The 72,089-nt window shown below is 37.7% G+C and overlaps 1 protein-coding gene and 1 pseudogene across 7 annotated transcripts; both read right to left on the bottom strand.

Moving 5' to 3' along the window:
* Positions 1-15,869: 15,869 nt before the first annotated feature.
* On the bottom strand, positions 15,870-70,877 carry EMB2247 (protein EMBRYO DEFECTIVE 2247). Of its 6 annotated transcripts, none has more exons than XR_014327901.1 (29): positions 70,631-70,877; positions 70,159-70,243; positions 65,977-66,103; positions 55,754-55,837; positions 54,371-54,465; positions 53,401-53,484; positions 53,048-53,101; positions 48,263-48,315; positions 48,100-48,167; positions 46,809-46,884; positions 37,119-37,202; positions 36,314-36,462; positions 36,096-36,213; positions 35,805-35,921; positions 35,251-35,468; positions 34,142-34,231; positions 32,399-32,510; positions 31,085-31,195; positions 30,803-30,940; positions 29,988-30,038; positions 29,792-29,904; positions 29,247-29,394; positions 19,168-19,272; positions 18,948-19,049; positions 17,320-17,392; positions 16,993-17,159; positions 16,573-16,710; positions 16,394-16,485; positions 15,870-16,204 (listed from the first exon to the last, which is right to left on the bottom strand). XR_014327901.1 is itself a non-coding variant. In XM_028257276.2 (28 exons), exons 1-27 carry the CDS (start codon positions 70,770-70,772, stop codon positions 16,582-16,584), a joined length of 2,901 nt encoding a protein of 966 aa, XP_028113077.2. In that variant the 5' UTR covers positions 70,773-70,870; the 3' UTR covers positions 16,036-16,204; positions 16,573-16,581. The 6 variants fall into 6 exon arrangements, 2 of the variants coding, with proteins under 2 accessions (XP_028113077.2, XP_082723045.1); XR_003646400.2 differs by having other exon boundaries at positions 53,393-53,484; positions 70,631-70,870; XR_003646412.2 differs by lacking the exon at positions 65,977-66,103 and having other exon boundaries at positions 53,393-53,484; positions 70,631-70,869.
* Positions 43,659-44,928, bottom strand: LOC114311499 (polyol transporter 5 pseudogene; annotated as a pseudogene). Its single transcript, XR_014327902.1, has one exon. The product of XR_014327902.1 is annotated as a polyol transporter 5 pseudogene (transcript).
* Positions 70,878-72,089: the final 1,212 nt, after the last annotated feature.

The following is a 72,089-nucleotide window of genomic DNA, read 5'->3' as shown; positions in this document are numbered from 1 at the left end:
GGACCACCCTCCCCGTCTCCGATCCCCGATGGCCAAAACTTTCCCGTCCCCGGCCCCGATCCCCGATGGAAACCTGTCACAGTCCCCATCCCCATCCCCAACGAGGATCGGGTTTCCTCGACCCCGAAAAGTCCCCGATCCAACTCTGTTTCAACATTCAACACCATCAACAGATAAAAAAAAAAAAAAGAATAACAGATCATAAAAAAAAAAATAGATTTGTTTCAACATTCAACACCATCAACTTTGTTTCAACATTCAACATCATCAACATAGATCAACAAAAAAAACAACAAATCAAAAAAAAAAAAAATTTACAGATCATCAACAGATAAAAAAAAAATTACAGATCATCAGATCAAAAAATCAATAACAGATAAAAAAAGAATAACAGATCTTACAGATCTGAGCTGATGAGGGCGGCGGAGGAGGATATCGACGGAGGAGGGCGGCGGTGGAGATCGGCAAAGGAGATCGGCGGTGGAGATCGACGATGTGCGGCACTCCATCAGATATGCCGTGGCGAGAGAGAAGGAGGAGGCGGCAGTAGCTTGGAGGAGGAGGAGGAAGTAGTGGTGGCTTGGAGGAGGCTCCTGCGTCTATGTCTGTGTGAAGAGAAAAGAAGAGAGAGTGTGAGAGAAGAGAAGAGAGAGAGTGAGTGTAAGAGAGTGTGAGATAGAGCTGCTGTTGAGCTATTCAACAGGGGTTGAAATATATATAATATAATATATAAATATAATAGAGAGTGTGAGATGGAGCGTGTCAGAGAGTGTGACATATATATAATATATATATATATATAAATCGAGGGGCTGACCGGGGCCGGAGGCGGGGCCGGGGCCGGGGATGAAATATGTATCACCGTCCCCGGCCCGAATGTCACCGGGGATTTATTTTTGAATACCATCCCCGGCCCGTCGGGGGTATTTTTCGGGAAAAAACCACTCTTATCGAGGACGGGGGTCGGCTCCCCGTCGGGCCGGGTTCAAATTGCCATCCCTACGAGGTACCACGTGTCCTGGTCGTTGTGCCGAGGTAATCTCGGTTAGGCCGAGGTTTCCTCCGAAGATATCGGAATCCAAGATAAGCGGATAGGGGACAAGAGTCCAAGAATTAAGAGGAGACTTAGTCAAGAGGAGGATAAAACTCTTAGGGAGTTTATCTTTATCTCTTGAAGAGTCTAAGGTAAGTCCAGAATTGGAGTCCCTAGAAGTCAGGCTTCTAGTGGGACTAGGATTGAATTAACTATAAAAAGAGAGGCACCTCCGTGGGTCTAAGGTACGCAATTTATGCTTTGAGCAGTAAGTTTAGCACTTGATTATCTTTGAGAGATATACTGACTTGATCGTCGGAGTGCCCCCGGGTGGAAGAACCACCGCGGGAGTCTTCTCTTTCTGTTATAGGTTAGCTGAAGCCATCTATTCTGCCAGTGCTCTCTAGCTGATTACTAAACGGGCAATGTGATCAGAAAATCACTCACACAATTTGGCGCCGTCTGTGGGAAATTAGAAGAATAGATGGCCAGTAACGGACAAAAGGAAAAGATTGGGGACGACACTCCTGCTGGGAATGGCAGACCTATCGACCTTGATATCGAAGGAGACAACCACAATGCAGAAACTCGTGACCAGGGCCACGGAGAGAAAGACGTCGGCCAGGAGGGCGACACTTCGAAGAAGACAGACCAAAGCAAGTACTATAACGAAGATAACCTCCAGGTATGGAGGGATAGATGCCTGCAGAGGGATGAAGAAGTAAAAGAATTGGAAAACAAGTTGGCAGACCTGCAGTCGGTCGTCAACTTCATGATGCAAAACAATGTCATGCAGCCACCGTACCCGCTGCAGAATACGCCGATTCTAGCAACTAATACCTAGAAGGGAGGAAGAAAACAATCCCCGAAGCCCCTCAGGACACCAGGAGCGGAAGACACTCTCACCGACCTTCTAGGGAAGTCAGACGAGAGGAGCCGAGACGAGAGGAGTCCCGAAGGACGTATCACACGAAGGACCCATAGCCCAAAGAATATCGGCATGTTCAAGGGCAAGCACTCTGCTTTGACACAACCCATGGAGAAAGATCAAAACGGGCCCACCACGAGGTCGAAAGTAGTGTGCCGAAAAGATTGAAGTCCAAAGATAGCCGAGCTCTAAGGAGGAGTAAAGAAGACTTGAGAGATTACCTAAGAGGAAGCAACAGAATACTGAAGCCGAGGTAATTTCCCCAGTTAAGCCGAGGACACCATTCTCGGTGGAACTGGACAAATTTGAAGCACCAAAGAGATTCAGTATGCCGAGGTTCCAAATATATGATGGTAAGTCAGATCCTAATTTTCACGTTGGACTATACCTGAATTCAATGGCATTATATAGTGGGAACGAGCCATTGCTCTGCAAAGTATTCCCCTCATCCTTCGGGGAGATTGCATCAGATTAGTTCCATAAACTACCGAAGGGAAGCGTAAAGACTTGGGAAGGCCTGGTCGACATGTTTGTGGCCAGGTTTGTGACGAACAAACTACAGCCCTTGAGGGTCGACGCACTGATGGCTTTAAAAATCACCAAGGATGAAGGCCTTAGGGTCTACGCAAAAAGGTACTACGAGGTGTTCAATCGAATACCCGAATGCAACCAAGAGGTGGCGGTCGTGTCTTTCAAGAACGGCCTGAAAGGTGACTGCCCACTACGGAAGTCTTTGGCAAAGACATTGTCAAAAAGCATGGAAAAACTCATGGCGAGAATCAAGAAGTACGCCAGAGCCGAGGAGGATACGTCAGGAAACAAAGAGACAAAGCAGGAGAAAGGAAACAGCTCGCCGAAGCGAAGCCGAGATAACAATGGATCGATCAAACAAGAAACGAAATTGAGGGCTAAACAGGCAGTGACGACTGTGTTCCGAATCTCGGTCCACAAAGTCCTGGATCAAATACGAAACCAACCCTATTTCAGAGCACCGACAAGTGCACCAGGGGAATTTATGGGAAGAAACGTCGGTAGGTGTTGTACTTACCATAATGAAGAAGGGCACCCAACTCAGGGTTGTAGAGCCCTAAAAGCACACTTAGAAGACTTGGTGAGGCAAGGCCATCTGACCGACCTTGTCGATGAGGCCAGGACAAGGGAAGATCAGGCAAGATTGCCTCAAGCACCAGCAGCTCCGCCTCTCCCAGCACAGCAACCACAGGCAGGAGGACCACGGGTGGTTAATGTAATTCACTCAAAGGTGAATGAAAACGACATACGAGGGAAGACCCAGAAGGTAAAACACCTACAACACGTGAACCAGGTCGGACATAAAAGACCTCCTCCTGAAGAATGTCAGGGACCGACGATAGCCTTTACTGAAGCCGACCTAGAGACGGTCCAGCATCCACATAATGATGCCTTGGTAGTATCCCTCCAGGTTGGGGAGTGCCAAGTGAAACGCATCCTGATTGATCAAGGCAGCTCTTGCAACATCATGTATGTTAGATGTTACAAGGAGCTGGGCCTTCATCCTGATGACTTGGAGCAATCCAATGGCCCGATGGTCGGCTTCAATGGAACGCCTACGTGGCCACTGAGTGCAACAAGCTTGGAAGTACAAGCCAGCACTAAGAAGATCAAGACAGAATTCATGGTGATTGATACGCTCTTGCCATACAACATCATCTTGGGAAGGCCATGGTTGCATGCAGTGGGGGCAGTTCCCTCAACGTTGCATCAACTACTACGGTTCCCAACAGAGCATGGGATTAAAGAAGTCAGAGGAGACTAACTGCAGGCAAAGAATTGCTCCATGGCAGCAATGAAATCCATCTGCAACATTCGAGAACCGGAGAAGGCAGAGATTGAAGACGAGGACATGAAGGTCCTAGAGGATGTCAGCAAGGAGCCAGCCAAGAAGAGTGAAGAAGTACTGAAGAAAGTCCTCGTCTAGGAGGATGATAAAGAATGCTTCTTTCTTGTCGGCTCGGGCTTAGCCGAAGAAGAAGAAAGAGAACTGGAAACTTTTCTGAGAGCAAACATAGAGGTGTTCGCTTGGACGCCTTATGAAATGCCTGGCATTGACCCCAAGGTCACATGCCACAAATTGAACGTTGACAGGACAGCCAAACCCGTAATACAACGAGCCAGAAGACCGACGTTGATGCACGTCGAAGCAGTGGAGGAGGAAGTAGACAGACTTCTGGAGGCCAGGGCCATCAGAGAAGTCAATTATCCAACATGGCTATCAAACACTATGGTAGTAAAGAAAAAGAATGGTAAATTGAGGGTCTGCGTAGATTTTACAAGCCTGAACAAAACTTGTCCCAAAGATAACTTTTCTCTACCCAAGATTGACCAGTTAGTAGACGCCACATCTGGACATGGAAGGATGAGCTTCCTGGATGCTTACAGGGGATACCACCAGATAGCCATGTACCCCCCAGATGAGGAGAAGACAGCGTTTATCACCCCGAAAGGGCTGTACTGTTACAAGATAATGCCTTTTGGGTTGAAAAACGCAGGAGTAACTTACCAAAGGTTGGTAACCAAGATGTTCAAACACCTGATTGGCCAAATAATAGAGGTCTACATCGATGACATGGTCGTGAAGACCAAGGAACCTAAGGGTCATCTTACCGACCTAAAAGAGGTCTTTGATATACTCAAAACATACCGGCTCCGACTCAACGCATCGAAGTGCGCGTTTGGAGTTGGATCAGGTAAGTTTTTGGGGTACTTGGTAACAAGAAAGGGCATTAAGGCCAGCCCAAATCAAATCTAGGCCATCCTAGAGCTGAAAAGCCCAACGTCGGCAAAACAGGTTCAGATGCTTACTGGAAGGGCCGCGGCCCTAAACAGGTTCATAAGCCGAAGCTTAGACAAATGTAAATCTTTCTTTAACCTGGTGAAGAAGGCCACGGACTTCCTATGGACTGAGGAATGTGAGGCCGCTTTGGCCGACCTAAAGAAATATCTGACCACGGCTCCAGTCCTCTCAACACCTGAACCTGAGGAAAAACTGTTTTTGTATTTAGCAGTTTCAGAACATGCAGTAAGTGCGGTGCTAATCCGAGAGGAAAAAGGGGAGCAAAAGGCTGCTTATTATGTAAGCAAAACCTTGGCCGATGCAGAAACAAGGTACCTACCACTAGAGAAATTAATGCTGGCCTTAGTAATGGCTTCAAAGAAGCTGAACCATTACTTTCAAGCGCACAAGATTATAGTGCTAACAGAGCACCCATTGAAGTCCTTGTTATAACAAGGAGACTTAACTGGAAGAATAGCAAGATGGGCAGTGGCCTTGGGCCAGTACGACCTGGAGTTCAGGCCGAGAATAGCAATTAAGGGCCAAGTTTTGGCCGACTTCGTGGCCGAATTCACGCCAGAATCCATCGAACATCAGGCTCCATTGAGCCAAGATGAACGATGTCCAAACAAACAAGGAGAAGCCCAGCCAAAGGCAAAAGAACAAAGAAAGGAAAAACTCAGACCCTGTAGCATTTACATCGGCGACTCCTTTCGCCTGTTTGTCGATGGGAGCTCAAACCGGCAAGGAGCGGGGGCAGGAGTAGTGTTAATATCTCCTGATGGGGAGATATTGGAACAGTCCATTCGATTAGGGTTCAAGGCCTCGAACAATGAGGCAGAATACGAAGCATTGATTGCAGGACTAAAGCTGGCAGTGGCAGCAGAAACAAATGAGGTAATAATTTTTTGTGATTCACAACTTATAGTGGATGAGACAACAGGAGAGTTTGCAACCCGAGATGAGAGAATATCGGCATACGCAAAGGAAGTCATCAGGCTGACAGTCTTGTTTCGCAATTGTCGACTTCTTCAAGTTAGCCGAGATGATAACAGCTACGCCGACGCATTGGCCAACTTGGCAAGTTCAATACAAACTGGAAAAACAAGGACAATAATGATTGACTATTTGTCAGGCCTGAGCATATAACCACCGATCACAGAACAAGAAGTAATGTGTGTGGACTTGGGACCAAGCTGCCAGAAGACCATAAGGAAGCACACAAGGTCAGATTGAAGTTGGCAAGATTCAATCTGACAGCGGACGGACATCTCTACAGAAGGTCCTTCACTAGACCCCTTTTAAGGTGCGTACACCCTTTGCAGGTTGAAGATTTTCTATATGAAATTCATGAAGGGACTTGTGGAAGCCACGCTGGAGGTAGATCACTAACTCACAGGGCCATTACCTAGGGGTATTGGTGGCCCTACATGCAAAAAGATGCAGAAGCCTACGTGAAGAAGTGTGAACAATGCCAAAGGTTCACACCTTTGATACACCAACCAGCTGCTGATCTGAACCCTGTATCCAGTCCATAGCCATTTGCCCAATGAGGCATGGATCTCGTTAAGCAGTTGCCCCAAGCAACTGGGCAAAGGAAGTACTTGCTGGTAGCAACAGATTACTTCACAAAGTAGATAGAAGCAGAACCTCTTGCCAAAATCCGAGATGTGAACGTCAAGAACTTCATATGGAGAAACATCATCACCAGATTTGGCATTCCAAGAGCAATAGTTGCCGACAACGGAACGCAGTTTGACAGCAAACTCATTAAGAACTTCTGTGCGAAATTCAAGATAAAGAATTACTTTTCAACACCAAGTTTTTCCCAAAGCAATGAGCAAGCAGAAGCATCCAACAAAGTAATTTTGGATGGGATAAAGAAGAGGCTGTAGGCAGCAAAATGAAAGTGGGTAGACGAGTTGCCCAATGTACTCTGGGCATATCGGACTACGCCGAGAAGATCAACAGGGGAAACCCCTTTTGCCATGGCTTACGGCACAGAAGCAGTCATCCCACTGGAGATCGACATCCTAGGGATCAGAACCCAGGGAGTAGAGAATGGGACTAATGATATACTTCTAGCCCAAGATCTGGATCTTTTAGAAGAAAGAAGAGAGAAAGCTGCAATTCAGCTCGCAGCATACCATCAGCAGTTTGCTAGAGCTTTAAGAAGATTAATCCAAGGGATTTTCAAGTCGATGACCTAGTCCTAAGAAAAGTTGTTGGCAACAAGAAGGATCCCAGAGAGGGCAAGCTTGGCCCAAACTGGGAAGGACCCTACAGAATTACTTCGGTATTGGGCAATGGAGCATACCGGCTTGAAGATAATGAGGGCAAAGCATTGCCAAGACCCTGGAACACTTGTAATTGGAAATTTTTTTATCATTAGATGTTCCTTGTTATTTTTTGAGGACGTCATCAATAAAATCTTAGCAGAATTCTCTAAGACTTGTGAGTTGATAAAAGATGCATAATGTTGTTTCTGAATAATGAGAACCCAAGTAGAACTCAGGTTCACATTGGGGGCAGAGAGAAGACAAAATTGTTTATCTTCACTTGTTGAAATTTGTAGCAATTTACAAGTTGAAGTTAAGCCGAGATTATTGTTTATCTTCACTTGTTGAAATTTGTAGCAATTTACAAGTTGAAGTTAAACCGAAGTAATGCTTAACGCTTGTTGAAATTTGTAGCAATTTATAAGTTGAAGTTAAGCCGAAATTATTGTTTATCTTCACTTTTTGAAATTTGTAGCAATTTACAAGTTAAAGTTAAACCGATGTAATGCTTAACGCTTGTTGAAATTTGTAGCAATTTACAAGTTAAAGTTAAACCGAGATTATTGTTTATCTTCACTTGTTGAAATTTGTAGCAATTTACAAGTTGAAGTTAAACCGAAGTAATGCTTAACGCTTATTGAAATTTGTAGCAATTTACAAGTTGAAGTTAAACCGAAGTAATGCTTAACGCTTGTTGAAATTTATAGCAATTTACAAGTTGAAGTTAAGCTGAGATTATTGTTTATCTTCACTTGTTGAAATTTGTAGTAATTTACAAGTTGAAGTTAAACCGAGATTATTGTTTATCTTCACTTGTTGAAATTTGTAGCAATTTACAAATTAAAATTAAACCGAAGTATGCTTAACGCTTGTTGAAATTTGTAGCAATTTACAAGTTGAAGCTAAACCAAAATCATTGTTTGGCGCTTGTTATAACTTAAGAAAAGTTTACAAAATACAAATTAAAACAGAATATGTTAATCCTTATTGAAATTTGTTAGCAATTTACAGGACAAGTACTTGCCGAGGTAAATCGTCAGGTGGCATAACCGAAGTGTGTCACCCCGAGAAGATTACATAAAGAAGGAAGAGTACATAAGACATGCAAAATATTCTAAGTATAGAATCATGCAAGAGCAGTTAGAAGAAGACAAAGATACAAGCATTCAGAAAAAGAAAGTTGAGTTAGCATTCACAAAAAGGCACATCAGCCATATGCAAAACTTACATCGTCTAAAGAAACAAAGAAGTACAAGAGTACAAAAGACAAGAAAAGAAAAGACATGACATCAAAACTAAGATTCCCTAACATCGGCAGCAGGCTGGGTTTGGACGTCAGAGGACTGCTGAGAAGATACCTCGGCCACCTTCTCCGCCGCGATCTCGGCATCAATTTGGGCAAGGGTCTCATCAATACTCTTATCAGCAAGAAGTGAATCCGATGATACCTTTAGAGGAATCACATCCTTGGGAACCTCCTCAACCTCCTCGTCTTGAGTTCAGTCTAGGACTTGCTCATTTTGAAGAGGGGACTTGGACGCAGTAGCCTCCTTTGCTTTTCTCACCAAGGCATCATCCTCTTCCTCATCTTTAGATTCTGAATCTTCATCAGATTGAGCTGGTGGAGGAGGTGGAGGGAATGGAAGAGGAATATCATCGGCATTCCTCAGAGGCGAATCATCAGGAACATTGAGTTTTTTCAGAAGAGACATCCAACCAAGGGTGAAACCCTTGTTGCATGCCTGCTTCACTTGAAGTTCATAAGCCTCAGTAACGTCGGCCATGCCTTGAGTGTACGCCTTTTCATCAGCTTCTTTGATTTCGGCGTCTGTGGTGGCCAGGGCCTCCTGAAGCTCCTTTTCGGCCTGGGCCATTTTCTCCTCGGCCTCTTTTCTCTAGGACTCAGCAACCTTCCTTATGGCCTCGGCAGAATCGGCTTTCTCTTCAGCCTCAGTCTGGACTTTGATAACAGTCTCAACCTGATCCTCCAACTTCTTCATTTTTGATTGAAGGTTTTTATTGGCCTTTTGAAGGGCAGAAAACTCCCTCTTCATGTCGACCAATTTCTTCCGATTTTCAAAGGCTTGCATGGAGAGAGAATGGGCATGCTGAATGGCCTGAAAAAACACAAGGAAAAAGTTATTTGAAAACTTTTACAAGTATGAAAAGAAGAAAGAAAGACAAGTTACCAAGTGAAGACACTTACTTGAAGATAACGTTGAAGCATGAAAGCATAGTTCTCATACTCGCTCATCTTGGCGTTTCTGTCAAGATCGCCTGGAAGAAGTAGAGCAGTACTGAAGGCGACGTTGACATTGATGTCATCGGCGCTATCACTAGCCATAACAAGCTTATCTTTTAGAGTAATTTCAGGCGCCCAGGGGACGTCTGGTATTTTGGACCCCGAGGTCGTTGCAGAGAATGACCTCGGCTTCTTTGATTTTTGAGATTCTGATGGCTGGGTTTCAGAGCGCCTCTTCCCAGAAGAGGGTTGAGATTTGTCACTCTCAGCCAGCTTGGAAATAGGTAAAGTATCCTCAGATTCAACCTGAGTTACTTTAGCCTTTGGCTGAGCCTTTTTAACTCTTTTCGGCTTCGGTGGGGGCATGGTTTATGTTGGCTGAGTTTCAACATCAGAAGGGAGGCTAGCTAAGAGGTCTTTTGCAACTGGTTTTGGACGGCCCATCTCGGCAGTAAGGACAAGTCGTCACTGACGTTTTCGTTCTGATATTGGGACCAGGTATGGAGCCGAAGTTGATGGCTGATCAGCTGGATCGGATGTTGATCCTTGATCTGTTCGTGATGTGGATGCAGTCAATAGAGTTGTAGCAGAGGGTAGAGAAAGGCTTTTTTTCTTCCTTTTGGGAACGTCGGGCAAAGTTGACTTATATGTTGGAATAAAATTGAGAAGCATAGGTGCTTTCCTTTTATGAACTAGCAAGTCCAGAAGTTTCTTCAAATCCTTGCTGGGAACAAAGGATTGGCGAAAATTTTTCGGTGGCTTACGAACAGCTGCAAGAAGAATAGACGTAAGAAACAGACAAAGTATTTAAGACTTTGAAAGAAAACAGGCAAAGCTGAATACTGGGCTCTTACCTTTGCCCTCTAAAACTAATCGAGGAAGAGGGTAGAGATGGATGTCCTCGTCTGGAGCAAACTCCTAATTTCCCGAGGTAATGAAATTGTCATCTCCAGCCCCCTTGTTGGAGTCTGGGAGGTCGGCTACGATTTTGAATTTTGTAGACATCGGCTTAATGTAATAAATGTAGCCTTTTTCATTCAAATTAAGGGCACACATGGTATAGCAGTACTGGATATCGGCTAGGGTGATCCTAGCATTTTCCTGTTTAGCTAAGGTTATGATGCCATTGATCACTCGGTAAGAATTGATTGCCAGTTGCATGGGGTTCAACTTATAATAGTGAAGAATCTCACAAAAAAGGATGTTGAGTGGGAGCCGGAGTCCGCACTCAGTGAAAGCTACAATGGGAAAGGGCATCGAATCATCTGTGGGCATGATGAAGTCGTTATCTCCAGGCAGCCTCAGATGGACATCGGCAGGGATAGAGAACTCTTGCCTAAAGTACTTAAGTTTGGTCAGGGTATCTACCCTATGTCTCTACATATCCATGATATCGGCCTGAATTAGAGGGGTTGGATTTCAGAGAAAAAATGTTTTGAGAGGGTTAATAAGACCTCGGCAAAAATCTAGGTAAAGTACTAGTTTCAGTTTTTTCCTAAATTACGGGTTCTACACAACAAATCCCAGACCTAGATCTATGAAAGCAAGGGCTGAAGGCACGGATCTGGAAGACAGAAAGGCAAAGATGTGCTTTAGAATCAAGAACAGGGATGAGCTATCAAGAGCATAAAGAATACGAGAAATAAAGGGTCGAGGACAGTAACAAGAATGCAAAAAAGTGGTGAACAGTATGTATTCAAGATATGGGCAAGATCAAAAATAAATATGTTCAGATATGTGATTCGCAAGATTTGAAACAATAATGGTAACAAGTAATGAAGAATATCAATAGAATTGAAAATGAAAGGAACAGTGGCTTATCAGAAAAAAGTGAAGCTGGTATGAAGATTGTCGAAGTCAGACGACAGCTACAGATGTAACAAAAATGACGAAAGCTTCATAGGAAGGGAGAAAGGAAGGCAGTTGTAGAGCTTGAGGACTGGAACAATGGTGTATTCAGGAGCTAGAAAGAGAAAAAGAGAAGAGAAATCGAATGCAAAAGTGAAAAATGAAGAAAGGGGGAAAAGTTTTGTCAAAAATTTGAAAAGGCGGAAAAACGGAGCATTGAATGTGCCTAGAACAACGCATACGTCAGACGACGCACACAGACGCAAAACGGCTTGCAAGCGCGTTATAGGCACGATCTAATGAGGTGAAGACGCGTGAATGAAACGGTTGAGTAAATGATGCGTGACAGCTTACACACGTGAAAGAGTTCACTGGAATTCTTGTTCTCTGGAGAGAACATGTCGGCCTGAAATGAATGATCTCAGCTGAGGAGTTCTTGAGTCGATGTACAGGAAGAAATACCGATATAGGTTCCATCACCTCAAGATACCGAGGTAATAGAACCTAGGGGCAGTTGTAGGGATATATTTTTTGAGTACCAACACGTGGCAAGGTGATGCCGACGTGTCAGCCGAGGTACCACGTGTCCTGGTCGTTGTGCCGAGGTAATCTCGGTTAGGCCGAGGTTTGCTCCGAAGATATCGGAATCCGAGATAAGCGAATAAGGGACAAGAGTCCAAGAATGAAGAGGAGACTTAGTCAAGATGAGGATAAAGCTCTTAGGGAGTTTATCTTTATCTCTTAAAGAGTCCAAGGTAAGTCCAGAATTGGAGTCCCTAGAAGTCAGGCTTCTAGTGGGACTAGGATTGAGTTAACTATAAAAAGAGAGGCATCCCCGTGGGTCTAAGGCATGCAATTTATGTTTTGAGCAGTAAGTTTAGCACTTGATTATCTTTGAGAGATATACTGACTTGATCGTCGGAGTGCCCCGGGTGGAAGAACCACCGCCGGAGCCTTCTCTTTCTGTTATAGGTTAGTTGAGCCATCTATTCTACCGGTACTCTCTAACTGATTACGAAACGGGCAGTGTGATCAAAAAATCACTCACACAATATATATATATTTTTATTAATGGTAGCCTGCCAATTATAATCAAATTCAACTTTATTGATTGTAACTGTGGATTATAATCTATCAATTGCGACCATATACTATCTTTAAAGATTTATTATGGCGATATTATTATTAATATTACTAATATTATTATTATTATTATATTGTTATTGTTGTTATGCTTAGTGCAGGAGGCAAGGACGGTATCAAGTGGTTTAAGGAAGTTATGACAATGTGGCAACGTGGCTTTAAAGGAAGAAATTGTCTAGAGCAAGTTTTGCATTTTTTAAGAACTATTTTGGTGGCATCTCATCAATTTAATAAAAAAGTAAAGAATAATAAATACAATAAGAAATTAATATTTAATAAGATTGAGTTAGAATAGAGAGTTTGATGCAGCGAGTACTAAAAAAGTGACTAGCTAAAATAACAAAAGTGAATTTTAAGTTATAATTTGACTCAAAATTTATTGAGATTGATGCGAATGCTCATACAGATATCTAATTGACTTGATTTTTTTCTATGGATGGTCTAATTGATGAACTTTACAATTACAATATGAACGGTTCACATTATCAAAATAAATTTGAAAAATGCCCCCACAGGCTCATAATATGGTGCTATTCCTTAGAGGCACAACACCCTCTCAGGTTCCCTAGTCTAGAGGGTGTTGTATGAGTTTGTGGGGCCTATTATGAGTCTTATTTTTATAATTTGAATGATTCATTTTGTAAGGTCATTTTATGTATATCAATCATAAAAATAAAAAAAAAATAAAAAATTGATAATCACAACATGTTTAATTTATCGCATTCGTCACAATAAATAAATAAATAAATAAATAAAATATGAATGGCTGGTTTGGAAAAATACACTTTTAGTCATTTTTTATGAGACATATAGTAAATTGTATAGATTACCATTATTGAATTAATCTAATTTTTATATTAATAAATATATATATATATATTTTTACTGATGGTAGCCTGTCAATTATAATCAAATTCAACTTTATTGATTGTAACTGTGGATTATAATCTATCAATTGCGACCATATACTATCTTTAAAGATTTATTATGGCGATATTATTATTAATATTACTAATATTATTATTATTATTATATTGTTATTGTTGTTATGCTTTGTGCAGGAGGCGAGGAAGGTATCAAGTGGTTTAAGGAAGTTGTGAAAATGTGGCAACGTGGCTTTACAGGAAGAAATTGTCTAGAGCAGTTGTTGAAGGAAATCATGGGTGAAGCTTATAAATAGGCAAAGAAGAGATGATCAAAAGGTATCGACAAAAATAATCAAATACTTCAGAAATTTCTTTCTAACTTCAGATGTAGTTTACCTTAATTTGTAGGAATAGTTTATTTTAAATTAGGAGTAGCTTTATCATTGTAATTTAATAGTTTATAATCTTGTAAATTTGGAAGATTTCAATAGAATTTTTTTCTGTATTTACTTTACTCTTTCGATTGTTAATTGCTGTAAAAAAATCCTTATACTTTCAAGACAATAGAACCTTTACATAGTCGTTTGATTTTTTGTTCAACTATTTGATTAAAATTGTTATTAGATCTCAGTCAATCAAGATTTTAACAGAATTTTTCTAACAATTATATAAAAATAAACAATTTAAATTATCAAGATGATACCCATGATAAATTTCGCAAGCCCAAACAACACCTTACAGTTCAAATTTTGGACAGAAAGGAAACAGAGCACTTTTCAAAATTTTTGCTTTTTGCATTTTTAGTTGGGAGATAGGATATGGAATATTTCATTGCTTCTTTTGTTGGGTAGATTTTAGAGGTAGTTAACAATTTTGTTAGGCAGTTACACACCATTACAAATTTACATATTAGCAGCATGGGATCTTATCAAATTCAATCCCAAGTCCATTCGGCTTGGGGGAGTCGTGCAGGGATCTGCCTCCTCTTTGAGTTTGTTTGTTTTTATTTATAAATAAATTACACCAAGGATCCTCTAATCTCAACCATACACTATAGCACTTTAGGAAACTTTAGAGAAAAATCACTCTAGAGGATCCTTGCTCAAAGAACAAAATTTTTTAAAATTTATTTACTTTTTTCTTCATTCTCTCTTTTCCTCCACAAACTCCCTCTCAAATACTTGAACAAAAAACAGTTCAAGGAAACTCAATGCAATACCAAACTTTTAGGATTCAATGTATTTTTTTCAAACTCAAGAAAGGTTAATGTTTGGTAATTTTTTTTAAAATGCAATGTCTCCATTAACCTTAAATATCTTTGTAAAAAAACAAAAAGGTATGAAAATCTATATATAAAAACGCAAAATATTGTTTTAAAATATGTAAAAAGTACATTGAGATTTTAATTATTTTGACATTATCACCACATTAGCCCCGTTTGGCAGCCAACTTTTGGTTAAAAAAAATCATAAAAAAGTGAAAATGTCACATTATACACATCAATGAAATTTATACGTCTGAAATTGCTAAAGGCAGTTTCAAAAGATTACTTCCGCAAAAATGTTGTTCTGCTATTTTGATTGACTGAAAAATGAATCTATTCATTTTTTTTTTTTATATATAAAAATTTCATATTCAATATTGATCTTGTTTAAAATATCTCAAAAAAATAAATTTACAAATATCAATTTTATTAAAAATAAATTTGTAAAATTGAAGTTATGAGAGCTAACAACTGCCGCCCTCTCATTGCCTCTGCAACTCCCTGCCATTCTTTCCAACAAAAATCAATGGTTAATTGAAGCTAAAAAACAAAGCACATAACAAAACAACCCATAAATACCTTCCCTTGGCATTGGCCAGTGAGTTTTGTGCCATAATGGTCTTGATGTTGGTGGGATTTTGACCCTGTTAGTTCAGTGATAAGAAGCTTATCCACCGCGCTCGACGCTTGAATTCAAGTCTCTCCCATAATGGATTGTTAGGACTAAACCTACTTCTTAATGTTCAAAGTACGCTAAAACCTTAACTTCAACCCTGACGTAAATGTAGTGTTGGTTTCGACAGAAGTTTGTAAGTATTAAGGGACAATACTCCCTGACAAATGCGTAGTCTATAAGCACATTCATTTTATGTACCTAAAAGAAAAAAAGGATGGGGATTTTGTAGAAGTGATGTTGGAGAGGGATGATGACGAAAACGAAGAAGAGAACTAGAGTGGCTATGGAGGTTTGTGTCTGTTGGGAGGTGGGAGGGAGGGTGGAGGTCGCGGTGGCCAGTGATGGAGGTCGTGGTGATCAGTGGTTTTGAGCTGGAGACAACGGATTGGGATAGAAGAAGCCATGGTATGTAAGAAGTGAGACGGACGGGAATGGAGCTGATCAGATATGAAACCTGTATGCAGGAAGATGTAAAAGTTTTACATAAATTCACAAAGCAATTGATGTGGCGTATTTGGATTGGGTATCCGTAAACATTTGGGTAGGACGTCGTCCGAAAAAACATTCTATGCAAAAGGCAATTCATTTTTCTATTAACTACAAACATTTTTTTTACCATATGAAACATAAAAAAAAAATAAATAAAAACTCAAAACTCAACTCAGAACTTTACAATGTTAGAAGTCACAGTTCCTTTATTTTTATATATTATTTAGGACCAAACTTGGTGAACGATGTGCATGGTTGATCATTGAATAGGTATTGACATTCCATTGTGTGTTTCAAAAGATTTACTTGAATAAGAAAGATAATCAATCAGCTTACAACTTTACCATGAACGAGTGAACCCTCCTAAATGACATGGTTCCCAAACACAACAACAGTTCATCAATAACATATTGTTGTCTGCCATGACAAACCTCTTTTCCCCTATCTTTACATAACGCCTTAACCTGGTGCCTAATCTTTGGGTTTTTAGCTCAACAATGACACACAACAAAAAATTGTACAAAATTCAAATTAGGATTGCTGCAGAATCATTGGCTATATTGCTAAAAGTGTATCTTGGCTCCATTGAATCACGACATAAAGGAGAGAGCATCACTCCGCAACCTGTGGCAACAGCTTTTAAAGTATGTAACTCACAATTCTAAAGGCTGGAGGCTTTTTTTATTTAAACTTTAATTAGAACAAAATGTACAGCTCAATTCTCCAAATAAACTGCACAGGGTCTACCCAAAATATTAACCTTGAATTGAAGCAAACAAGACAGGCAAAGAAGCTTTGAGCTAATGCAGTTACCTGTATTGCGCCAAACGTGTGGCAGCAACTGCCCTCCAAATGGATTTTTTGACCGACCACCACAACAATGTATAAGAGAAAAAGTTGCATAACTGAGCCAAAAGGCAAATGCTCATGAGATTGTGGACAGGTGATTTAATGGAAAACGTGGGTATCAGGAAAAAGGGATAGATAGAAACCTGTAAAACCTATTTTGAGACCAAAACTGTCGACTTGAGGAAAGCTAAACGGTTTTCAGTAAGAGTTAATTTCTCTTTTGCTTCTACCTCTTTTTCTTGAACACCACGTACAATTTCCTCTGGAGCTTTCTCTACAAACTGTGAACAGCAAAAAAAGAGATTGTGAGAGGCCAAGATTGGGGAAGTAGGTACTGCAAACAAGAAAGGGAAAGAAACCAATCATTTAATAGTCAGCCAGTCCTTTTGCTAATGAACTGACAACATACAAATAAGGAAAAGGTTACGGCAGTGTTTATCTTATGCACAACAGCATATAAGTTGGAAAAACGATTTACGTTTCAGTTCCATAATTCTCTTGCACTTTTGGATGCATCAATGAAAGGAGGATTCTATGAGAATAAATTTATTTAGATTTCATACTTCAGGAGAACTCAGGCGAGCAACAAGTCCATCATACTCTGCTTGCATCTTTGAAAGGCGCTTGGTAAGGCGCTGGACTTCGGCTGAGACATCTACCATATCAGCAAGAGGAAGATATGCCTCTAGACCCTCATCAGCAACCAGATGGACAGATTGATTTGCATCATCTGAAGCATTGTTGGGATGTTACATGCATCACATGGCAATAGTTCGACATCTCATAGAAATAAATCAATTAATGAATGAAAAATAAGCATGGAGGAGAACACACACAACATAGTTCACCAGAGTTTTGCCAATAGATACGTAATTTTTAGGTAAACTTACCTGGTGGAGTATCTGTAAAATGGACATTTTGCAAATCTAGCCTGGAGAGAAGAGCTAAAACTTCCTTTTCTTTCTGCATCAAGCAAATTACATGATTGAGATCTAGACAGAGAGATGCATAGCAGGCACAGGAATGTTTCTTTAAATGGCGCCAGATTACCAAGTGCAAAGCTATCAGATTTCTCTAGGCAGTCGTACAAATGTAACTACTTGCATCAGGGTGCTAGTTATAGAGAGGGCTAACCCCCATTATGTACTACATCCTTACACCAAAGACAGACAAGAAAATATAAGCTATTCACTACCAGAATTTCCAGCAGCCAAATTTCTTGTATCACCCTCACTTTTTACATCTCCAACTTTTGATTTTTCCTTATTCAACCTCTTCAAATCTCCCTTCAATTTCTAAGCAAAAATTGTGCAACAATTATCTTGCTTGTTTGCTTCTCCACCACTGCCCACCCTCTCTCTTCTTAAACCCCTCTATAAAAAACCACATATCTCAAAATGGAGTGGGAGTTGTCCCTCTTCTCAAAATGGAGCAAATGGTCTAACACTGGCCATGGTAAAGAAAAAGCCACGACCTCAGAAAAATGCTCTTCCTTATCCAGGGAAACCAAAAACCTGTCAGGCCCCAACATAGACAGAGGCCCCTGATGTTCACGTCAACGGGAGGTCCATCAACTCAAGATCATTAATGAAGTTTAAAAGCTCCACCATGCCCTGCTATGAGAAGTACATCCCAAACTCTCTGAAGGGACATGAAAACATTGAAATCTCCCCCACCCCACCAAAGTGAATTCCATACAAAGGCCATCAACTTCTTCTGTAATTCTCACCTCACCCTATCATCCACCAGACCATATACCCTTAAAAAGACCCATCAAAAGCCATCCTCTACACATTTGACCAAGCATCATGCTCAGAAAATACCCACATGACTCACTCCTCTAATTCGACACTCCTCTTATCACACAACAAGAATCAACTACACTCTTCCTTTGCTCTCCTCTCTTATCCTCCAATAAATAAATAAATACAACAAAATAAAAACAAAAACATTCTGTCTCCTCTTCTCCCCCATCTTCCAAGAAATATATAAATAAAATAAAAATGAAAAACCATCCTTAACAATCTCATCCAACAAGAGTTTTAAGTAGCCGGATTATTTTTAAAGGATTGGATATGACTGAAATTATTGATAAGATTATAGAGGATAAGTAATATCCTGGAAATTGTTGGATAAATGCTTGGATATGTGATTATAGATAATATTACAGATATAAGTTATACCATGGGATAAAGGATTAGATAGAGTGTATATTATTTGTACTATGGTTAGGATGGAATAAATTATGGAAAAGAAGATATAATTATTTTTGACTGTTGGATGGAGGAAAATAATTCTCATACCCACCCACCTACCACCATTTAATTCTCATAACAATATTAAATTGATCTGGAGTTCTTATGCTGTGCACACCAAACAACGGAGTAAAAAACATGTAGGGCATGGCTAATCTCCCCACCCTTTATCCCCAATTTAATGCCACAGTCAAACATGCACTTCTTGTTCTGCAATTAATTAATCCAATAAACCACAACTAGAAAAAGAAGTGGATACTTACAGAAATATACTGTCTCACTTCAGAATTTGCAACTATAGATGCGGATATACGCTTAACTGGCTTAACAGAATATTCGGCTCGAGCATTGCGAATTGCTCTTGTCTGAGTGTCACAAAAAGAAATAATCAATGATCAGTAAACTCATGAAAGATGTTTCCACAAGGGCAGTGTGACAATGGAGGTGTTGAGGGAAAAGGAAAAACAAATTTGTTGAACTCACCAGAGCTTGTAAGTTCTCAAATCTTTTTATTGAGTTGGCATGCCTCGGAAGTGAAGTCTGTGGCCAACATGATACTACAAGAGCTTCTTTCCTATTTGGAAGTGCCTGTAGATGATCAAAGCCTTCATGAAATCACAAAAAAATAAAAAATAAAAACTTATTTCCAAAGAAGAAAAAGAAAAAACAAACTACATCAGGAATGAAAATTCCAAGGGGCACCACTGAGAAAGTGAGAAGTATCATTAGAAGCCAACCAAACTCTCAACGGCAGAAAGTGACACAAAAAAAATCAGTAGGAAAACCCAAGAAAAAGTCTTGTGCAACAAGGGCCACACAACAGGTTTTGGCTCCATAATTCTCTTTTTCTTTTTCCTTCTTTCCTTTCCTTTTCTGATGAATTCTTTAACAAGCAGTAGTGAGATTTGTGCATTAAGCTAGTGTATAGAATACATCAAAAGTAGCAGCAGTAAAACAAATCACTACTGCAACCCATCAACGTATTTTTGAGTGATATATAACATAATTATTTCTTTATGTAAGAAGCAACAAATGAGCCTCTGAATTCTAGCAGGGACTAGGGAGTAACAAAAGGCAACCATGTCGATATGGGAGCTATTCACTGGTATTTCAAACTCCCATCCATCTAAATCCCAGTAATTCTGTTATAATAAGCTACAGACCACAAGTAGACCTAGTACAATGGCATCATACCAGTGTTATTTTATTGAGGTATATACAAATCAACTTTCAACAAAGGTTCCTGTTTGCACCCATTTTTGTAAAGTTCCTGTCGACAGGTGGATCACTGTTAAAATAGATGTATAAAAGAAATAGAGAATTGTATTATTGATTAATGTATGCTTGTTGTGTTGTGATATTGATATTACAAGGATTCCTATTATATAGAAGAGGATTTGGGTAGTAGGTGAGGAGTAGGTGAGGGTAAATTGGTGGTAGATGTAGTAGGTGTGGTAGTAGGTGGTGGTAGGTGTAGGTAAGGTGTAGGTAAATTTTAACAGCCCCCCGCAAACTCAAGGAGGATAGGAACTAACCAACTTGAGTTTGGAGAGAGGAACAAAATAGAAAAAAAAATACATAAAGAAAAAAGAGGATAGGAGACACTGTATGGTCGTGTCAGACCATTGGTGAAGACACTGGATGGTGGTGTCATAACGTTGTAGAGGACACTGTATGGGGGTGTCATAATGTTGTAGAGGACACTGTATGGCGGTGTCAGACCGATGTAGAAGACAGTTTATGGGGTCATGTCGGACCGTTGTAGAAGACAGTTTATGGGGTCATGTCGGACCGTTGTAGCAGACAATGTTGTGACAGTTGTTGTGACAGTTTACGGAGTCTTGCTGGACCCTTGTAGAAACTAACCGGAATCAATGTCGGGACAGTTTACAAAGTCTTGTCGGACCCATGAAGGAGCTAACCGGAATCAATGTCGGGACAGTTTACAGAGTCTTGTCGGACCCATAAAGGAGCTAACCGGAATCAATGTCGGGACAGTTTACAGAGTCTTGTCGGACCCTTAAAAAGTCGCATCCTCAAAAGGTGTGCCCAATCTTTCAAAAGGCGTGCCATCAAAAGGCGTGCCCAATCCATAAAAAGGCGTGCCATCAAAAGGCGTGCCCAATCCATAAAAAGACGTGCCATCAAAAGGCGCGCCAGACACGCGGCGATGCACGTGATCGACAGTGCGCGTGTCGGCCTCTTCGTCATGTGCTATATAAATGAAGGCGGAGGCTGAGAGAACATGTGGAAATCAAACCAGTCTGAAACCTCTGAAAAACTCTTCGTGGGCTGAGAGAGATACACTGGTAACACTCTGTAACCAACCCATCTCTGAAACACTTAGCAACATGGCCTCTTCTTCCCGTCCAGCTACCCAGAACATGGCCTCCTCTTCCCGTGGTCTGCTTACGCTCTTTCCAGAACTGAACGAGTCCACAAGAGAAATAACTGGTGCGGTGGCCAGTGAACCCCAACCAAACACTTCTGTGTTTGCTCCGTTGAACTTTCCGATGCGGTCGGTGGAGCAAAAAATGGCGGTGCAAACTGATATTGAGGCCAATCAGTATACTCTGAAGTCATGTGTGGAAACCATGACTGCGGTCACAAACTTGTCGCACCGGCTGCAGAGCAGGACAAATGAGGTGCAGCAGCTAAACGCCCAACTGGCTCTGCTCCAACGCATGTATAAGGATGCGCGAGCAGAGATAAGTGTGCTAAAGGCAGAAAACAAGGAGCTGAAGCGGAAGGCCACCGTGATGTTCCGATTTGGAGGGCCGCCATATGCTGCAGTGGAGGAGCAGGGAGTAGTGATCGTGCCCAGTGGAGTGGGAAACACGGAGGCAACACCGGCAAGGGCCGCCCAAGACGGAGGCAAGAAGAAGAGACCGGCGGCAGAGTAGAGAAGAAAAATCCCACTGTGCCGATTTGTGTTGGTTTGGTTTTGTTTTTGTTGTGTTGTTGTTGTTGTTTTTTTTTTTTTTTTTTTTTTTTTGGTGTAAAATGGTGATCGGGGTGAGTCCCGACATGAATAAAATAAGTTGGTGTGCAGTTCGTCTTCTTCCTCTGTTTGTTTGTTTGTTTGTTTTTTTTTTTTTTTTTTTTTTGAATGAAAAAAAAAAAAAAAATAAATAAATAAAATAAAAGAAAGAAAGTGGAGTGCAAAAGGGGGACACTGCCAGTGGAAAACATGTGCTTTCGGGTGAGGTCGGCAGGTTTTTTTTTTTTTTTTTTGTTTTTTTTTTTTTTTATTTTATGACGAAAAAATAAAATAAGATAAAGAAAAGGAAAGGGGGGTGTGGATGAGTGGGGATAAGAGTTGAAAATGATTACAAAAAATACAATAAAAAAAGAAAAGGAAAGTGGGAATCAAAACGGTGGGCTGGAAAGTGAGAGATATAGTAAAATAAGAGAAAGTGTGGAACAAGAGTAAGGAAAAGAATCGTGGGTCACATGGTGGGGAAAAAACATCGTGGGTCACATGGTGTTCTAAGAAGAATAATAAAATGAAGGAGGGTGCCTGGTGCTTATTTATATATATATAATGTTTGTTTTTGTGGGGACCATCATGGACTGTGAATTCATCACCCCAGAAAAGGATATGACTCTCCCTGTTCCAGGATATGACTCTCCCATCAGCGGTGGCAGCGAGCTTCCGAAGATTGAGTTGCCTCAGGTGGCGGTGATCGGCAGCCAGAGCAGCGGCAAGTCCAGCATGCTCGAGGCCCTCGGCGGCTGCGACTTCCTTCCCCGTGGTCGCGATATATGCACTCGGAGGCCTCCGACATGACCCCGTTAGAAGCCAGTCCAGTATAGCCGGAATAGACACAGCCTTTCATGGCCGGAGTAGACACGACTTTCACGGGTATACAAAGAACACAACAGCCAGAGACCGCAACCAATGGCCGAAACAAAATGGTGCACTTGAAAAACACCCGAAACCAACAACTTCACTCTGTAAATAATCAACACCAACCGGAATAGAGGTAGGTAAACAAGATGTCTAGTGTTTGTGTTTATGTTTGGACAGCAGCTGGGGAGGAAGCACATGCAGAGTGATCAAGGTATGTGTAGAGGTCCGGCGGGCGGTCAAGGCGAGACTGCCGCCCGCCGGTGAAGCAGAATGACTAGGTTGTTAACCTTGCTCTGATACCATGTTAAAATAGATGTATAAAAGAAATAGAGAATTGTATTATTGATTAATGTATGCTTGTTGTGTTGTGATATTGATATTACAAGGATTCCTATTATATAGAAGAGGATTTGGGTAGTAGGTGAGGAGTAGGTGAGGGTAAATTGATGGTAGATGTAGTAGGTGTGGTAGTAGGTGGTGGAAGGTGTAGGTAAGGTGTAGGTAAATTTTAACAATCACTCAGATGGTGACACGTGGTAAAGTCAAACTGAAGGTTTTCCATCATTCAGAGGGACGGATGGTATGGAAAAGGGGGATTGTGTGCATAAAGTGGCAGAAGCAACCTTGAAGCAGTTACCAGCTGTTTTTGTGGTTTAGTGGGCTAGTTGCAAAGGATGATATCTATCGATGTGATTCTCAGGGTAATGAAGGACACGTGGTAGCATGGTGGAGAGTGAGATCAACAGGAAGGTTGAGGATTTGGCAGAGTTTGAAGGTTGGAAAGCAAGGAGGCAGTTACAATGGCAGTTATGAAGGTTGCAATTACAAGCTAGGAAGGATCATGCAAACATGGGCCAAAAAAAGAGGGAGAAGAGATAAAAGCCAGGATTTTGACAAGAGAGGGGATCATCAACAACACAACAACACTTAGCTTTTAGACTTAGGAGTAGTTTTCAACTTAGGAGTAGTTTGTTCTGTAATTTGTAACTTGTGACTCTTGTAAACTTAGATAATTTCTTCTCGAATTGTTTTTGTTTATTTTGTTACTTTTCTTTCGATTGTAAATTGTTCCAAAGAAGTCCTTGTACTTTCAAGGCATTATAACCTTTACAAAGTCGTCTGATTCTCTGTTTAATTGTTTGCTTAAATTATTGCTTGGTTACTGTTGATCAAGGCCTAGCATAATTTCACTAACAATTTTTGGCACGCCTGGTGGGACATCTTCCTGATTTCGAATGATGACAAGAATTCGAAGGCAAGATGAAGTACAAGAAGACCCGAAACATGGCATGAAAACATCTCATAAAACACAATCACATGATGTTTCGCAAAAAATAGATGAAATAATTTGGTTTTGTGAAGATAAAATGTGTTGGTGTGAGAATGAAATTTTATATTTACAACAAAAAATCAATTATCTTTGATTAGCAAAAATTCAAACAATAGTGCCATTGTCATATTATTTGAGGTTAGAAACAAACAAATGTGTTGGCGTGAGAATGAAATTTTTTATTTACAAGAAAAAATTGATTATCTTGATCGGCAAAAATTTCAAACAATAGCGCCATTGTCATATTATTCGAGATTAGAAACACGAAATCATTTTGATAAAGTGAATGGTCAACTTGATGATCATATTGACCATTTTGAGATCAAAATTTATCAATGGAGGGAAACATTGAAAATTCTTACAGAAGCCAAAATTTGTGGCTTTTCAGCTATTCTTCCTACGCCTTTGAAGGTTGTGAATGATGAAAAAGTTGATTCATCAGTTGTTATGGGTGAAAAAACAGAAGGCCATGAGAATAGAAATTCTATGGCAAGGGGACAATTTCACAAGGAAGAAATATTTTCTGGGTTGTCAAAAAATATTTCTAGCCCATTGGTGCGTGAAAGGAAAAATCAATCATTTTTTGCAAATCTCAGTCCAAAGAGTGATGCAAACAGTGTGATTAAAAAGTTCGATTTCAAGCCAACTATGGCTAAAAATGATGAACAACCAATTCGTGATGAATTTAATATTTTTGACATTGTTCAAAATGTTGAATTTTTTGGAAATTTTGAGCCATGCAAAACTATGGATTATGGCATTCAACACCCATTTTGGGTTTGTGAATCACACCAAAACTAAATTTTGGAGAATTGGCTAAAGATCCAACATTGTTTGGATAATATAAGACCAAAGAATAAAGTTGTTATTGGTGAAAAGTAGTTTATACATGTCTCACAACATATGTATGTTTGGTGAAAAGATCAAGGCCAAATCAATTTTATATACAACTCTTTAAGAATTCGAGATTTCTCATTCTTAGAGAGAGGGGGGGGGGGGGGATTATTTGCACCATAAATTGTTTTCTGTCGATTGTGGCCAAATCTAATTTTATTGATTGTGGCCTGTTGATCATTGCCAAATCTAATCTCATTGATTGTGGCCAGTCGATTTAGACCATAAATTATTTTTAATATAAAGTTATGGCCACATATTCATATTTATATTATTATTACTACTAGTAGTGTTCGTGAGCTTGGGCAGGAGGTAAATAGCAACATGAGTCATGGCAAATCATGGCGCAATTGGAAGAACGTGGGACTTGGAAAGTGGAGGCAACGATACATGGCAAAAATAAGTTTCTTGCAAGTTAATTACCCACTTTATAAAGCATCAAAGGGTGTGTTGAAATTAAATTAATGTATAAAGAGAAATAGAGAATTAGAATTGATGTATTATTTATTGATTGATGAATGTTGATATATATTACAATGATTCATGATTCCTATATATAGAAGAGGGTGAGTGTGTAGTAGGTAAGGAGTAGGTGAAGTGGAGGTGGTAGTGGTGTAGTGGGTTAGGTTTAGTGGAGTAGGTGAGGTGGTAGTGGTGTAGTGGGTTAGGTTTAGTGGAGTAGGTTTAAGTGGGTGAAGTAGGTGGAGAGTAGGTGGATTTTAACAGCCCCCCGCAAACTCAAGGGGGATAGGAACTAACCAACTTGAGTTTGGAGAGAGTAACAAAACAAGAAAATACATAAAAATAAAAGAGGATAAGAGACACTGTATGGTCGTGTCAGACCATTGGTGAAGACATTGGATGGTGGTGTCATAACGTTGTAGAGGACACTGTATGGGGGTGTCATAACCATGTAGAGGACACTGTATGGTGGTGTCATAACGGTGTAGAGGACACTGGATGGCGGTGTTAGACCGATATAGAAGACAGTTTATGGGGTCATGTCGGACCGTTGTAGCAGACAATGTTGTGACAGTTGTTGTGACAGTTTACAGAGTCTTGCTGGACCCTTATAGAAACTAACCGGAATCAATGTCGGGACAGTTTACAGAGTCTTGTCGGACCCTTGTAGAAACTAACCGGAATCAATGTCGGGACAGTTTACAGAGTCTTGTCGGACTCATAAAGGAGCTAACCGAAATTAATGTCGGGACAGTTTACAGAGTCTTGTCGGACCCATAAAGGAGCTAACCGGAATCAATGTCGGGACAGTTTACAGAGTCTTGTCGGACCCTTAAAAAATACACTGTATGATGGTGTATATAGGCTGCCCAAATATATATATATATGGATATACATAGTGAACCCTCAAAAGTCGCACCCTCAAAAGGCGCGCCCACTTCATCAAAAGGCGTGCCTGACAGAAAGCGTCGAGCCATCAAAAGGTGAGCCGGAGACGCGGCGAGGCATGTGAGCGACAGAGTGGCGTGTCGGCCTCGGCTATTTAACCAAGGTTGAGGCGGAGGCTGTGCAAACCAGTCTGAAACCGCCGAAAATCCTTTGAAAAAAACTCTTCCGTTTCTGAGAAAGAGATTCTGGAACACTCTGTTGCCATTCTGTAACCAACCTTTCTCTGAAACACTCAGCAACCCATAACATGGCCTCGTCTTCCCGTTCAGCTACCCAGAATATGGCCTCCTCGTCCCGTGGTCTGCTTACGCTCTTTCCAGACCTGAACGAGTCAACAAGAGAGATAACCAGTGCGGTGGCCAGTGAACCTCAACCAAACACCTTTGGTTTTGCTCCGTTGAACTTTCCGATGCGGTCGGTGGAGCAAAAAATGGCGGTGCAAACTGATATTGAGGCCAATCAGTATACTTTGAAGTCATGTGTGGAAACCATGACTGCGGTAACAAACTTGTCGCACCGGCTTCAGAGTAGGACAAATGAGGAGCAGCAGTTAAACGCCCAACTGGCTCTGCTCCAGCGCATGTATAAGGATGCGCGAGCAGAGATAAGTGTGCTAAAGGCAGAAAACAAGGAGCTGAAGCGGAAGGCCACCGTGATGTTCCGATTTGGAGGGCCGCCATATGCTGTAGTGGAGGAGCAGGGAGGAGGCAACTTGCTTGGTGGTCTAGGAAGCACGGAGGCAATATCGTCAAGGGCCGTCCAAGACGGAGGCAAGAAGAAGAGACCGGCTGCAGAATAAAGAAGAAAAAATCCCGCCTGTGGATGTGGTTGTTCGTTTGTATTTTTGTTTTTTTTTTTTTTTTTTGTGTGGTTGATGTGTAAAAGTGTGATCGAGGTTGATTCCATCATGAAAAAAATGACAAGTTTGTGGAATGAAAACCGAGATGGCTGTTGTTTTTTTTTTTTTTTTTTTTTTTTGTGGAATATAAAAAATAATAACAAGATAATGAAAAAAATGGTGATGCTCACTAACGAGTTGTAGAATAAGAAAATATTGATGGAAAAAGAAAAGAAAATAAAATAAAAGTAGGAATAAGAAAAATATATTATAATAAAAAATATAGAGATATATGTATATTAAAATAAAAGAAAAGTGTGAAATAACGTGGATGTGTGATAGATGAGAAAAAGAGGGGGACAAAACTGATAAAGTGGAGAGAGAGAGAAGAGGGTCAAGTCCCTGTGCCTCTGATTTTATTTTATTCCCTTCCTCAGATGGAACCGGCATGGGAAGAGATGAAGTGGTGGTATCAAGTTCAGAGGCAGACTACAATATTGACTGTTATGATCGTACCAAGGGCGAGGCCGGCACCGGCAACATCATCGAGGCGGTGCGTCACGTTCGATCCGTCATGGGTGATATTCGTGTGCTTCGCAACATGGACGACGCGGAGGTCTTCACCTTCGCGAAGAAAATCGCTGCTCCGTATGATTTGGTGATGCAGACGAAGCAACACGGGAGGCTTCCGGTGGTCCACTTTGCCGCCGGCGGTGTAGCCACCCCCGCCGACGCCGCGCTGATGATGCAGCTTGGCTGCGATGGTGTTTTCGTTGGGTCTGGGTCTGTTTCTTCATATCACCCTTCTTAGCTATGAGAGCAGCGGAGAGAAGCCTGGGCAGTCGATCGGACTCAGCGGCCTCGATGCGAGGAGGCCACACTTGAGGGTTCTTATAGCACAGAAACAAATGGCGATCGTAGTAGTCTACGGTCCCAACCAGTGGGCTCTGCCGGAATTCAGTCCGAAAGAACCCAAACTCGAGGTTGCCGCCGCCGTCGAGGCTGAGAAAACCCTCATTATTGAAGCTTCCAGAGGCACTCCCAATTTGGGAATTAGGGTCGAGAAGGAAACTGTCTCCGTCGGAAACTGCGATTGGGGACGATGTTGATGATGGGTTCATGGTCGTCGGTGACGCCGTCGTCGTCATAGCCGGAAAAGTGGATCAGATGCAAAGGTGGATCAGATGCAGATCTCAGTATCCTTCCAAAATACAAACTCCAAATCTCTGACTGTGAGGAAAAGCCTGGCGTTGGAGAATTGACAATTGGAGGAGGAGACGATGGTGGCTCGATGTCGCCATTGATGAACAAATATGTGTGAGGCAGAGAAGAGTTCAGCTATGACTTTCTGGCAGCGGAATGAAGGTATGTGTAGAGGTCCGGCGGGCGGCCAAGGCGAGGCTGCCGCCCGCCGGTGAAGCAGAATTACTAGCTTCTCAACCTTGTTCTGATACCATGTTGAAATTAATGTATAAAGAGAAATAGAGAATTAGAATTGATGTATTATTTATTGATTGATGAATGTTGATATATATTACAATGATTCATGATTCCTATATATAGAAGAGGGTGAGTGTGTAGTAGGTAAGGAGTAGGTGAAGTGGAGGTGGTAGTGGTGTAGTGGGTTAGGTTTAGTGGAGTAGGTGAGGTGGTAGTGGTGTAGTGGGTTAGGTTTAGTGGAGTAGGTTTAAGTGGGTGAAGTAGGTGGAGAGTAGGTGGATTTTAACAGGGTGGCACCACATCCAACAAAAGTTGAGGAACCACCACCTTTTTTTACATGGCAATCGTGGCAATGTGCACGAGGAGAACAAAAACTGCTCTAGGCAGTTCATTGAAACCGTCAGTGGAGCCTATAAATAGGCAAAGAGGAGATGAACAGGACATCATCAATATCACAGCAACACTTAGCTTTTAGACTTAGGCATAGTTTGTTCTGTAATTTGTAACTTCTGACTCTTGTAAACTTAGATAATTTCGTCTGGAATTGTCTTTGTTTATTTGGTTACTTTTCTTTCGATTGTTAATTGTTCCAAAGAAGTCCGTGTACTTTCAAGACATTAGAACCTTTACACAGTCGTCTGATTTTCTATTTAATTGTTTGTTTAAATTATTGCTTGGTTGTTGTTGATCAAGGCCTACATAATTTTCACTAACAGTTCCCAAAAATATCCAAATAGTAGACCAAATAAGAAGCGCTACTAAATATTCAATATTCGAAGCAAGAATCAACAAATTACCTGCCACAGTTCTTCAGTTACAAATGGCATGAATGGATGTAGCATTATCAGAATATTTTCAAAAACATATAAAAGAACTGCCTGTGATATTGAAGCAATTGATTGACCATCCGAGTGGTACAGGCGAGCTTTACTGGATTCAATATACCTAAGAAAAATTGGAAAATGTTAATCATCGCTTAAAAAAGGGAAAAAAGAAGAAGATAATGGAAACAGATCGTGAAGTGCATCTGTATGGGGAACAGCAAGACAAAAGGAAAGATGTCATCCTGCAACCAAATATTATAAACCCATATATACATCATCCTAAGTTCTTTCTCAACTCCAATTTCTTTTTTTCTTTTTTTTTTTTTTGGAAGGGGGGGGGGGGGGGGGGAGGGGAATTTCATTTTACCCTCTTGTGATTTGGCTCATATGCAAATGACCGTTATTTGGAAATAAGTCCATTATGCATTTGTTGTTTTATGAATGCAGGAGTACATGCATAATATCAATTACATGTATTGTTTTTCAGTGAAAACTGCCGAAACAGTAAAGTAATATACCAATCAGCAAAATCAGCCCAGAAGAAATCATATATTTCTCTTCCAACATCTCCAAAGAAGTACTTTTCGTAACTGGTGGTGACTGTGTCAACGAGTATGTGAAGTTTTGAGACCTAAATATTGAACAAACTGTTTAGTTAATCATAGAGGAGCATGGGTTTGCACAGCAGACAATACATCACAAGTATTCTCTTACCACCCAACACTCTGGTAAAGGTAGCCCAAGAAGAGATTCCTCCAGATGAAACTGAAAAAAGATTTAACTGTATCAGTATAAACTTAGAACAATGCTCCACCCTCTCTAACCTAGTGCAACAAAGAGAGAAGGAAATAGAAACTCCTATACCAACCTGGTGAAGTAATGTTATCAAATTGCTGTAATGCATTTCAAGTCACTTTTGCTATTAAATTAAAAACCTATCTACAAATAGATGGACAACAAAGCAATCACATGGCACAAAATTCATAACTCGTGACATGCAATACTTCATTACTTAACAACTAAAAAAAAAGAGTATATCTTTATGTATTTACTAACTGACCCCATTTGATAGGACTTAAGGCATGGTTTGGTTTGCCCCCCCCCCAACCCATTCTTCTTTTTTCTTTTTTTTTTCATTTTCCCCACAAGATAAGGAATGTTAAGCAACTTAAGCAAGGGCTAGGTATGCACATGTCCATTGTCCAGTACTACCAACTTCACAGAATCAGTGGCCACAACACAAGGGCCAAAACTTCGAGTTGGATGGGTTCAGTTCACACTAGTCCAACACAGTATAGACTCATATGTCAACGTTTATTGACAGGGTTTCACACGAATGCTGAAACTATGTAAGAGTGGTTCCATTTGTTCTTTTCAGTTTGTAGTGCATATGGGGGTCCTTAATCTGCTATGGGGTTGCCATAGTCAATTGAAATTTTTGGTGTTCTATGTTCCTTTAGTGACTTACCTAACATCATTTCCACCTAAAGATCATTTCACTGACAATTAACACGGGAGAATGAACAGACCTTATATGTCAATAAACTTTCCCAAGCAGAAATATCACTTTGACTTGGAAGATTCTGCAACACAAACTTGCCAGCGTTCCACAATTTGTTGGTGAATGCCTTATTAGCTGTCAATCTCTCAGTTGATAAATTTAGATCCTGAAAAAAGTGGCATAATTTGGTTGAGTTATGTACCAGCCACGTGCACAAACAGCAAACCACACACATGTAGTTTCTTTTTAAGAGGATGAAAATGCATAACCATGGTGCAAAAGTTTAGGAATTATTTGAGACAAGACAAACCTGACCAGAAGTTCCTAAAGCAAGTGTGAATCGCAAAGCATCAGTGCCATACTCCTTGATTGTATCAATTGGATCTATGACATTTCCTAATGTTTTAGACATTTTCTGCCCCTGAGACAATTTGTTACATAACTAGTTTAAACATGTACAAGTGTAAAGGAACAAGGAGCAAAGCAACTGTATCTGGTCGTTATAACATCAAATGAAAGTTGAACGCAGTTCTAAAAGTAGAAGACCATAAAAGTCTGTTCCTGTACCTAATATTCTTCGATTGATGTGATATACTAGATATTATTGGAGTTCAGTATACAAGTACCCAAACTAATTTTATGGGTGCTCTTTTATCAATACAGGAACATAAATAAGGAGACTTTTAAGTTCATTTCAGAACAAAATCCAAGCTTCATATTATTTACTACAGCAGAGCATAAACTATATTTAGTATTTCAGTACATTTAAACTATTCATAGTAAACTACACGGACACCTTGGCTCCATGGAACATTAGCTTGTGGAATGGAATGGAGAAGCTTAAAGTTATTCTTCTATGGGATTCTAACAAGTTCTTCATCAGTTTGGAAAACAACAGTGCCTTTTCATTAAAAATTAATCAAAGATTTTGCTACAAGATGACATGTGCAAAGTGAAAAGGTAATAGCAATACTATTATGGGAAAGAAGAGCAGAAAAGATAAAGACAAAAAGGAACATAGGGAGTGACAAATGTTAAAGCAACTCAGCCATCATTCAACATTCAAAACCTGAACCTGTGAATGGATGAGCCCAAACAAGTCACACAGAAAGACATACAATCCTCTTCACAGCCCTTTCTGATGCTAAAACTTCACATATCCTCACAGATTAAAAGAACAAAGCAAAAAAAAGAAAGCAGGCCATGATAATTTCCACTCAAACAAGAACCTCCATGATCCAATAATAGTGGAACAAGATGTAATTGTGCATTGCATTATACATAATGGTGCATTATGTATTTCTTACAGATAATATCCAATTTACTTTCAACAAAATTGAAAATACACATTTATGCAAATTGCTAGAAGCATAAAGACGAGCATATATATCAAACAGGTTTTTCATTGAAAGGCTACAACGATTGTCAACATAAGGAAGGTTGAAAAAAAAAAAAAAAAGACAGTGAAGAAAGATAACATATAATGCACTCACAATTGGTCATCGGTGAGTATGACTGACAACTGTTTTCTTTTTCTTTTTTTATATATTAAAAAAACCACTTTTTGTTAACTCAATCTAATAGCATTATGGAACCATTAGCCTTACTCCAGCATTCTACTCACTTGTGCATCTCGGATAAGCCCATGCAGATAAACATTTGAAAAAGGAACAGTCCCAGTGAACTCAATCCCCATCATCACCATGCGTGCCACCCAAAAGAACAATATGTCATGCCTGTCCAAATATGGCAATCAACATTAGTCTTGAGGCAACAAGTACGTAAAGTTACTGTTCAAATATGGCAGTTGGCATCGTCCTTCAGGACAAATAACTGCATAACGTTTGATAATTCACCCCTAAAATGTGGAAATTTAATAATATAATCACAAACAAAACTCAGTGTATGTTCCATTGCACTAAAGCTCCTCATATGTAACGAAGAATGGGCACTTAGAATCAAAGTCAGTAGCATTTTTCTAAACCAGGGTCAAGAAGCAAGGTTATACACCAAATTCCTGATGTGCTAAAGTTACCAACCTCAGTCACGAACTAACAAAAAATCTGTATAAAGTTATGAAACAAAGCACTTCATTTACTTTCATTTTCTAGGGCGGACTGACAGGCTTTTCTAAGCAAAATTCAGGTTGTGCTCACTCAAACAATTTACAGCATACAACATTGAAACATATAAAGTTGCACACAACCTGAAACACTTGATGACTGTTTTTCTCTTTCTTATTGCACACTTAGGGGTTGTTTGGGGTGTCCTAAATAAGTGCACTTTTTGTCTTTTTAGACTAAAAAGTTGAGGTTGAAAATATGAATGTTTGGGTTAACTTTTTGACTTTTTATGGAAAAATGTGTATTAAAAAATTGTATAAATTAATGTGTAGGGGAAAATTAGTATTGGGAGTTGTGCAACCGTAATTGTTGACTTTTGGTGAATAGTGATAACTTTTTAACTTTTTGAGTAACTTTTTGGCTTTTTAGCTTTTTTGAGACTCTCCAAACTTTTTCTCGAGACATCACTTTATTTTTAACAAAAATTAAAGTCAATACAGGTAAATATTCCCACCAAAAGGAGATATACTTCTTTTTGTTTTTTGCTTGGCAGGTCTTCGGAGTTAGGTAATAAGACATCGGCTATTATTTACAACATTGTAATAATGTTTCAATGTAAAACTATTTTACATTGTATATGACTATTATATACAATACTCCCAACATTGTAATAAGGGCACACTAGAACAAAACTAGTTTATCTGTACAATGAAAAGAGTTTGAACATAATCATCCCAACCTAATTCTTACTTGTTTCTTGCGATTCCAACATTGCTTAATATCCATCCTATTTTTCAAATGCATCACCAAAGTCATCTCTAACACATTTTAATGTTCAAAAAATAAATTTTCTCGTGTACAAATGTCTGTCACCTGAAAAGCAAGACGGATGAGAAGATGCGTGCTTGCCAATAGTCTTCTATTGGGGCATTAAATTTTGAGTTGCAGCATATCCTAACGCTGTGTTTGATTGAGGGATTTGGGAAGGAATTTGGAAAGGGAAAGGGAAAGGGAAAGGGAAAGGGAAAAGATGTGTGAAACTAGGTGAAATGTAGGCATATTTTATTCACATTTCACCTCCACTTTCACTTTCCCTTTCAAAATCCCTTCCCAAATCCCCTAACCAAACAAAGCATAAAGGTTCCATCACTAAGAAATGGTAGCTCAATTTACTTCAGAAGAACTCAGGCCTTGAGTTTGGGCCAAATTTTTTGCATTACACTATATTGAAGCTACAAGCAGCATTAAAGAAAAACCAAAAGCAGGGAACTCACACTAAAGAATTTAGGAAAAGAGGTACATACCCAGTTTCCAGTACTGTGGTTGGATAGAAGTGCCTAAAATCCTCTGCTGAAATATCTGGCCATCCCAGAGTACTGAAGGGCCATAAAGCACTACAGACAGAAGCAAACAAGATGGGCTCAGTCAAGATGTTCAGCAGTTATATACATAGACATACACACACACACAAATATATATACATATATATACATGTATAATATAAATATGTTCACACATAGAGTTAGTGTTCACGTGCAACACTACAGAATCTTTAAGTGAGCCTTGCATGCAACCGACACGCAAAAGTTTGAGAAGTCTAAATGAATTTTAGGCAAATAATGAGGAAAACAATTTGTGTCCACTTATACAACTCCAGGACTCATTAGAAAAAGTAGTACAACTCAACATCAATAAATTTTTACATCAACAATATGCAGGCTACATCTAAACTAATGGTCAAAATATTGCCAATATTTAGGGCATTATGTACAATCAGGCATTTTGCTGCAATATCTTCAAAATTTAATCAAAAAAAGATTCTCTCTCTCTCTCTCTCTCTCTCTTCTTTTTCCTTCAATAGCCCTTTTTTGTGTGTGCATGCAACTTATGCGAGTCCACATGTGTTTATAAGTGGGAGTCGGGGTGTTGGGGGTGTTGGGGGGGGGGGGGGGGGGGGCGCCCCTCTATAAGGCACTTTCAGAGTTATAAATGTAAGAATTTCAATGGCACTCTTAAGAAAACTTTCAGCTCCTCAAATGAAACATTAACAGAAAATTACAAACCAGTAATTCATATGGATTCTATTCAAGTTCAAAATTACTGCCAGCACTAAATTTTGAGAACTTGCTCTGCAAATTACTGGCAAACTGAAATTTAAGAACTTGAATAAGATGTCTTTAAGGAAACCTAAAACTACATTCATAGTATTACCAATGCAAATTAATATTAAAAAGTTTGCTCAAACTATGAACTAATCCATTCAGATGGAAGATGAAAAGAAAGTATCAGTCATCCCATCCATGAGAGAAAATTAAATTACCAACTGGTAAATGTAAGAAACCTTCGTTATTAGGAATGTAATACTAGCTAATAAAGCATGTAAATACGCTTATGGGGCTTGTATTTTGTCAACCTTGAGAACCAAGTGTCAAGAACATCAGGATCCTGATATATTGCAACATTTCCATACTTCTCACGAGCTTTGTCAAGAGCCTCTTCAGCACTCCTAGCAACAATATATTCTTCTTCACAGTCTTTTCCCTCAATGTACCAAACTGGTATACGGTGCCCCCACCACAATTGTCTGCTTATACACCAATCTTTGATATTTGACAGCCAATGATTATATATCTACAGTCAAAAAAACCAAAATAGAAACGTGAGCTAAAGCAGGCAGAGGATGGTAGCATTGAAAGTGGAGAAGCAGCTCAATGCAAATACGATACGATTTAGGTAGAAGAAACAGCTAAAGGTAGACAGGAACGATGATAATCCATGTCATGGAAATTATTGTGTTAATATATCCAGCCTCCAGGTGACAAAAATTCAAAAGATAATTTATGCGCTCTAGTGAAGAATGAAAAGAAACTCAAAACATGGTCAACATGAAGCCAAAGAAGAATATATATATTTTTTGATTAGTATGAAGCCAAAGGAAAATATAAATTACTGTTATATGTTTCATACCTTCTCAAATCTTTCTGGCATAATAGTTAATTCTCCTGTCTCGACAGCTTTAAGAGCTTTCTCAGCTAAGGGCTCCATGGTGACAAACCATTGCTTACTCACTAGTGGCTCTATTATCTAATGAGAGGAAAATTGAGTATGAGAACAACCCTAGGTAAAGTACACATCTATTCTACCAAGCTTATTTTCTTAAATTCAAAAGACCAATTTATTTACATATATATATATATATTTGGTGCATCGGAAAGGAAACCAAAACAAAGACAAATATAGATAGCTATAAAAACACACTTCTCCACCACGTTGTGATCTGGGAACTCGTAGTGTGTGAGGTTCTTTTTTGACAGCTAAGCCTGTCTCCTCAAGATCTGCCCATAGCTTTTTCCGTGCCTCAAAGCGATCAAGGCCACTGATTTTACAAAGTCCAATGGCCATAAATTAGGTAGAATACAAAAACATTTCTCAAATCGATGTCTCAATGACCTAATAATATCATGCCACCACATTACCAGTACAATCCAGCAACATCATTAAGTGTGCCATCCTTGTTCATCACATTAAGTATGGGAAGACCAAGCTTCCGAGCAAGAAGATAGTCATTATGATCATGCCCAGGGCTTATCTTCAAGACACCGGTTCCAAAATCTTTATCAACATACTGTGTGACATTAGCAACAAAGGACATTAGGAAATCACATTATTTACCAGAATGAGTTGGAATGGCTTTAAGGGAAAAAAACAGAGAAAGAAACCACAAAATAAATGAAAGCATAAAGAAAGAAAAAATAGAGAAGTACATTGAGTAATGACAACTTCAGTAAATTACAATTTATTTTGTGAGCAAAAATTGCTCCATTGTAAGATGTTTTCTCCTAGACACAAATGGGAATCAGGAAGTGCCGATTATTTTAAAAGCAGATAGACATATTAACAGTCCCAGGCCAGCACCACATTAGCTCTTGATTACACGAAAAAATAGTAATGTACTGAGAAATTCATCCATTCTGTTTCCTATGTTTCTTTTGATCCAAAACAGGGTTAATGAAATGAAAGCAAGATTTAAGCACAAGACGGGATTTATATCAACTACAGATAATAGAATATGAGTTACATATGAAAACCGACATAGTGCCCACACTGAGGCTTCCATCTTGAAAACTCAGCTTACAACACTTTTTGTCTTAATTACTTTATCCATCCTGATCATTTTTGGATTATGCTCACCATTGAAATAATTTCAATCAGAAAAAAGCAGCATCATGTTGATAACTAAAGAAAAATATACATGGCTAGAGATGGCAAGTTGGCTGTTACCTTGTCAGAGATGATAGGGACGTGACGACCAAATGTCATCGGCACAATAGCCTGCCTTCCAATATACTTGGAATAACGATCATCCTGCATAGTAGTTATCATTAAAGCAATTTCAGGAAAAAAAAAAATTCAAACAAAATCTGTGCTAAATCATACGCAACTACTCAAAACTACAAGAAAAGAGATATGGGAAATAGTAGTGTCAGTCTCATAGATTTTTTGAGGCAAAAAAAGGTCTCCTCAAATAAAGGCATAACGTAAGTAAAGCTGTATCCTTTCAAAAATTAGTTTCAAAGTCTAGGCATTACTCAATAATTGAATGGCAATCCGAAATATTTATCTCAACTTTTTCATCACCACATCAGCTAGAAACTAAGAAGCATGGACACTTCTATGGAGGAGAGTGTTGTGTCTGACACCTGTGTCCAACACAACACTCTTTAGACACTTCTAAAAACGTGTCCGACACTTCTTCAATGTGTCTTAATTGAAAAATCAAATTCATAATATTGGACACTTTATCGATACTTCACAGACTCTTAGACGACACTTCTTAAACCCTCCAAACACATCCTATATGATGAATCCCTTCATTGTAACAATGTTTGGCATTCTTCATAGCACAACTTATGCATTCTAAATATGTTTTGAAATATCTATAAGATGAATACATTATGTCTAATACAATGTTCTATAAATGTTTCGCATTTTTTATAATGTAATTGCTATGTATAGCTTTTTGAAAAATGTGTTATGTTACATATTTTTTTATTATCTTTGAATAAACTATTCATATATATGACATTCAATAAAATTATAAAAACATAAAATTTTAACATGTCCCAAGCTTTTCGTGTCCTGCATTTTTTGAAAATCGACATATTGGCATGTCCGTACCATGTCATGTGTATGTGCTACTTAGGCTAGAACCAAGGATCAGGACAAAACATCTAACATGTCTTACTCAGTAAATTATGTGTCATGAAACTAAACATCATTTAATTAATGAAACTGTCTAACTGTAATCAAATAAATTTCAATAGTTGCAGACTCTAAGAGAGTTATGTACAAGTTAGAAAAACAAGTCTGTCCAATTGAACAAATTAAAGAATTTAAAAAATTATCTGATCTTTTTTCACAAAACAGTCCATACAAATTCAGCAGTTGCATGGTGTGCACCAGATGAAAGTGAAGGGAAACCAAATCAAGTATGTCCCTAGCTTCCCACAGACTATTATCATTCAATTTCATCCAAAGTACATTACAATGTAGCATACACAGGTGCGACACAATACGGACAGGTTAACACCACGCATAGTAAAAAGTAAGACATGGACGCAGCAAGAGGATGACAAAATGTTAATGTACTTTATATATTTTTTTAGGCATAGTATAAGAACAACATAATTTAATCTATTATCTAAATATTTCTACTAGTAAACTTGAAAGATAAGTTCCAAATATCAAGTATATAATCTATCCTCCTACCTTACTCTATCAATACATTTTTTTAGCTTCGTTATTATGTTTTTTTTTTCCTAATGTTAGAAATTGTCTATTGCAGACTTTATGGTGCTAATGTTTACAGTGGAAGTTTTTTAAGAATGTTTCATGGAACATTTGGGATGCAAGTAGCCTTCCTAAGATTGTGACACATTGTTCCTATTAAAAGATACTCCACATGGCTTGAGTTAGAAAGTATCCAACAAGTCTTGTCAAAGTGTCCACAATTATCATATTTCATTTTTAAACTAGGACGTGTACAAGATTTATCAGACAAATTTTTGGATTGCCCAAGAAGAATCGGTGCCAGACACATGTCCAACACGAAAAAAACTCCTCCCTAAAAGTGATTGTGCTACATAGGTGCATTACATCCCACCATGTTAGCACCATGTCCATGTGTATCACACTTGACGCAGCCTACCTATAGAACTTGGTTTCCACATTCACATAGGACAAACACAATGCAAGAAATGAAGGATATCTATCAGCATTCTTAAGTGACATGGGAGTAATTACAGGGAAAATGTCTTAACTTACCATCCAAAAGAACAATTTTCTTAAAAGAAAGATAATAATTATTGATCAACTGCAAAGCTGATTGGAAATTTGTAAGGCAATCACACTTCCAAAGCTGAAAGTTGCTCAAGATTATACTGTTAAATTTTCTATATTTCCCCATTTTGAAGAGATCATACTAGATCAACATTCTTGTTTATGCCCTTTCGAAGAGATCATACTCCTCTTTCTTCCTCAATAAAGTTGCCAAACTTCTTTCCAAAATAAAAATTAAACTTATTAATTTATCAAAAAATAAAATATATACTACTCAACATTTAAAAGCTACTGGTGAGGTAGGTTGCTGTTGTTTCAGCCACCATAAGTGATCAACATCCTAAACTTTACAAGATCAATTCGTCGATTATGAGCTTCAGAAAGGAGATTCTTCAAATTGACCAAAAATTATTGAAACGAAGATCTGTTGGATTAAGGTATTCAGTGTTAAGGTATTTTGTTTCAATTCGTGCATAAAATAAACCTATGAAATATCCAAAAAAATTCATACAATTCAATTATATTACTCCCTCCGTCCCATAATATTAGTCCCTTATTCCATTTTTCATTGTCCTAAAATATTAGTCCCTCTTCAAAAATCAAGTACAAAAATAATATAAATTTTCTATTTTGCCCTTCTTTTAAATTCATAAATAATATAAAAAGTACAATTATGACATTGATATTCCCAAAAAAATGTACTATCAAAGGGTAATTTTGGAAAATCAACTTTTTTAAAGTACAATAATTGTACTACCAAAAAAAGTTGGATTCCCCAAAAGGGACTATTATTTTGGGACGGAGGGAGTATATAACTCGATGACATGACTTGTAATAACTAAAATTTGCTTGAAGAACCAAGCTCAATTTTTATGGAAATTTAATTATTTTATTGTGGAATAATATGTTTTAAATTTTCTAGTTCATTACTAGAATACAAATAGATATTTACGCGTAAGTATTGGGAGATTAGCTAGATATACATGGTTAGGTCCTTTCCAAACAGTTCAAGGTTTTCTATATCTGGTGATCTCACATAGTATTAGAACTTCGGTCTTGGAAGGTCTTGCCTTCAAGTCTCTCCATCTACATATATATGCTATTTGTTTGGTTTGTTTGTTTAACTCTCTTTCTGTCCATTTGCTTTAACCTTTGCCCCCTCCCTTCCTCATCTCCATCCCCAGCCCCCTTGTGTGCTCTGGTTAATAATTTGGCTTCCAACTTTTCACCACCAAAAACCTTATGAATATTTTCCATCCAAAACTTTTCCATGAACATGTATTAATATTACTACTCATTATATTCAAAATTATATAATTATAACGTACAATACTTACTAGTAATATGTCAGTGTGATTATGCAAATCATGAAACTGTTTGACTTCATCCAAATATGTATTTACTCTGTTGATACTTATTAACCTACAACATCATAATGGCAAAGTCATTTTACCTAAGCATCTAGATAAGTTGCCCTCTTAAGTTTGCAGGTGTTTCCTCTTCCTAACTTTTGAATTGTTGTACTGCATGCAGCGAGCTTGTTTGGTTTTGGTTTTCAAAAAATTCTACTTTTTTATTTTCGGTATTTTTTTGTTTTTAATGAATTTTTTAATATTTTAAGCAATTTTTAAAAAAATTTTAGACACACCCAAGATTTTAAAAAGCGGCAGCAACCGTTACATGTTACGTACCTGTTGTGGTGGTTACCGCCACCCGTTACGACTGCTTTTGCAGTGTGATTGAGATTTACAGGTGTGTCAATCGTAGCAGCAGCCGTAGCGGTCATAACAATGCCGTAACGGCCTGTTACGCACCATTACGTAACGGTTCTGAATTGCTTCTTTCGAAAAAAAAAAAAAAAAAACTGAAAATAGGAGAAGGGGATAGAGAGAGAAGAGGGAAGAGGGAAGAGGGAAGATGGAAGATAGAGGGCCAAGAGATAGAGAGAAGAAGGAAGATGAAGAACATGTTATTGATTTGCTGAAACTGTAAGACATCAGCTGCTCTCACTCAACCATTTTGTTTGTGTGTGTCTATCTGTCTATATATTGTTTGATAATAATAATAATAATAATAATAATAATAATAATAATAATAATAATAATAATAATAAGTGTGATCATTATCTATTTGGCTTGATTAAAAAATATATGTATATATATATTTAGGCTCTTATTTATTCTCTTACTTTTGTCATTATTTATCTTATATATAATAGTTAGTGATTGATTTTTTTATAAAATATCTAAAAAAAAATAACACCTATAATTATATATTAATACATATTTTATACATGTCAATTTTTTTTGATTAGTTTAGGGAAAATTATTTATAAGTCCTATTAGGGGTACTTATGCTACATATGGTCTTACGAAAAAACTTATGTTCCCATAAGTCCTGTGTGAAGTTTGTTGACACATTTACCCTCAATATTAGTTGTTAATATCATTGTGAAAAATATATTGATGTATATTATTGATTGATTTATATTGATATCTATTACAATGATTCATGATTTCTATATATAGAAGAGGATGAGTGTGTAGTAGGTAAGGAGTAGGTGAAGTGGAGGTGGTAGTGGTGTAGTGGGTTAGGTTTAGTGGAGCAGGTTTAAGTGGGTGAAGTAGGTGGAGAGTAGGTGGATTTTAACAGCCCCCGCAAACTCAAGGGGGATAGGAACTAACCAACTTGAGTTTGGAGAGAGTAACAAAACAAGAAAATACATAAAAATAAAAGAGGATAAGAGACACTGTATGGGGGTGTCATAACCATGTAGAGGACACTGTATGGTGGTGTCATAACGGTGTAGAGGACACTGGATGGCGGTGTTAGACCGATGTAGAAGACAGTTTATGGGGTCATGTCGGACCGTTGTAGCAGAAAATGTTGTGACAGTTGTGGTGACAGTTTACGGAGTCTTGCTGGACCCTTGTAGAAACTAACCGGAATCAATGTTGGGACAGTTTACAGAGTCTTGTCGGACCCATGAAGGAGCTAACCGGAATCAATGTCTGGACAGTTTACAGAGTCTTGTCGGACCCATGAAGGAGCTAACCGGAATTAATGTCGGGACAGTTTACAGAGTCTTGTCGGACCCTTAAAAAGTCGCACCCTCAAAAGGTGTGCCCAATCTTTCAAAAGGCGTGCCATCAAAAGGCGTGCCCAATCCATAAAAAGGCGTGCCGAACATGATGGCGAGGCACGTGAGTGCCTTGGCTGGCGCGCCCGTTTGTCGTCTGGCGTCAAGTGGCGCGCGATACGCGTGGCTGCCTCGGCTATTTAACCAAGACGGAGGCTGAGGCTAAGGCAGAAGCTGAGACAGAAAAACTGAGAGAAACCTCTGAAAAATTCTTCCTTTGCTGAGAGAGAAACTCTGTAATACACTGTAACACTCTGTTGCCCAGAAAATGGCTTCGTCTTCCCGTAGGCTGCTCACTCTCTTTCCCGACCTCAATGAGTCAACAAGAGAGAGAACTGGTGCGGTGGCCAGTGAACCTCAACCAAACACCTCTGGTTTTGCTTCGTTGAACTTTCCGATGCGGTTTGTGGAGCAAAAAATGGCAGTGCAAACTGATATTGAGGCCAATCAGTATACTTTGAAGTCATGTGTGGAGACCATGACGGCGGTCACAAACTTGTCGCACCGGCTTCAGAGTAGGACAAATGAGGTGCAACAGTTAAACGCCCAACTGGCTCTGCTCCAACGCATGTATAAGGATGCGCGAGCAGAGATAAGTGTGCTAAAGGCGGAAAATAAGGAGCTGAAACGGAAGGCCACCGTGATGTTCCGATTTGGAGGGCCGCCATATGCTGCAGTGGAGGAGCAGGGAGTAGTGATCGTGCCCAGTGGAGTGGGAAACACGGAGGCAACACCGTCAAGGACCGCCCAGGACGGAGGCAAGAAGAAAAGACCGGCGGAATAGGCGAAAAAGTGAGGTCGGTGGGTGGCCGTCTGCAGAAAAGAAAACAAATCTTGTGGTGTTATGGTTTGTGTTGTTGTGGTTGTTTTTTGTTTTGTTTTTTTGTTTTTGTTTTTTTTTTTCTTTTGGTGTAAAACTGTGATCGGGGTGGATCCCTGAGATGAAGAAAATTTGGGTGGTTGTGCAAAGTTGTAAATTGTGTGGGTTGTGGTTTGTTTGTTTGTTTTTTTTTTTTTTTTTGTTGTTAAAATGACATAAGACGGAGCAGAAATAATAATGGAAAAAAATAATAATAAATAAATAAATAAATAAAAATAAGGTGATACAAAAATAAAAAGAAAAAAAGAAAGAACTAATAATATATAAGTAAAATCAAAACGAGAGAGTGAGGGAAAAAGAAGATTGGTGCACGTGGGTTTCTTGGCCCACGGTTTTGTTAAAACCTGCAATGGTTTTTTTTTTTTTTTTTTTTTTTGTGATTTTTTATTTTATTTTATTTTAAAAATGAAAAAAGAAAGATAAAAGAAAATAAAGAAAGTGGAGCAACGGAAGTGGACAGCTGGAGTAAAGATTGGGTTAAAAAAATAAAAAAGGGTATGGATATGTGCAAAAGGTGGTGAATGATGGGTTGAAAAGTGATCACTTTGGTGGAGGTCCTTGAGTAGAGAGAGAGAAAAGTCATCGATATAATTCCATTCATCACACAATTAGCTGCCACTCCCAAGCTTGTCCCACGTGATGGACCACATCCCAATCGAGAACGTGGCAACATATGCTAGGACTGACGTGATTGCCAAAGCAACGGCCCAGATCAATTTCTTCTCCGAGTGATCTATAATTGTCAAACTCACCCCTAGAGTCGCCAGGGACACGACCATACCCGCAACGCTCTGAGCCTCCTCTTTGGAGTTGGAGGTCTTGTCCAGAACTCGCTTGGCGTCTCCCAGCCGACCTTGTAAAACGAGCCACCGTGGCGATTCCGGCATGGCGAGGACCCCCAACGCCAAGAACATCGAGGGAATCACTCCGACTCCGAGCATGAATCGCCATCCTAATTGAAGTGGAAGCTTCGAGAACGCATAGTTTGATACATATCCCAGCAATACACCGGCGTTGCCGAAGAATTCGGGGAAAGAGCCAAGGAAGCCACGACAGTTGGCGGGGGAGAGCTCGGCGGTGTAGACGGGGGCGATCATGATGGCGTAGCCAGCGCCGATGCCGGCTACGAAGCGACCGACCATGAGGAAGGCGTAGTTGGTGGCGAAGCCCATGAGGATGGCTCCTAAGAAGTGGATGGTGGAGGCGACAACGATGGTGTACCGGCGCCCCACCCAATCGGAGGTTTGGCCCGCGGCGACGGAACCGAGGAGGCAATAGACGTTGAGGATGCCCATCAGGATTTCCAGCTGCACGTCCGAGATCTTCAGGTCATCCTTGATGAACGGTCCTGCTCCGCTCATCACCCCAACATCATAACCAATTAACATGGAAGTCATGGAAGCTAAAATAGCACAAGCAAAGGCATACTTGTTTCGTGGATCGAGGCCTGGAATGGGTATTTGAGTTTGGCTGGAAAACCGATTGTTCTGAGGCTTCCGGTCAGCCATCTTTAAAAGAGAGAGAGGGTGTGGGTATTTCTGGTTACAGAGATTATTGAAAATTCAAATGGACATGCACAGAGGATATGTGGAGAGTTGTTTTGTTCTTATGTTGCTATGGTGTTCGACGAAATGTCCGAGAGGGATTTTGGGTTTGCTTCGGCGAGGTGGTGAAGAAGAGTGAAGGTATGTGTAGAGAATTTTAGCGGACTAGGTTGAGGTCCGGCGGGCAGCCAAGGCAAAGTTGCCGCCCGCCGGTGAAGCAAAAAATATTAAGTTCTAAACCTGCTCTGATACCATGTGAAAAATATATTGATGTATATTATTGATTGATTTATATTGATATCTATTACAATGATTCATGATTCCTATATATAGAAGAGGGTGAGTGTGTAGTAGGTAAGGAGTAGGTGAAGTGGAGGTGGTAGTGGTGTAGTGGGTTAGGTTTAGTGGAGTAGGTGAGGTGGTAGTGGTGTAGTGGGTTAGGTTTAGTGGAGTAGGTTTAAGTGGGTGAAGTAGGTGGAGAGTAGGTGGATTTTAACAATCATAAATAATGGTAAAACCATATATACGAAATTGAATGTTACCATAGATTAAGTTTGCGAAACGTAACGTGACACTTACATAAATATAACGTAACGTAACGTGACCATATCAAATGTGACATTATATAAACGTAACGTGACACCGTAACGTGACACCCACATAAACGTAACGTAACGTGTCACGTTTCGTTTCGCAAACTTACTAGGTTTTTGATTTTTTAAATTGAATGTGAAAATGTTACTTGTTCGTGTATTTTGAAATTCACATTCACATATATGATGTAACACCTACATAAACCTAACGTGACGTGTCACGTTACGTTTCGCAAATAGGATCTTGTGAAATACATTCTTATCTAAATAGGACTTGAGACTCTATAAAATTTTTTACAGGACCTAACATAGCATAAGTGTCCGAAATAGGACTTATAAATAAGTCTCCCATTAGTTTATTTTATTTTTATTTACAGGTTATTCAAAAAGAGAATAAATATTCAAGTGATCCAACTCCCAAAAACAAAAAATCTTTATAATTTATTTTTTAATTTTTATATGATTACATTAGAATGTATAATTTATTTTTCTAAAACTATTCAAGTTTAAATTTGCATATGCTTCCACAAGTATAATAATAAAAAAAATAATTTTACACATCTAACTCCAATAAATTTTTTTTTTTTTTTTTTTGCCACAAGCGCAATATAGATTTATGACATATAAAGTCATTAATTATTAAAATAAAATGTAAAAAAATCATTTTTAGTGATTTAAAGATATGAATATATTGGATCATACTTAAAAATTTACAAAAATTGATCAATATTTATTTTAAAACCCAATAAATATGATTATGGAAAAAAATATGCATATCGTTAATTTTTTTTCAAATTGTGCGAAAAATAAAAAAATTCACGGCCACCGCCACCACAACCGTAACACCGCCACCGTTACAATGACTGCAACCGCTTTTCAAAACCTTGGACACCTAACATAAATACACTTAGAAAGTATAATATTTGTGAAATTTTTTTTTTAAAAAATTCACTAAATACTAAAAATACGCAAAAAAAAAAAAAACAAAAATTCACTACATTTTTTGTATTTTTGTATATTTATTAATTTTTTAAAATATTTTTTCACAAATATTTTACTATTTAGATACATCTAAGTAAGGTGCATCTAAAAAAGTAAAAAATTGCTTAAAATTTTAAAAATATTCACTAAAAATAAAAAAAAACATGAAAAACAAAAAACTCAATTTCTAGAAAACTGAAACCAAACACACGATAGAATTTCTGTTTTGGTGGATCAAGACTAATCCCTTTAATTAAACTTTAAACATGTCAGACCCATTTCTGTGTGTTAAAAAGACATAAAATATGAGAAGTTCTCCTCTACGGATACAAGCATACAAATTCTCCAAAATAGATAACTAAAAACTTAAAAGTGTAGAAGACAAAATACCAAGAGGTACATTGAACACTGAAAGTGTAATAAACAGCATACTATAAATCAAACCGAACCAAATCTTAAGTTCCATCAAATGGGGTCGGCTACAAGCAATCCTACCTGAGGGTTCACAGCAATAGCCGTATCAGCAAATAAAGTCTCTGGGCGTGTCGTTGCAATTGTCAGATAGTCACTCCTACCAGGAGAAGAAAATCCTAACATTAATATATATATAAGTAACAAAACCTTTTTAAGGCTGTCAAATAGTTGATATAAAATAAATAGACACACAGGAAACTTATTTCATGAATGATGGTAAATCTTACATAAGCATTCTACATCAGGACTCAAGGATGTGGATGTGTACAGAGCTCAAGATGATCTATGTTCTACCATGATATTTTGGTTTGAGAAATGAAGGGCGAACGAACCACTTTGAGTTGAAAAGATAGTTATACAATTATATCTCTTCTTTCTTATTTATCTATTGTTATGTAAAGAAACATAAAACCACTGCAGGACTATGAATAACTCATTCCAGACTCCGCTCATTATCTACTGTAATTTGGAAATCTGTACCACTTGTTTCTTTCTCAGGTTTCTTTAACAATTTAAGTAGCACATAAAGGAACTTGGACACATGCTGAGACAGCAAATCCTATAAAAGAAGGATACAAACACAAAAGGGACACGATAATAAAAAAAAACTATAGTCCTTGAATAGTATTAAATGTACATTAATGAAAATACCCCAGAAGTACCACACGATGGAAACAAAGCCCATTTTCTAAATCTACGAGCCCAGAGACTTTTAATCCGCTTGCTATGATATTTATCAATTTTGAATTCTTGAAGTAAAACAATATCTGCTTGATTCTTATTGACAAAACCCTTAATCATCCCCTCTTCTTCCTAGACTAAGTCCTCTTAACATTCCAGCTTATCAACTTCATTAAGAACAGTTAACAGCCCTTTCTTCCTTTCGGCGCCCCTCATAATTAATACCCCACACCTCGCCCCTTTCCTAGTACTTCCAACTTTCCTGTCAATTCTTAGTTATCATGCTTCTTTAGAGAAGGTTTATTCTCTTTGGAAGCCAAAAAACTACAGTTCAGGTTCCACAGCAACCGATTAGAGTCAAGTCTATCAAAGCAATTGCAACTTCCCTGTCAATTCTTAGTTATCATTCTTTTCAGAATGGTCTGACAAAATTTAATGTATGTGTCATAAAGAAGGAAAGTGAAAAAAAAAAAAAAAAAAACAGAAGAAAAGAGGAGCACAAGTTTCTAAACCAGCAAATTTGCATCCACATACTTGACATTTGAGCCCTTTGACAGATCAGTCTACTATCAATACATACGAAAGAATTAATAAACTTCAAATACATACAAGAGAACTGAGTGCTAATTACCTTGAACCTCCAGCAACACGATACTTAATATAATACAGAGTACCAGGTTCTTCAGAATACTCTACTTCCTAGGCATAATCAAGATGGTTTATGTCAACTATTAAGATTATAAACATCAAAGCATAACATTGATAGTACACATATTACACCAGATTCAACATACCAAGTCTGAAACTGCCGTCTGTAAGTTAGGAGACCAGTTGACCATGTAAGATCCTGCAAGAAAAAATGTCAAATGCCCAAATTTTTATGGCCAAGTGCTTGGAATGTGACTCTCTTTGCTCTATTTGGCAATGAGCTCCACTTTCATTAGCATATCTAGATATACAATGGTAAGGATGCAACAAATGTGCGTTAAATTTTTTAAGGAGTGTATCCTTTCCTGTCTGAAGCCTTCTTGAAACAGATGATCAAACCAAAAAAGAAGAGCTAGCCATGAGTGCATTACGCAACTAATGGCAAACGATTAAGCAGCCAGAGAATGGGCCCAACAATGTATATCAAGCTCTCATACCCTCCTTTACATGCAACCCCTAGATAATGCATTTGCATCCATCATAATATTAGTTAAAGAGGGTATTTATTCTCGTCATGTTCTTCATATGGAAATCTGAGTCCAGGGGACCATTCCCTTGACTCATACTGATGACAATTTTACTCCACGAGAAATTGAACAAAAAGCTGCTGAATTGACCTATTTCTTGCATATACAAATTTAAGTTTTTTGAGAAATGAACTAAAGAATGAATGCATTCTCTCAGCAGGAGAGAAAAAGTCAAGAATCCTCTATAGATAGCAACACACAAATTGAACAGGACTAACTGACTACAAACACACGAATGTGAGCAAGCCACAAAGATAAACATAGTGAAGAAACAAAAACACACCGAGAAATTGAAATCAAGAATTCTCATGATTAAAGCTCTTACACTAAGTTGACAACCAATTATCCCAAAAGCTTAAGCTGTTAGATAATGGGCCCAACAATGCATATCCCCCATAAGTTGGCTCAAGCATTAGTTGCAGATGTAATTAATGTTTTGAATTTTCAAAGGAGGCCTAAGAATTTGTCCAGCTGTTGGTCAAGCATTTTCCATCTAATTAATCCCAGCCTCTTGCAAACATGATGGGGGCCAGGGTGATTAAGGGAAGGCACACGTAAAATTTATCAATAAAAGAGAAAAGGCATGTAATATTTATCAAAAGAAGAAAAGAAAAATTCACCATAGGAGCCACTGGCTCAGCAGTGAAAACTCGGCCTGCAAGTTGTGGCCACTTAAGCAAATTGTGCCAAAGGTTATTTATACCTAGTCTACATCCCCTAGACCCCCATCCAATGATAAACTGACATATATTTACAAGAAAAGAAAAACTCACTACTATAGTGTAAGGTTAGTAATTGTCCAAATAATGTCTCAAAGACATCAAACTGTAGAAAAATAGGAACACAATATTTATATTCACCATTGATATTTTGATAGTCCATCAGTTTTGATCACAAGTGATTCAAAAAGGCAGCCACTAGGAGAAAAACAAACTAGTTAGTTTTTGATACAGCTTCAATATTTTTATAGGACAAATATCCAAAAAAATGCCTCCATAAAACATTTGGATTTTAAATAATTCTAAATAATTCATTGACCATGTGCACCTCTGACCTAATTAAAGAAATAAATGAGGTTTCAATTTTTGGAAAGCAACACCCATCTAATTCATGGAGGTAATTGTTAGTTACTAAAAATAAAATTTAAAAAAAATGGGGCCTTCTTTCCTGATCATATTTCCCTCCAATAAAGTCAACGTGCCATGTGTACTTATTTTGGGGCGAATTAAACTAACATTCCCTATAGTTTGAGGTTCATGTCACTTTGGTCCTTGACTTTTCAATTATGACACATTTGACCTTGAATTTTGAATCTTGAATCTTGAATCTTGTTCCAAATAAGGACAATTGAAAATACCATTACTTAATTTCATGGGCAAAATCGTCAATTTGATAAAATATACACTAATTTGACAAATTAGATGTCAAAAAAATATTTTTAAATTTTTAAAAATTATTTCTACTCACCAAAGATAAAATTATATAAAATTGGTAAATCTTTTAGACATTTATTTATTTATTTATTTTCTCAATTAATTTTTATTGTGTGTTTGGATGATGATCATATAATGGGTGGTTGTTAGGATTTTAATGTGTAATTGATATATTTAATATATGAAATGTTTTTAGTTTTGGATTTTTTGATTTAAAAGACTGGTTTAATAATGGTATCAAAGTTGTCGCTATATTTGATTTTTGAAAAAATAGAAATTAATTTAATGAAAATAAAAACAACCACCTATTACATGATCATCATCCAAATACATAATAAAAATTAATTTGGTAAAAAAATAAATAAATAAATGTCTAAAAAATTTATCAATTATACATAATTTTATCTTTAGTAGGTAGAAATAATTTTTGAAAATTCAAAAATATTTTTTTGACATTTATTTTTGTCAAATTAGTCTATATTTTATCAAATTGACAATTTTACCCTTGAAATTAAGCAATGATATCTTCAATTGTCCTTATTTGAAACAAGATTCAAGATTCAAAATTTAAGGTCAAATGTGTCACAATTAAAAAGTCGGGACTAAAGTGACACAAGGCTCAAACTATAAGCACTGCTAGTGTAATTCGCCATTTATTTTAAAATTAAAAAAATTAAAAAAAAAATACTCCCATAATTTAAATTGATAAAACACCAAAGTCATCCCATCTGGGCTGTGAGCTTCAATCAATGATCTTATGTTTATTCTCAATACAAACTAGGGCGTTCAGATTTAAGATACTGCGAAAAAGCAACAAGCACATACACTTTCACATAGCTTTACCATTTCTTGAATAAGATTGTTGTCTATTTTAACTCCTGAAAAGAGATTGAAGTCTTGAGGAGGGTAATTTTCATTTTAGATTCTTCTTTCATTCCATCATCAACACGACAGATATGTTACCCTTCCCTTGATTAAGTTGTTTTGGAAGGCGAAGAAACCTCCCTCATAAGTTGGTATGGACAGTAGTACACTCAAAATTAGATATAAAAGAGATGCACAAAACTACAAGTCTTAGAAAAGTTCTATGGCCAAACATGCGTTATCAGCTATAAAAGTTGAGAGAAGGTGCATCATTTGGCTCATTACTTGTCTAATACCCTACTCATCATTAAGATGAATGTTTCCTTGCGATAGATGGAATAACCCTTGAATGCAGCAACTTTATTGGGATTCCTTTTGGAGGGTTTAGCAAAAAACAAGGGAGCAAAACTTAGTGGCCTTGTTCCATGTTAGGAGTCTGCTAGCATAGAAATACTAAAATCATTAGCACTCTTTACAAGAGTCATAGGATAGGATCTTCTCTTTCCAACCTTTGCATTCAGGACACTGAAAGTATGGAGAAGCTACTTTAGGATCACCATGTGAAATTAGGCCTAAATTGCTCATCGGACAAAAATTCAGTGCTTGCTCACTTTTGGAGACCTACAAGAGAACAAAATTCTTCTTTTTTTCTTATCGACAACCTAGAAAATAAATTATATTAGAGAACGTGTTGAGAAGGCACTCCCTCAACCCTTGTACAACTAGAGAAGAGAAAAGAGAAAGAAAAACAAACAAAATCAACACAAAAGATATATTGGAAACCCCTAAAACCCAACATGCAATCTCTCCCCATTACTAAAATACTTCAATAAAGTGTTAACGTTCAGAGCCCCTCTCTTCAAAATTAAAGCCAGTTCAAGATTGAGTGCAGTTTACATGGTTCTTGTGAAGTTGAACACATGAGGTTGACCTGCTTTCGTTATAGATAAATTCCTCTATTCTCATACGGTGGATAAAAGCCAGGTGCCTAGTTCCTAGAACCAATAGTCATTTTATTTAAAAATAAATAAATAATCCGGCTGATGGAGGCAAGTGGCAGCAGCCTCTTAAGGTGTACAATAGACGAGGAAGAGATGCCTCTAAGGCCCAAGCTTTGATTTGGCATGCATTGGATGATAAGCAACTCATTTGGGACCGTGGATAGTTATGCTTTAGGCTCATGAGTCATGTTCTATTATTATTATTTTAGTTTAGGGTATTTTGGTAATTTCATAATTTCTAGACATGGGTTATACGGGGTCGCCCATGGTTGTCTTGTGGGTCAAGTTATTTAATTATATTTCTTATTTGGTCTTAAATTAGTTTTAGAAGCCAAAGATATTATATAATAGTTTCCTTTTCTGGTTCTAATTGGTTTAGGAAGTCTCTGCCTAGGTGTGATGCTATTAAATCAATAGACTTAATATTTTAAAGCCATGTAATGCTATTAAAGCCATGTAATACAATTAAATCAATAGACTTAATATTTTAGAGAATTATTAGAGCTTTGAAGCTTTCTTATGGATTATGTGATGCAATCAAACCCTAGGTGTGATGCCTAAGGGATTCTATGAGTGTTTCCTAGACCTATCTTCTTCTCCTCCTTTCTTTCTTTCTTTCTTAAATTTCGATACTTTCACAGCCCCAGAACAGCCCTTACAGCGCTGTCCTGCATCACCAGCTTGTTCTGTTACCATGGATTGCAGATGGTCTCTCAAATTGGTGTTTACAAAAGAGATGTCTAGGCAAAAAGAGAAGCAACTATGCTAGAGCACTTCAGAATGACTATTTACCCACATCAGTAATGGCACTATTCTACACATTCCTTTTAAAAAGCCATTCTTTTCTTTCTCCAAAAGGCAAAAGAAGAGGGAAAAGGAGGAGATATCCAAATACAAAGTATATGGAAATAACAATCTAGTTATAAAACACCAAAAGCTAAGGATTTGCAACAAAATGATGCTACCCAGTAGAGAGAGGGGGGAGAGGGGGAATGAACTTTTTGTAGTAACCAAGAGAACAATAAAAAATCAAATAAGCAACATACCTTGATAGATTAGGCCTTTCTCATGAAGCCTAACAAAAGCCTCAATTACAGCTCCTGAAAAATCAAAAACATGAACTCAGAACAAGTAGCAAAACTGCAGTACAAAGTACAACCACTACTATGCACTTCTGATTGACAGCCTCAGACAAAAGATAAGTATTTTATCAGACAGTAGACAAACATGTTAAAAAGAAAAATCAAATAAAAACAAGAATTCATTGACAGCGATATTTCTTAGCAAAATATACATTATGCAGCATCCTAGATACCAAAGAATTGAATTAATGGGAGAACGCATGCACCCATTCTAGACTCGCTGATATACTGGATAGAGAACTGTCTTACGACTTAGCTGCTCATCAAGGGTGAAATGTTCTCGGGTCCAATCACAAGAAGCACCAAGTCTCTTAATCTGATTTGTAATGGCTCCACCATACCTACAAAAGAAAAGGTAAACAAATCACCAAATCATGGAAAACATAAGAGCACAAGGAATAGATAATTGATTTTTCTTAAATGCCAGTAGTTATGCACAATAAAATACTCACGTATTAGAAAACAGAAAGCACATTATCTGCTAAATTTGTCCAATTAACAAATTTGAACCAGTAAAACATGTACCTAAGGGTGTGTTTAATATGTAGGAATAGGAAGGATGCGATGAAATGGAAGAATTGTAGTGCGAGATTTTTAGCTTAATCCTTTCATTCTTCTCTTGTTGGACGATTAGAGAACTTGTTCCCTTAGAGAAGTGCTTGGAAATCAAGGGTAAAGTACTGGCAAAGATGTCCTTTTTCATTTGGACAGAAGCCCTTAACTCAATCCTTACAATTGACAACTTGGTCAGGAGGGGATATATGCTCCCTAACTGGTGTTGCTGGTGCTGCAGAGCTGAGTCGTCGGTAGATACTTCACTCTGAGGTCACAACGGATTTATAGAGTTTGCATTACTCCATTTTTTGTGTACATTGGGCTATGGTGGCCTCCGTGTGAATGTTACATATGGTCTGGGCAGATGAGTGGTGCACAAAGATGTGGAGTGTACAGAGGGAGCAGAACCAGTGCACTTCTGATAATATAAAGATGACTGTATATAGATGTCTTTACAACATAACTTCCATTTTTGGCTAGAATAAAATTTCCATCAAACTTCTTTTCTCTTGTTGATTTCATAGAACTTAGCTTTGGCGAAGGGCTTTCACTTGTGTGCAGAGGTTGCACCCCTTTCGATGTTTTTAGTGGAATTTTCTTTAAATCATATCAACATGGAAACAAAAATAATAATTAAAATAAAAAGAAAACATGTAGGACAAGTAGGTATACTTCTCTTTCCACTCCCAAACCCGATTTGTGAACTCCTCTCTGCCCAGATCAATCCTTTTTATTCCTTCAGATGCTAGCATTCTTTCTACAACCAACTGAAAGTAAGGCATATTAGCTTCCAAAGAGAGCCTTTAAGAATAACAAATAAATAGTAAAACAAGATTGGTTTCAATTCCCGTAAGGCAATATAATACTCAAACCATTACACATCACAAGAAATATTATGGTAAAAGTAATGATTATTTGATCATCCAATACAGATGCAAAACGGGATGTTAGCCGTTTCAATTCCTGTAAAGCAATATAATACTCAAACCATTACACGTCACAAGAAATATTATGCTAAAAGTATTGATTACTTGATCATCCAATACAGATGCAAAGTAGATGTTTTGAAGAATTCATGTAGACCAATGCACATCCAACAACAAGAAATGATCTTATTCAATCTATTAAAGTTGTAGAAATTTCAATTTGAACCCCAAAATAATAACCTTGATGCCCAACAAAAATTGGAAATATTAATTTGAACCCCAAATAAACTTGTCATCCTTAGAATTTGAAATAAATGTCATTCTAGCCCAAAAGAACTTGAAATATCATCTCAACCCCCAAGAAACCTGCGAATTAGCCAAATAGGAGCGGATTTCCCACCAAAAACTATAATCTGTCTGCAACTTGGACTCAGATCCATTGAGCCTTTGAGCGAATTAGGTATCCTAGATCATAACTTCTATATTTTACTTGGCACTAATAATTTTCCCCCTAATAATCCAACTACCCTACTTCACGTCACAATCTTTTATAAGATACTTCATGTCACAACATCATAAGCATGCATTGAAATAGTGAAGAAAATAAACAAATAAATAATTCCTTAACTAAGTAATGAGACTCAAATCCATTGAGCCTTTGAGCGAATTAGGTATCCTAGATCATAACTTCTATATTTGACTTGGCATTAATAATTTTCCCCCTAATAATCCAACTACCCTACTTCACATCACAATCTTTTATAAGATACTTCATGTCAAAACATCATAAGCATGCATTGAAATAAGGAAGAAAATAAACAAATAAATAATTACTTAACTAAGTAATGAAACTCAATTTGCAATGTGAAAAATTCAACAGAAATTGGACTCTCACTAATTATTTAAACAAACAAAAATTCACCACAGAGAATGTGCATTCACATAATAGGAAACAAAAAAATTGAAATTGAAGACATTTTAAGTTTTCAACAAAACAATTGAATAGGCAAGGTTGATAATATCATTGGTTTACAAATATTCGAATGAAGGCAGGCTGCCCAAAATATAAATAACATCTATTAATGAATATATTGTTAAGAAATTACGACACTTAGATCCCGAGACAAACCTGAGTTGCAATACCAGCATGATCGGTTCCAGGAAGCCAGAGTGTAGGTTTTCCCTTCATACGATGGTACCTAACCATAATATCCTGGAAAAGCAATTACATAATGAAGAATAATGGAATTTGGAATTTCCTAAAACCCCACCAATGTGGCAAATGGAAAACAAAAATTTACACACACACACACATATATATAAGTTGTGTTCATTGTACTCGGATATGGGTACAAGTATGTGCCTGGGTGTCCAATTCATCTAATTCTCAAGTCCAAAGACATGAGGATACGACAAAATATTTATTCTTCTTGATTGAAGGGCGACCTAGTGTTTGACGCTCATGCTAACGTGGTGTTTGGGGAGGACAAGTTGTACAGAGTCTTGCCCTTATTTTGTTAAGGATTAGAACTTCAATTTAGAAATTAGGGTAAATTAAATGCTATTGTCCAATATCACTTTACCCCCCTCAATTAAAAATTGTAACACCTAAACCCCCCTCATCTACTAATTTTTTCCAATTTAGACTTTTATGACGAAAATACCCTTTCATCAATAGGATAAATTATACTTTACCCCCTTGAACTATCACCCAATATCATTTTACTCTCTCAAGTAAAAAATGATACATTTGTCACTATGAATTATAAATTTATATCAATGTAAATATTTTTTCAAGGATGTCTCTTAAATAGATAAAAAATTGACATGTGATTTACACATGACATCTCAAATGGAATGCCTAAAATGACATTATCAATTTGTTTTATTTGGTTTTTAGTGAAAAATGTGAAAATATATCAATTTTTTTTTTATATATATTTTTTCGTTTTTAGTGAATTTTTTAAAATTTTTGACTGACATATGAAAAAAAAAATACTAAAAGCAAAAAAAAAATAAAAAATAGACTCAAAAACTATATTTTTGCTTAAAAGTTAAATAATTTTTTTAGTTGAGGAGGTAGAATGATATTGAGTGATAGTTTAAGGGGGTAAAGTGTAATTTACCCCTATAGTTGAAAGGATATTTTCGTCATTAGGTCCAAATTGAAAAAAATTAATAGATGAGGAGAGTTAGTGTTACAAATTTACAATATTTAGTTCAAGGGAGTAAAGTGATATTAGACAATAGTTGAGGGGGGTAAAATGTAATTTGCCATAGAAATTAATATTTAGATACTACAAATATTTTAGACAAACTAGGACTTCAAATGAAATTCAAATAACATACTCAAGGACTATGAATACTGCTCATGTCCAACAGTTGTTGAAATCACCATAATACTTCTAGGTATTAAAAAGTAATATAATGACACTATATTTGTCTAGTAACATAACAAACTAAAATAAACAACAAAAGACTTAAAATTATTCCAAAATTGGCACAAAATTGGGGTATAGAGACATGGAAGTAGACAAGGCAAGTCCGGTGATTCCATCTCCTCTAAATGGTGCAACAAAATCTATATTCAAAAGTTGCACAATAATGCATGTGGGCGGGAAAAATCCTAAGTTCGAAATTTGAACATGACTGCCAAAGTCTAAAGGCAAGAAAATAGAAGCCGCGTGGAAATACAAAATCCTCAATGCAGTTCATTTCCCTCAGAGAATGCCAACTTGAAACGAAGTGGAAAACGAACAATGTAAGCCAAGGGAGTAAAAGCTCAAAATCATTACTATCATAAAATCCTTAGAGGTGCGAACCCCTTGAGCAATGAAAGGATGTCAATAGTCCAAGGAAGGTTTTATGAAGAAAATTATGTGATGTGGTCCAAGCTCCCTAAGGGAGTGCAAATCCCTTGAGACATAATCTCCTCAAAGAATGCAAACTGACGAGAAGCAGACAGCTCTTGGTAAATCCATGTTTAAATAGGTCCAAATCATTTGAAGCCATAGGATAGCTATTATGAGATAGAGCTAACGACTCTCACAAAGATGGGAAGATCAGTCATCGATCACTATTCAAAACCACTTCTGTTAAAGAGCCAAATCCGCCGATACCCCTGGATAGCAGTTTTGAGATAGACCTGACAACTCTCTCAAAGATAGGAGACCAACCGTCAGTCCTTATTCAAAATTACTTTCGTAAAAGGGCCAAATCCCTGAGGCCCCTAGATAGCATTCCGAGATAAAGCAAGGCGACTCTCTTGAAGATAGAAAGATTAGCCATTGATCCCAATTCAAAACTCACATCCGAAAAGAGTTAGATTACTTGAGGCCCCAGGATAGCTTTTTGAGACTGAGCTGACTACTCACTTGATGATAGGAAGATCTATCAATCCCAATGTCAAAATGGTAAGACTTTCCTTTTGGACTTGAATTTGTGGTAGAAGTATGGTCGATCTCAAGACTATGCTCTACTAGCTCCCTCAAGATTTTGGGAGATCATGCGATTTAGTGGCTAAAAGTAAAGGATCATCAAGGCAGTCACAAACCTCTCAACCCTCGGTTAACCTGAAGAGTATCCACTCAAAAGAGAATGACCCAAAGTGAAATAGGTTGCTTTTGCCCCGACCAAATAGCTAGAGAGAGAAATATTCCCATGCGGTCCCTAGGCCACCTAGTGTCACCATATTGATTGCTTGGCCGCCAAGCTGATCCTAGGTGCCTATAAATAGCCACACCCCCTATAGCCTTATTCATTCAGTGAAAAGTGGGGCAGAGTGGTATTGATATAAAGGGGTTATTCTGCTATTTTTTCTTTCCAACTTGTTTGCCTTGCTTTTCACCCAACCATTTCCTTTCATCATCTCCATCTTGTTTTCTCCAACTGATCGTCTACAAGTTTTCACCTCTCCAATGATTTTATCCACTTTACCAATCTCCTACAATTCAAACCCTACAACGCATTCCAAAGATATGCCCAAATTTTCAAATTTGTCTTTTTTCTTCTTTGTATGCTCATCATCAAACTTTGTGTTTCCCATAGTGTATTATAGCCTAAAATCAAATATAGATTTTCATATTGTGAATGATCTCTAATGAATAGTATTTCTAAAATGGAGATAACATAGAAGCATTTACAGTTTTAGACAAATTACTTCGTTTCCAAATAAAGCTACTATTGGATGAAGTTAGGTCTGCGCTGTCTCAAATTCAAATTGGTGGACAATAGCTACTAATTTGGTAGGAAGATAAAATTAAAAATTGTTAAGACCAAGTGATGTAGCACCAAGAAGATGAGAAGAAAAAGAATCTAGAGAAGAAGAGAAGAAAGGGAAAATGCTGAACACAACCCCAAACCAATATTCAATCAATGCCAAATAACGTGGTCTCCAAACCTACTACATGCAAGCCTATTTCTAGGCATCCTAAGCAACCCTAATTAAAGTAACTAAAAATAAAAATTATAATAATTAAATCTTAATAAAACAATAAAAGATAAATAAGAAAATAATATTAAAATAAACTTTTAGTCTTCAAATTAAATTTATCCAATGCCCTTTTCATTCCCCATCATTTCTTCCCAACTAAAATAAATAAATAAAAAATTATACTCCAAATGGTTGTAATGCTACTCCAAGAGATGAAGCTCACGCTAGCAAAACATTTCCTCAACCATGATAGCATATGAACGATGACATACTTCCTCAGTATTGTATCTACATGATTTGCTCATCCTTAAGTTCCAAAAAATTTACAGTAAGGTGGAGTCACCACTTGTGGAACAAACTGTTGAATCAATACACGTGCCTCATCATTGATACTAGTGCTGATAAGATTTTATTTTTAAATCCAATGTATCTTATTCTCCTCTGAAGTCAATTGCTCCTGTATCTTTGTCTCATGCTACAAGTTCTTTTAAGATTGCTCTTGATCATTCACCTCATAAGTCTGTTACTTGTGTTCCAGTACTGGCTCATACTAGTTCTCTTGAAGATGTTCTTGATTACTTTTAAGCATCACAACATTACCTACAACCCTTTAAATCAAGTTTCCTATCCATCAAAATATTTCCTATTAAAATGTAATGAACATATTATGTTATTCTTGAATATACACAAAGTGCATTTTTTACTGATTTTTCTTTGGATATTAATATTTATTCAATTTTCAAAATAATGACAATACTACTCAATCGAGGCACCTCAGAACGTTTTACTTGTCGATGCTTTGTGCAAGAGTTAATATTGTTTCATTTCCAGCTCATGGGGGTCAGATTGTTTATATTATGAGAAGTCCAAACATAATTTCAGTCTTGGCAATCAACAATGCTACTTCATGAGAGTCCAAGCTGGTTCTACTATGATCTGGATTGAGGATGTACTTCACTGTTCGCATGCTATCAGCGTTGAAGAAGTCCTTCGCCAGCATGAGCTTCATCTCTTAGTACTTTTACATTACAACTCTATGGAATAGAGTTTTTCTTAGCTGAGGAGCAATGATTTGCAAAGAAAAGACATTGGATAAAGTGAAATTGAAGATTAGGGATTTGTTTTAATGTAATTTTCTTATATATGACTTATTAGGCTTATTGTTTTGTTAGAATTTAATCATTTTTGGCATTGATTGATTGAATATTGAATTGATATTTGTTTGGAATTATGTTCCCGTTTCTCTCATCTTGTTCATCTTCTCTTCTTCTCTATATTCTCTCTTCTTGCCTCTTCAATTCTTCTTCTTCTTTACTGCATCACCAAGAAGCAACTCGTGGTGCTTAGCAACTATGCATAGAGATAGACCACAAAAACCTGCACCACAACAATCTCACAAAAAGTATTAACCCTTGACAATTTAAGTTCATGCGAAATTTCATTTAGATTAGCTCTTCCAGTGTTACTTAATTCTTCAAGAATTCATCCTTCACGTCATTGATCTTCAATCCTACATGATCAGCATGATGAATGCGTTCACATTTTTCAATTTTTATTCCCTAGCAAGTTTATATGAGACCATTCTCTATCATGTACACCAAAATATATAGATCATGATAGGCCTCCAATTTTCCTTCCAATCTATTATTGCAATTCCCTTTTGACACTAACTCTTTTTAAAAAAAATATTTTCGGACCCATGGGCTTTACTTTGGGTTTCCAAATCTGATAACAGGCTTCTAGCCAATCTATGGCTGCGCCATCACAACTAAGGTCCCCTCAATAACCTCATTAAAACTAGTCAACATAGGTTTGACCATTATGCACTTAATTCTCAGAACCAACTAAAGGCTATAAATCAATCCTTTCATTTACTTCAACTGCACTAGTTAGCACTTGAGAATGTTAAAATCAGTTCATTCCACATGTCAATAAAGTGGAACCATCCATAAACATGATGAATAACTGATTCATGGCAAACACCCCTACTTTTTTGTAGCAGAAATCTGTGTTACATGGACTCGGCAGTTTGGGGCGAAGTACCCACGTCGACATGACACGACACAGGTGCAGGTGTGGGATCTGTGTCGGATTCGCCTCCTCTCTCTCGGACACGACTAATCAAAAAGGAAGAAGAAGGTTGAGATACTTACTTCGATGTGTTGGGTTCGAGATCTGATCCAGTGTTTTAAAAAGCGCGCTTAGGCACGCGCCTAAGCATGAGGCGCAATGAGGCGCAGCCTTGCGCCTCGAACAGGTCGAGGCGAGGCGCAATACGTGAGGCGCAGCTTAGGCGTTGAGGCGAGGGCTTTTTTTCGAGGCGCGAGGCGCGGGCTTCATGGGCTTTACCTATTTTTCTACTCTAATTGTCGATTAAGTGCTTTTTTTGTGGACATGCCTATAGGGATTCAAAACTCTTCAGTATAAAATGACCAAATGTGGTCAAAAGAGAGTAGAAAGTAATAAAAGATTGAATGCTATGCTTTATATCTCTTGTTGGATATTATATTTCTAATTTTTAGAAGATTGAATGTTATGTTTAGAGATTATTGAAAATTGTTATAATTTTTTAAATTATGTATATATATATTTTTTATGTTAAAAATTTTGCCTATTTTATAATTTTGCCTTTTTAAATTATGTATATATATTTTATTATTTAAAAATAAACACATGTATATAAAATAAAAATATACTTATGTAAAATAAAAATAAACACATATATATAAAATAAAATAAAAAAATTAATTAAAACACATCATTTAAAAAATATAATAAATAAATAAAATAATATATATATATTAAAAAATTAATTATTTTTTTCTTCTTATTAAAAAAATTAATAATATACATATTAAATATTTATTTATGTTGAAAACTGTAAAATAATGATGTATTATTGATTGATTGTGTATATTACAAGATTGATATATTGTTGATATTACAAGGCCTATTATATAGGAGAGGATTTGGGAGTAGGTGAGTGTGTGGGGTAGGTGTAGGAAAGTAGGTGAGTGTGTGTGGTAGTGGAGGTGGTAGGTGGAGTGGGTTATGGTAAATTCTAACAGCCCCCCGCAAACTCAAGGAGGATAGAAACTAACCAACTTGAGTTTGAAGAGAGGAACAAAACAAGAAAATACATAAAAATAAAAAAGGATAGGAGACACTGTATGGTGGTGTCATAACGGTGTAGAGGACACTGGATAGCGGTGTCAGACCGATGTAGAAGACAGTTTATGGGGTCATGTCGGACCGTTGTAGCAGACAATGTTCTGACAGTTGTTGTGACAGTTTACAGAGTCTTGTCGGACCCTTGTAGAAACTAACCGGAATCAATGTCGGGACAGTTTACAGAGTCTTGTCGGACCCATAAAGGAGCTAACCGGAATCAATGTCGGGACAGTTTACAGAGTCTTGTCGGACCCTTGAAAAAGCTAACCGGTATCAAATGTCGGGACAGTTTATAGAGTCTTGTCGGACCCTTGGAAAAGTGGCACCCTCAAAAGGTGTGCCCAATTTTGTCAAAAGGCGTGCCATCAAAAGGCGTGCCCAATTCATCAAAAGGTGTGCCGGACATGATGGCGAGGCACGTGGGCGCCTTGGCTTGCGTGCCCGTTTGTCGGCTGGTGGTAAGAGGCGCGCGATGCGCGTGGCTGCCTCGGCTATAAGACAGAGGCTGAGGCTGAGGCAAAAAAACCTGCGAGAGATATTCTGAGAGAGATTTCTGAGAGAGATTCTGTAACACTCTGTTTTCTGAGAGAGAATTCTGAGAGAGATACTGTGTAACACTCTGGTGCCTAGAAAATGGCTTCATCGTCTTCCCGCGGGCTGCTCACCCTCTTTCCCGACCTCAACGAGTCAACGAGAGAGAGAACTGGTGCGGTGGCACTGGAAACTCAACTAAGCGCCCCGGAGTTTGCTCCGTTGAACTTTCCGATGCGGTCGGTGGAGCAAAGAATGGCAGTGCAAACGGATGTGGAGGCGAATCAGTATACGTTGAAGGCATGTGTGGAGTCCATGACGGCGGTCACAAACTTGTCGCACCGGCTGCAGAGTAGGACAAATGAGGTGCAGCAATTAAACGCCCAACTGGCTCTGCTCCAACGCATGTATAAGGATGCGCGAGCAGAGATAAGCGTGCTAAGGGCAGAAAACAAGGAGCTGAAGCGGAAGGCCACCGTGATGTTCCGATTTGGAGGTCCGCCATATGCTGCAGTGGAGGAGCAAGGAGTAGTGATCATGCCCAGTGGAGTGGGAAACACGGAGGCAGCACCGTCAAGGGCCGCCCAAGACGGAGGCAAGAAGAAAAGACCGGCGACAGAGTAGAGAAGAGATGGCGGTGTGTGGTCGTCTGCAGAAAAGAAAACAAAGCAGTTTTTTTTTTTTTTTTTTTTTTTTTTTTTTGTAAAATGATGATCGGGGTGAGCCCCGACATGAATAAAATGAGCTTGTGGAATGAGGAAGGTTTGTTTGTTTGTGTGTTTTTTTTTTTTTTTTTTTTTTTTTTTTTTTTTTTGAATTTTAAAAAAAATATATATATATATATAGATGGAGATGGGGATGAAATGATAAGCATGGTGATGATGAAGAGATAATAATGAAGAAAAAGAGAGCACCAATTAATTTGTATAATAAAAAATAAAAGTGAGGCGGGAATGGGTGTGATTAAAAAAAGAAAAAAGAGTGAGAGATTCGAAAAAGGTTAGTGGGTGGGTCTTGAGAGAGAGAAACTGTGTCTCCCCCCTCCGCAAATGGGTGTGTATGTAGGAATCTGCTGGGTGTAAAGGTCCTACCCGTGGGTGTGATGAGTGGGTTGTGGGAATGTCTATGCAAGTGTTCTGACTCTTCTCAAAAAACAACACAGCAGGGGCTGTCCCTTGGGGGGTGCACGGGCATGTATGGGAAAGATGGTTTGGTGGGAGAATATAACCGCCTGCATCACTCTCTCTCGCTCTCGACCTGGCTTTTCTCTCTCCAGTTTCTCCCCAATTTGACAGCGACGGAAGACGAGAGAGATAAGAGAGCAAGTAGAGCTCCGATCGATCAACCATGGCCTCCTCCAAAGACCGCGAGACCTTCGTCTACATCGCCAAGCTCGCCGAGCAAGCCGAACGCTATGACGAGATGGTTTCGTCTACATCTGGATGTGGAACTGACTGTGGAGGAGAGGAACTTGCTTTCTGTGGGGTATAAGAACGTGGTTGGTTCTCGGAGGGCGTCGTGGAGGATCTTGATGGAGCAGAAGGAGGAGTCTAAAGGGAACGAAGTGAACGCCAACCAGTGGCGGCGGCGAGGGCTTACGACACCGCCGTGTACTACCTGAGGGGGCCGTCGGCGAGGCTCAATTTTCCGGAGTACTTGGTCGGTGAAGGCGGCGGAGGCCACCGTGATCGAGACTTGTCGGCGGCGTTGATAAGGAAGAAAGCGATCGAGGTGGGTGCTAGGGTCGATGCACTCGCACTCGAGACTTCCATGACTGTTCACCACCACGATAAACCTTCCTCTGGATTCAAACCCTTCTGGTTTGAAGAGAAGCCTGACTTGAATAAGAAACCCGAACTCGAAGACCCGGATGCCGATGATGACTGGTGATTGGTGGTGAGTCCAGATATAATATTATATATATATATATATATAAGAATGTATTACTCTGCTATTTGCTATCTGCTAGGATGCAGTAATGTCACGATAGTGGAGAACAGTGAGGTCGCCGCCGGGGCAGTAGGGGACGGCCCAACCCAACAACTGGTGGGTCTCGAAGGATCCGAGAAGGGTGGGGAGGAAGGAGTGGGTCGGGTTGGATAAGCGGGGTGAATGTATCTGTAGAGGTCCGGCGGGCGGCCAAGGCGAGGCTGCCGCCCGCCGGTGAAGCAGAATTACTAGGTTCTCAACCTGGCTCTGATACCATGTAAAATAATGATGTATTATTGATTGATTGTGTATATTACAAGATTGATATATTGTTGATATTACAAGGCCTATTATATAGGAGAGGATTTGGGAGTAGGTGAGTGTGTGTGGTAGGTGTAGGAAAGTAGGTGAAGTAGGTGAGTGTGTGTGGTAGTGGAGGTGGTAGGTGGAGTGGGTTATGGTAAATTCTAACATGTGCTTTATTAATATTTTGCTTAACTTCTATAACTTGCGCCTCGCTTTGGTGAGGCGCGCGCCTCGCCTCGCGCCTCGAGGCTTAAGCTCCAGGTAACCTTGGCGCCTCGATGCGCCTAGGGTTTTTTAAAACACTGATCTGATCTAAGAAGGAAGCGATCCCTCTTTTTTTTAATATAATTTGTATTATATAATATAATATATCATAAATAATATAATTTTTATGCCTAAAATAAAAATAATTTATTTTATCATATATAACATTATGTTATGCCTAACATAATTTTTATTTGTTATTTCTTTTTTATTTTTTTAACAGAATCTATTATTCCTTCACTTTTTTTAACTCATCTTCATATAATAAATATATTAAAAAAATAACTATTTAATGTATCCTCATATCCGTATCCAAATTTGGATCTATATCCACGTATCTTTAAATTTTAGTTTTAAAGTGTCTAACCGCTAGATATGCACCCGCACCCGCACCCGCACACGATACCCACGCCCGCAATAGTCTACCTGCATGCATCTTAGTTTCTGTGTAACATAGACAGAAACTAAGGGAATTTATGACATACAGACAGAGCTGAAAAGCAATAGTCTACCTGCATGCATCTTGCTCAGTCAACAAACACACACACACACATATATATATACCAAATAGGAGAATAATAAAATTGCTCCAGATTAGTAAACAACTAGCAATTTCGTAGAAGGGCTACATACAGCTCAAGATGCATGTACACACAAATCAAGAGAAAGAAAAAGACTTCAAAAAAAACTGCAAAAGTACAGCAACCACTTTTCCCAACCTCAAGCGTGACAAACATAGCATGCCCCATGTGCAACGAACCAGTAACATTAGGAGGTGGCATCGAAATTACGAAAGGATCACTTCCTCTATCAAAATTTGGTTTGAAATACCCTTGAGACTCCCACCTAATACCAAAATTTACACAATAATACATTATATACAATGAATTGTCATTGGGTTTTTTCAATAGCACTAACAACTTGTTTACACATAGTGAGTTGTGAATTGAACTTTTCAGCAGTGATAACAACTTTTACAAGGGAGCAAGCAACTCAGGGAAAGAACAAACCAAAAAATACTCTTCCCCCACTAGGTGTGCAGAGATATAAAGATAAAAACAGGAAATGGTAAGCAGCTTGAATACAACATAAATATAACTTCAGAGGCAGACGGTGTCATCAATATTTCACAATAGGAATTGCACATAAAGTGCTCACACATTACAACAAGAACAGTAAGCAAGGTAGCGTTTGGTTCACTGCCATTCCTGAGCCTCCTTATGGAATGACCATTTCCTTATAATAGTGAATGATGATACTATTTGCAATACATTTTTCATCATTTTTTAAGTAAACCAAACATCGGAACGGACAGTTTGATGGAATGACCATTTCATTCCTTTTCATTCCAATGAATCAAACACACCATAAGAACTCTTCACCAATAAATTCATTATTTAAAGAAATTTAAATAAATTTGTGAGTTGAGTCAACCTCAAAGGATTTTTCCAGAAAGTTTGGGGCTTAAAAGATTGAATCCAAAGAAAATCTTGGTCCCTATTCTTCCATTTCTCCAAAATAATAATAATAACTACTTATGCAAAAATAATAATAATAATAATAATTAAAGATTCAAATTCTTAAAAATTTGAAAATGAAGAGACAAAAAAAAGTGTTTACTGTCTCCATTAAACATACCACATTAGAAAATAATTAAAGATTCAAATTCTTAAAAATTTGAAAATGAAGAGACAAAAAAAAAGTGTTGACTCTCTCCATTAAACATACCACATTAGAAAACCTTCTAACTTTTCCTAAAATGGCCAGAATATTATTAAGGAGAATAGCATACAGATCCTTCTAATGTGAAAACACACAAGAAGATGACTACCAATGGCTTTAAGAGCAAGTAACACTCTCACTTGTTAACATTTAAAATAAATTAGATCCTTGCTCCTTTAGAGGTCTCAGGGAGCTCATTCAACAGATTTGAGTGGGAATAAAAAATGGAGGAGATTGATCAGCCTTACTTCTTAGTGGATGTATAAAGAAAGGAGGGAGTTGCACTTGGCTTACAATCAATCATCTTAAGCAAAAGATTTGAATTTGTCAAAAACAATGGTTTTGATAGATACATAAGGTGATCAACTAAAAACTGATGGTTCAGAAATAAAGAAATAAAGAAGGTGAGCAACTTTGAACATTTTAGGGGGGACTCCAAACTCCCTATCTAGCAATGACATAATGATTTTGTCAAATTCAACATGTTGTGTCCAAGTTAGTATGGTGTTTAATTATTGGTTTTGTCAAATCCTCTTCTTGTTTGGGACTAGTTAAGCCTTGATGACGCCTTCTTGCCCTTAGAAGTATTTAATCAGTAAAGTTGCTACTTTAAGTGAGATATGCTTTGCACAAGCAAGGACTGCAAAGTCAATTCAACAAGTTGACCAACAAAAGTTCTCTATAGGTTTTTGCAATCGTCTAGTGCTGACTCCATCGATTAATCTCTTCTAAGTAAGTTTGTTATCAAAATCATATGCATTGATCAATATGAATCTATAAGTGAATCTATTTTGAGATAGAATCTATGGTTAATAGCATGATTCACGATTCAATTCACTCTTTACGATTCATGCAATTCTTGAAACTATCGTGTCCGATAGATTCCGACCCTTTTATCCCTTCTTTTGTAGAAAATAGCATAATACAACTTCTAATAATGTTTAAAACAAAGATAACCAATACTAATGCATGATTTGTTATTATTTTGGTTATGAGAAGGTTTTTAATATGATAAAATTAGATCCAATCATACCCAACATGTCCTTGTCCTTTTTCTCTTTTTTTTCCTCAAAAAATAAAAAATAAAAATTGTAATAGATCTTCTAAGGATGTTTAAGGTTAAACTATTTGCACCCATAAATTATCTATTGCTATATTGAGGAAATGGTGAAATAAATATAATTTATTACATGGTCCAAGTCAATTAAACCCAATAGTTCCACAACTTCTTTTTTTTTTTTTTTTTTTTTTTTTAAACAATAAAAATGCACACTTTTTAAAGTGTGTGAGGTTTTAAAATAAAGGATTTCACTTAATTCTTTCTTATTTTTATAGTCTCTATTGGATTACTAGCTCCATCTTTTTGATGTCAAGATGGATTATATTATGATTTTTGAATAATTTTATGGTGGGATTTGGATCCACGTCTCTTGCTATGAAAGCAATGTCTACTTAGACAGTGTATTTATGTCCTTATATAAGAACTATTTTATAATATGTGCCAAAATCAATTTATTTCATTTTTTTTTCCCATATATACAATTGTTTAACATCATCTTTTATAGTTAGTATTGAATCTTAATGGTTCTCAATTCGATTTGATTCAGAGTTTGTAAAATTAAGATTTTATTTCACGAAACAATTCTCGGTTTGACAACTATGTGAGACTCCTATAATGGTTTGGTGAGACTCCATCATCCAGCACTGCTTTGTGTGCAAATAATAACCCCATCAAGTCCTTTAACCACCAGTTGTGCCTATGAAAAAAATGTGAGAGCAGGCCCTGCAACGTGATCCCTGAAATGTATGCCTTCACCCCATCAATGCAAAGCCTAAAACCTTGACTTTTGTTTGTTGTCTAGAAATTCAAACAAGCATTCCTTACAATTTTAAACCAACATCATCATTAGACTTGAACCAATCTAACCCTTATTCTATCTCTAAAGCCAAATAGTATCCCCTAAACCATATACCTTGTAACCAAAAAAGACCTAGCAAACACTATTTGATTGTATGGAGCCTTGATCCTCTACCAAGGCTTCATCCTACACCAATCATACCAACATCTTTCAAATTCAGGACTATTCTGTAAGAGATCCAGAACCCATAACATCAACATGTGCAACAACATAAACATGGCATTGAATGATATTGTTGGAAACTTAAATCAAAGCAGCACACTTGTCATCATCAAGTGAAAAAGAAAGAAAGAAAGAAAGAAAGAAAGAAAGAAAGAAAAAGGTGAAGCCCCATCTTTTGCCAACCCTATCTATGTTACTTGATTTTCTTGTTAATTTGCTCAAGAAGACTTTACTAACACCATAGGAGGAGTGTTAGGACAAAGTCTCCAAAAATTTTCACATCCAGCTTAGTGACTGTTTTAAAATCATATCATTCACTAACAAGATTGTTGATGAAATTTTGACCAATGAAATTATAGGAGAGAGTAAATGAGTATAGTCTAAGACTTGAAACAACATTATCTCGAGGTTATCAAAAACAAAAGACAAAAATGAAAGAAAAGGTTAATTCCATTGCATAAGGTTTTGTCCTAGATTAGGTGGGCTTCCTATAAAACTATCCTTTAGCATTATTTTCACAAAGCAGTCCCTGCTAAAATCACGTAGTGGGTAGTTGTCCAAAAGAACATTCACCAAGAACAAAGCAAATTTACAGGTGGTCTTGTTAGAACACAAATTGGGTTTCGTAAGTAGTTTTTCCTCTATGTTTACAATTTAATGACCAATATTTGAGTGAGTTTCCAGTGACGCTTCTACACAAAAAGTTTGCAGGTTGTTGCCTTCCCTTTACATAGATGGAATTTAAAAAGAATTGTGAAATAAGTGACTTGTGTAGTTGAACTAAGAACAATATTTGCTTCTAATCTTTTCTATTGTCCAATAAATGTTTATTTTTGTAAATAGTTCAGGTTTCCATATATGTTTTAGAGAATGGATGTTTCTATCCATATGGTTTCAAATCACAAACACCAGTATAAAACAAGGTGGTCCTCCTCCCCTACACATGCCCACAAATAAATGGCAAAAAGTGAATGCATTTCAAGACAATAAACCATAAAGTGAAGCAAGCAGAGTACAGATTTTCGGAAAAACCAAACCAATCTATTATCAAGCGAAACAGACATAGAAGTGGAACAATTCCTTTGCAGAATAAAATACCAGTTATATATCCGCTCCTCAGACGAAAAATCAAAGGACTTTGCAATCTCTGGAGAAGTAAATACAGCATTCTCTGGTACAGAAACTGAAATTTCCATTGGAAAAATGTGCATAATCAACATCAAATGCAGAATTAAAATCGATAAAATTATAATAAATTTAGTATCTATATTGTTGCCAAGAAACACGAGTCAAACAACAGGGAAAAAGTTCAAAATTCGAAAATTCAAAGAGAAAAGGGGAAGTGAAAAGAAAACAGCACGAAAAAAAGTCTGGAACTGAAGAATTTTGGTTTTACTAAGCAAGGGAAGATTGAACCATGAAGACATACAAATTTCTTTCTCATTTGATCTTTTTTTTCATGTTTTTCTCGAGAAACAAGCAGAAGAAAAAGTACAATCCAAGAAAATTGCCTCATTTTTTTTGTTTCTCCGCTAAACAAGAGAGGGAGGGACTAAGGGTAGAGCAATACCAGCGAAGAACCTAGGTCGAAGGCGAGTGAAATGCCAGTGCGAAAGTTTGAAGGCACGACGTCGGCGAGAGAAGAGAAGAGGATTGAGCCTGTGAACTGTTGAGCAAGAAGAAGATAAGAGGGAAGGGTTTGAGAACGCCATTGAAGCGTTCCAAACCGAGAGCTTGAATGATAACTACTCAACTGGAGAGAGAGAGACAGAGAGAGAGGGAGAGAGAATGAGTACGCTTTGGGGAGATACGAGTAAGTGGATAACTCATCTTCAACTTAACCCATAATGCAAGCCCAAATGGCCGGCTAACAGGCCATAAGCGTATACCTTCCAATTTGTAGCCCCGTAGTTTGAGGCCCAAAACCATATGGTCCAGATGAATTGCCTAATAAACTTGGTTATAGGTAAGGGCATGAAAAGTGCATGATATACCTAATTTATTAATTTTAAAAATTATTTTTAATAATTTGTTTGATAAGTGTTAAATTTTAATTTGTCAAATATTTTATTATGTAGGGTCTAACCTCACTACCACATCATTAGAGATGGTTTAAGGGTAATAAATTAAAGAAATATATATATACAGTTTAACTCGGTTGGTACGGTACCCAGAAAAAAAATTACAATAAAAATTAGTTGTCTTGACTAGGTGATTGTATATTGAAAGAAAAATTATTTTAAAATTAGCTCCAACTTAATCTTAAACCATTTTTGAAAATTAGAAGAGTGTCAAGTTCCACTTTAAGTTAAAAAAGTGGAATTAAATTTATTTTGTTCATATTTTATTAAGGTTGAATAATTTTATTTTTGACTTAATTGGTATTTGATTATGCCTCAAGCAGTGTTTGATTATGACCTTTAGTTATAATATATTGTGATATTCGTTATGATTAGGTATAATCCATTATGATTGTAATTTTAATTATGACCCAAAAAAAAATATTTAGCTTTGCCTCAAAAGTATTTAATTATTATTCATTCAGTTATAATAAAAAATAATTTGATTGTCATAATTAACATATGATTTTTTTTTTTTTTTTTTGAGAGAGGTACGTATTGTAATATTACTCATATAATCTCTTCAAATATTGTATATATTATTGATGTGATCGGTAACTTTACGATATTATCAACATCATCCTCCAAAAATCATATCAATCCAACCTATATGTCATGTATATTTGATTCTGTCATCGTCACAATAGTAACTACACTGGCATACTTAGCCTCCGTTTGGGAAGTGGGTTGGCTTTTTGACTTTTTGAATTATTTTAGCCTGGGCTTAAAAGCTTGGTTTGGGAAGGATTTTTTGGCTTTTTGACTTTTTTGAATTTTTTTGTGAGAGAAGAATGTAATGATTATGGGTTGGATGTGATGTTCTGTTTGTTATGGCTAAAATAGCCTATTTTGTTTTTTGTGACTACAATAGCCAAAAAAATCTAAACCATGGCTTCCCAAACGAAGCAT

Source organism: Camellia sinensis, chromosome 4, assembly GCF_055761805.1.
Source record: "Camellia sinensis isolate YWXY chromosome 4, ASM5576180v1, whole genome shotgun sequence".
Lineage (NCBI taxonomy): Eukaryota > Viridiplantae > Streptophyta > Magnoliopsida > Ericales > Theaceae > Camellia > Camellia sinensis.
This window is presented reverse-complemented; position numbering and strand designations above follow the sequence as displayed.

Bases quoted from the DNA above. Each gene is read 5' to 3' on its own strand.
- EMB2247 (XM_028257276.2), bottom strand. From the start codon at position 70,772: ATGGCGTTCTCAAACCCTTCCCTCTTATCTTCTTCTTGCTCAACAGTT. The intron at 36,214-36,313 runs GTAATGTGGTGG...TTGTAAAATCAG, and splicing joins GATGTTGCTGGATTGTACTG to TGGCCTTGATCGCTTTGAGG. The intron at 35,469-35,804 runs GTATGAAACATA...TTTTGACTGTAG, and splicing joins TGCCAGAAAGATTTGAGAAG to ATATATAATCATTGGCTGTC.